Raw genomic sequence first — 60,948 nt, forward strand, 5'->3', positions numbered from 1 at the left:
AACACTAGGATTTACTGGGGTATACTAGGGTGTACTGGGATTTATGGGGTGTACTGGGATTTATGGGGTGCAATGGGATGGGTGGTAGCCCTCAGAGGGGAAGTCTGGCCCCACAATTCCCAATTCTCACCTCGCTCTTCCCAACTGTGGCTCCCCCCTGCAGAGAGATGGTGACACATCACTGGGGTGTCCCCGGCCCCAGTTAGGGATGGGCTGGACAAACTGGTTCCCAGTTCCTACAGTTCCCCCAAAAACTGGTTCCCAGTTCCCCCAAAACTCCAAAACTTATCACGAGGATGGAACAACCCACCTCGTCCATGGTGCCCTGGGGAAGGGGAGCAGAGGGACCTCAGGGTTTGACCTTATGGGGCAGAGGGGGTCCCCAAACCCCCCATCCCATGGCTGGAAAATCCCAGGAAGGAAAATCCCAGAGATTCCAACCCAAAGGAAAATCACTAAAAGGAAAATCCCCAGAGATGCTGACCCAAGGGAAAATCCCAGAGATCCCAACCCAAAGGAAAATCCCAGAAAGGAAAATCCCAAAGATTCTGACCCAAAGGAAAATCCGAGAGATCCCAACCCAAAAGATCTCCCGCTCACCATGGTGATGGAACCCTCCACCGGAGCCGAAGTCGTGGTGGCAAACCCAGCCCCGTCTCAGGTCCAGGGAACATCGTCTGCCAGGCCAAGCATCTGCCGGGCAGCACAGCAGGATGGAGAAGAGCAGGGCCACGCTGAGCACAGCCACCTTCATCTTCCTCTCGCTCTGGGCAGCGCTGCCTGAGGCTGCAGCAGGTGAGGAGCACCTTTATCCCTGCCGGGACTCCTCCCTGCACCCTCCCTGCCAGCCCCCAGGCCAAAGCCCGGCTTGGCACAGCCCCCAGCCCTGGCCACAAGCCCAGCCCTGGCACAGAGTCCATCCCACCCCACCTGTGGCACGGATCCAGCCCCCTTGTCCGGCATCCCTCCAGCTTCCTGCACGGGGCAGCTGCCCCTGGAAGGGCCCAGGCACCTGGGGGGCCAAGGGGGGCAGGCAGGGAGCCAAAGGCACCTGGGGACCCTGTGGGGACAACGCCCAGTCCAACACAATCCATCCTCCAACAGCCCCCAGTGCCAGATCCCCCATCTCCTGCTGCCCCTCCCCTCCCAGAGCTTTCCCTGGGGGACACCCCAGAGCTGAGCCTGGCCCCAAACACTGCGGGGCTGAGCAGAATTGTCCCTGTTCCCATTCCAGTCTCACGGGGAAACTGGGGCTGGACTGACCCCACTTCTTGGGACACCAGCATCCTGGAATCAGGGGAATGGGGAGGGGGGAGGTCAGTGTGTGACTGTCCCATGGGGGCACCTGGGTGACTGGCATCTCCAGGCTCTGGAGGCACTGGGGAGCACTGGGGAATGGTGGCCCTGGGACACCAGGGCCAGGCTTGGGGCAGTGCCAGGGTAGTCACGGTGCACAGCTCCAGCCCATTCTCAGCACTGCTGCCCCAAACTGCTGCAGGCCCCCGGGGGAAGATCCCCTGCCCAGCCCCAGTGTCCCACCCAGGACCACTGTGTCCTGCTGGATCACCCCAATCCTGCTGGATCACCCCAATCCTCCTGGATCACCACAATCCTGATGGATCCCCCCAGTCCAATCCTGCTGGATCACCCCAATCATGCTGGCTCACCCCAATCCTGCTGGCTCACCCCAACCCTGCTCTGCTGATCTGTCCCACACATTGGATCCCAGCAGAGCTGTGGCTCCAGACTGGGCTGGCACTGGGACACAGCTCCCACAGAGCCCCTGGTCCCAGGGATGGCCCTGCCCTGCCCTCAGCCCAGCGCTGGCTCTGAGCAGGGGTCACCTTCCTGCCCGAGGGTCCCACACTCCTGTCCCAGCTCAGAGCCCCTGTCAGGGTGACCCCTGAGGGCTCAGAGCAGGGACAGTCCCTGGCAGGGCTTCCCGTGAGCTGCCAGTGCCTCCATTCTCCACTGACATTCCATGACATTTCCAGGAGATGTTCCCTCCTCACGGGCCACTGACCACACAGAAGGGACCTGTTGTGGCCACCTGGCAGAACCCGTCGGGCACCTGCCCTGACCAGGCACACTGTGTTTGCTTCCAGAGCTGCCGCTGACCTGGAGGATTTTCCTGCCGCCCCTTTGTGCTTTGGGCCTCCCCAGGAGGGTCCAGGGGAGGTGGCCCACTCCAAGGGGGGAAATGTACAGTCCCTGGACATCCAAGTGGCTATTGGGGACCATCCCGGCTGTGCGTCCACAGGCTGGGCATGGCCAGCTTCCTGTTTGCGGATCAGCAGCTCCTGGGAATGGGGGAATGTCCCCACTTTGATGTTGGATAGAGAGAGGCATCAGAGACATCATTGGGGCTGCGGGGGGACAAGGTTGAGGTGCCACCTGGGTGTCCTCCTTTCCCTCCCCGAGCAGAGCTGGCAGCATCTGGGGGAATCCCTCTTGTTCCCACAGCCCCTTCCAGGGGATTTTTCCCTCTCTTGGGTTCCAAATCCATTTGTGGCCTGGCCCTTCCCAGGGAGGTATCCTGGGGTGATTGGTTGTGCTTGAGACAGTATTTTGTGTTTAGACTTAGATGGGTTTTTTTTAATCTATATTACAGTCTTACAAGCTGTGCATTGCATAACATTTTACTAATAAGCAACAAAATGGCCTCATATCTATTTTTACAATGTCTTTTAAGGAAAAACTATCCAATTGACAAATGGTACTTAAATCATTTTTACTTTTAATAACTAATTATTTGTGTCTCATAATGTGGCCTTTTTAGTTTAATTACAAAATACTATCTAAATTCATGAAGAAGAAGGACTAGCTTCTGTCTTAAAACTTCTATTTTGCTTTCTATATATTTCTCTATTCTAAAACTTTAAACTCTAAGTTTTCTACTACATGATATTACACGCTTTTAATCAAACTACACACCTATAATCTTAATTCTGTAATTTAATTTTGGAAGCTTTCTCCATGGCCTCAGATCAAATGCAGTGCTCTTTTGGGGGTCAGAGTCTGTCAGCGCAGAAAGTCTAAGATCCTCAGCATCCAGAAATCCAACACCTGGGGAAATCCCTCTTGTTCCTGCAGCCTCTTCCAGGGGATTTCTCCCACTCTGGGGTTCCAAATCCATTTGGGGCATGGCCCTTCTCAGGGAGGTGTCCTGGGGGATCACAGAGGGAAAGGGGAGGAGGAAAGGGGGCTCTGTTCTTCCCGCTTTTAGGTCTCATGGACATCAGAGCCCCCTAATTCCCAGGAGCTGTGGGCTGGGGGAGAGGGGACTCAGAAGGGGGCTCCCTGTATTGGACTGGTTTGGACAGGGAGAACCAGCTGGGGAACAGTCACTGGCCTGGCCTGCTGGCAGCACAGAATCCGGGAATCCTGGAATGTTTTGGGTGGGCAAAGGAAGGAACAAAAGAATAGAGTACATCCCATTCCACTCCTGCTGTGGGCAGGGACACCTTCCCGTATCTCAGGCTGCTCCAACTCCCCATGTCCAGCCTGTCCTTGGACACCTTGAGGGACACAGGGGCGGCCACAGCTGCTCTGGCCACCTTGAGAAGCAACTGACAGCTGGGATGGTCCCCAATAGCCACTTGGATGTCCAGGGACTGTACATTTCCCCCCTTGGAGTGGGCCACCTCCCCTGGACCCTCCTGGGTCAAGGCTCCCCAGTTCCCCAACAAGGGAGGCCCAAAGCACAAAGGGGCGGCAGGAAAATCCTCCAGGTCAGCGGCAGCTCTGGAAGCAAACACAGTGTGCCTGGTCAGGGCAGGTGCCCGACGGGTTCTGCCAGGTGGCCACAACAGGTCCCTTCTGTGTGGTCAGTGGCCCGTGAGGAGGGAACATCTCCTGGAAATGTCATGGAATGTCAGTGGAGAATGGAGGCACTGGCAGCTCACGGGAAGCCCTGCCAGGGACTGTCCCTGCTCTGAGCCCTCAGGGGTCACCCTGACAGGGGCTCTGAGCTGGGACAGGAGTGTGGGACCCTCGGGCAGGAAGGTGACCCCTGCTCAGAGCCAGCGCTGGGCTGAGGGCAGGGCAGGGCCATCCCTGGGACCAGGGGCTCTGTGGGAGCTGTGTCCCAGTGCCAGCCCAGTCTGGAGCCACAGCTCTGCTGGGATCCAATGTGTGGGACAGATCAGCAGAGCAGGGTTGGGGTGAGCCAGCAGGATTGGGGTGAGCCAGCATGATTGGGGTGATCCAGCAGGATTGGACTGGGGGGATCCATCAGGATTGTGGTGATCCAGGAGGATTGGGGTGATCCAGCAGGATTGGGGTGATCCAGCAGGACACAGTGGTCCTGGGTGGGACACTGGGGCTGGGCAGGGGATCTTCCCCCGGGGGCCTGCAGCAGTTTGGGGCAGCAGTGCTGAGAATGGGCTGGAGCTGTGCACCGTGACTACCCTGGCACTGCCCCAAGCCTGGCCCTGGTGTCCCAGGGCCACCATTCCCCAGTGCTCCCCAGTGCCTCCAGAGCCTGGAGATGCCAGTCACCCAGGTGCCCCCATGGGACAGTCACACACTGACCTCCCCCCTCCCCATTCCCCTGATTCCAGGATGCTGGTGTCCCAAGAAGTGGGGTCAGTCCAGCCCCAGTTTCCCCGTGAGACTGGAATGGGAACAGGGACAATTCTGCTCAGCCCCGCAGTGTTTGGGGCCAGGCTCAGCTCTGGGGTGTCCCCCAGGGAAAGCTCTGGGAGGGGAGGGGCAGCAGGAGATGGGGGATCTGGCACTGGGGGCTGTTGGAGGATGGATTGTGTTGGACTGGGCGTTGTCCCCACAGGGTCCCCAGGTGCCTTTGGCTCCCTGCCTGCCCCCCTTGGCCCCCCAGGTGCCTGGGCCCTTCCAGGGGCAGCTGCCCCGTGCAGGAAGCTGGAGGGATGCCGGACAAGGGGGCTGGATCCGTGCCACAGGTGGGGTGGGATGGACTCTGTGCCAGGGCTGGGCTTGTGGCCAGGGCTGGGGGCTGTGCCAAGCCGGGCTTTGGCCTGGGGGCTGGCAGGGAGGGTGCAGGGAGGAGTCCCGGCAGGGATAAAGGTGCTCCTCACCTGCTGCAGCCTCAGGCAGCGCTGCCCAGAGCGAGAGGAAGATGAAGGTGGCTGTGCTCAGCGTGGCCCTGCTCTTCTCCATCCTGCTGTGCTGCCCGGCAGATGCTTGGCCTGGCAGACGATGTTCCCTGGACCTGAGACGGGGCTGGGTTTGCCACCACGACTTCGGCTCCGGTGGAGGGTTCCATCACCATGGTGAGCGGGAGATCTTTTGGGTTGGGATCTCTCGGATTTTCCTTTGGGTCAGAATCTTTGGGATTTTCCTTTCTGGGATTTTCCTTTGGGTTGGGATCTCTGGGATTTTCCCTTGGGTCAGCATCTCTGGGGATTTTCCTTTTAGTGATTTTCCTTTGGGTTGGAATCTCTGGGATTTTCCTTCCTGGGATTTTCCAGCCATGGGATGGGGGGTTTGGGGACCCCCTCTGCCCCATAAGGTCAAACCCTGAGGTCCCTCTGCTCCCCTTCCCCAGGGCACCATGGACGAGGTGGGTTGTTCCATCCTCGTGATAAGTTTTGGAGTTTTGGGGGAACTGGGAACCAGTTTTTGGGGGAACTGTAGGAACTGGGAACCAGTTTGTCCAGCCCATCCCTAACTGGGGCCGGGGACACCCCAGTGATGTGTCACCATCTCTCTGCAGGGGGGAGCCACAGTTGGGAAGAGCGAGGTGAGAATTGGGAATTGTGGGGCCAGACTTCCCCTCTGAGGGCTACCACCCATCCCATTGCACCCCATAAATCCCAGTACACCCCATAAATCCCAGTACACCCTAGTATACCCCAGTAAATCCTAGTGTTTCCCAGGGATTCCCCCTCATTGTATTCCCACCCATCCCAGTAAATCGCAGTACACCCCAGTAAATCCCAGTGCTTCCCAGAGGGCCTCCATTGTATTCCCAGTTATCCCAGTGACCCCCAGTTGTTGCCAGAGAGCCCCATTGTATTCCCAGTTATCCCAGTGTCCCCCAGTAACCCCCACAGTGCATTGTTCCCCATCCATTCCCTGCCCTCTTTCTTGCCTTGCCCATTCCTATTGCCCATCTGTGGGAAGTCCCCAAATCCCAAACCCAAATCCAAACCCCAAACCCAAATGAAAATATTCTTCCCAAACCCAAACCCAAATCCCAAATGCCTTACTAAACACAAATCGCAATCCCAACCCAAATCCTAAATCCCAAACCCAAATGCAAAACCCAAACCCAAATCCCCTTCCCAAATCCCAAACCCAAACCCAAATCCCAACCCCAACCCCAACCCCGAATCCCAAACCCAACCCAAATCCCCTTCCTTGTCTCCCCACTCCCAAAGCCCCTCCTACAGCCCTCAGATTTTGGGATTTTGTCCCCTATCCCATTTTCTCCTGTCCCCATCCACCCCAAGTTTCAGGCCCCATGTCCCCCCCCTTGAAATTCCTTCCTCCTCCTCCTCCTCATTCTCATCCTCATCTACTTCCTCATTCTCATGTCATTCTCCTCCTCCTCCTCATCCTCATCTTCCCCTTCCTCTTCCTCCTTCTCCTCCTCCTCCTCCTCCCCCACAGTGTCAGGCCTTCATCACCCCCATCCCACTTCCTTGGGGTCCCCCATCCCCATTTCCCCATCTCTGAGGGCCTCCCTTAACCCCAACACTCCCATCCATTACTGGGACTGGGGACACCTTTCTGGAGTGGGAACACCTTACTGGGAGGGGGGACACCTTACTGGGTCTGGGGACACCTTACTGGGACTGGGGACACCCTGGTGACATCTTGGGGTCTCTCCGCAGGGGACAGTGAGAGCCTCTCGAGCGAGGAGATCTGAGGTGAGCACCCTGAGTTCTGTGGGGCCTGGACCCTCCCCTGGCATGGCCACCATCCTTGGGATCACCCCGGTGTGCCCCAGTACACCCCAGTGCCTCCCAGTCTCCCCCAGTACCACCCTGACCCCACCTTTTGGGGCAGCATCATCCAGCTGCTCTTGGGAGGCTCCATGGGGCCAGGAACTGCTCCAGGTCCTGGAGCTGGTCCATCTGTGGGGTCAGGAACTGCTCCAGGTCCTTCCATGGGGTCAGGAACTGCTCAAGGACCATCCATGGGGTCAAGAACCCCTCCAGGTCACGGTTTGGGCTCTGGTTGTAGGATCGGGCCCGCTGGTGACACCTGTGTGCCGACCCCTCCAGTGGCAGGAGGAGATCGCTGTCCCTGGAGGACCCCACCTCGAACCCCTGGGAACTCCCCCGGAATGATCAATAAACTCTCAGCAGAGCTTGGTGTCCGTGTGTGGACGGGACTCCAGGTCCATTCATGGGGTCAGGAACTGCTCCATGAGCTTCCATGGGGTCAGGAACTGCTCCAGGTCCATCCGTAGGGTCAGGAGCTGCTCCACGTCCATCTGATGCCTTGTGAAGGCTGACCTAGAACAGAGACTGTTGCCGTTACGGCGTGGCGACCTGGTTCGGGAGGTCCGGCACGGTGACCCAAGGCCCAGGGTCACTCGGTCCAATGCTACATACACCAATGTGGTGGACAGCAAATGGCGTTTATTGAGGGTCTCAGGGGTATTTATGGCTTGGGCAGTCTGTGTCACTTCCCTCTGCTCACGTCCGGCTGGGTGTGGCCGAGTACGGAGCAAAGGTCAGACTGCAGGGTGAGGGGGGCCTTCTTATCTACCCGTACAGCCCGAGATCTTCCGCACGCAGATCCCTAGCTCTCCACATTTCCCCCCCCGCTCATGATTAGTAAAAATCTTATAAAATTATAAAATGTAAAGGTTACAAAATTTCATGGGTTAGTAGAATTAGCGTAAAATCGTAAGTTTGTTAGTAAGTGGCGCGTCTTAAAGTAATTGTCGGCGCTCGAGAAACAAAATGTTAGCCGTTTCCAAACGCCTTTTAACAAATTGCACCAGTTTGTTTAATATGCAGGGCCCGAAGATTAGGGTTAGTAAGATTATAGTGACTGGGCCTATTAGGGTAGAAATCAGGGTGGTGAGCCATGGAGATCGATTGAACCAGGATTCGAACCAGCCCTGTTGAGCTTCTCTATCTGTTTTCCATAGGTTTAGCCGATTTCTCAGTTCGGCCATGGAGTCTCTGACGACTCCGGTGTGGTCTGCATAAAAGCAGCATTCCTCTTTCAAGGCAGCACACAGGCCCCCTTGCTGCATGAACAAGAGGTCCAGTCCTCTCCTGTTTTGGAGGACAACCTCTAGGAGTGAGGAAAGGGATTTTTCCAGGGAAGAGATGGATTTCTCGATCCTTTGCAAGTCCTCGTCGACTGTCATCTGCAGTTGTGCCAGTCCCTGATGTTGTGTTGCAAGGGCCGAGATGCCTGTGGCAGCGCCGGTAGCTCTTAAACCGAGGAGCATTGCGATGGTGACGCCTGTTATCACTTCTCGTTTGTAGAGCCGGTTGGGTTCTTTGAACAAGCGGTACACCTCTTCTTCTTGGCGATACAGGACTCTGGGGACAATTAGAACTTGGACACAAAAGTCAGTAGAATGGTCGAATTTGTCAAGGAGTACACATGGGCTTACCCCGGATCTGTGACAGACCCACATTCCCGATGCAGCTGGGATCACCCACTGGAACTTCCCTCCCTTCCCATCTGCTTTGCCAAGGTTGCATTGCCAAAGCATTTGCCCTGGCCCGTAACCTGACTTAGGGTGATACCTCTCCGGGGGGTGTCCCATCTGCATTGGCGTGGATCGTTTGACTTCATTATATAACCTGTGCAAGTGTGCTGTTTCAAGCCTCCGGGCATAAGCGCATACCCATCTCCGTCATATTTTGGTTCGATACAGCCGTGTGGAGTGCACTCAATTTGCAGGAACTTATCCGGCTGTTGAGGTGTCCATCTATTGCTTATCACAATAGTTTCACACCCCCAATATCCACAATATCCATGCCCTGGGTAATTACAATAACTTTTTCCTGGGTTGGAAGCAGGGCACCGGTACATCCCAAATACTGTTGTCTCCTGAAATCTGGGGTGCCCTGTATGCATGGGAAAAATGTCTTTTAACCTGAACTCGAAAGATGGGATGTTGGCTGTAACAATTTCTTTGATGACCCCCTCACCTGAGAGATGGCGTAGAACCCACCTGAATGGCTGGTGAGGGTAATGTTTTGTGTCTGCTTGTCCTCCGCCTACTAACCCTAGAAACAAGATTACACAGAGATACCGTTGCTGCTTTAATTTTGATGGCGCGAGCTTCTCAGGTGATGTCGGGTTGCTCGATGGCCTCTCTCTCTTTCCCAGTAGTGGGGCATATGAGTTTCGGGGACGTCCAATGATCCAGTCCTGCAAACAAAGTCTCACAATTCTCATGAGTTTCCCTATGAAGGTCTGGTTTGATAGATTTGAGTGGACACCATTTAATGTCCCCATCCTTTTTAACGGCCGCATATCCCCGCCCCGTGAGCACTAATCTCCAACCCTGTTCCCACTCCCCTAGTTCATTTTTGATCACCACCCGTGGGCCTTCCTCTAGCGCCCGAGTGGCCCAGTGTCTCTGAGCAGGACTGTTTGTTTCGTCCCCCCTAGGGAATTGATTTAACGCTAGCAGCGCAGTTGCCAGCATGCGCGCCTGGTCACCCGGGGGAATGGCATTGGTGAAGCCTTCTGCCTTTGCTAGCACTTCCAGCTTAGTTTTCAGAGTCTGGTTTGCTCTTTCGACGATGGCTTGCCCAGTGCTGTTGTATGGGATGCCATGCACCAAGGCGATGTTCCATTTCGAGGCGAATGCTTGGACTACCTTTGAGATGAAGTTTGGGCCGTTATCTGTTTTGATCTGTTTTGGAACTCCAAGCCATGCCATGGCTGTTAGCCAATGTTGGATGGTCGCTTTGGAATCAGTCTTGAGATGCTGTGTGGCCACAATGATGCCGCTGTACATATCTACGGTAACCGCGAGCCACGCTCGGGGTTTCAACAGCTGGCATTGTGTAAAGTCTGTTTGCCATATTTCTGAGGCTTTGAGGCCTCTGGGGTTGACGCCACTCGACCACAGTGGCGACTTCTGGCAGTGGGGGCACGTAGCGACGACGTGCTTTGCGTCCACGGTAGAAATCCCGCACCTTTTCGCAAGCGCTTTAGCTCCAATGTGAAGGGATTCGTGCAACTGACGAGCTTCTTTCAGTGTCCATACGCCCTTTGTGGCGGCGGCAGCCTTGTCGTTGCCTATTTGGTAGAATCCTTTGACCGGGTCGTGGCTGTTGACGTGGATGACTGATATGGTGCCTTTCCGTGAATAGAGTGCTTCCTCCAGCATCGTTGCCACTGTGGACACTGACACACCTGGTCCGGACATGGCTAGGCAGAGCTTGGCCACAAATATGGAATCAGTCACAATGTTAAGGTGTTCTTCTGGGAACAGTCCGCACGCTAGCACTACAGCTGCTGCTTCAAGCTGTTGGACTGAAAGCGTGGGGTCGGTTGCCTTGACACATTGCCACTGTTCTCCTGACTGCCATACTGCTGCCGCGGTGGAGGTCTGCGATGATGCGTCCGTGAAGATGGTTGGTCCCGCCCGCGGTCGGTCAAGTACTTTTGGTGGGAGGTCGATATCGATGACCGTGAGCAGCCGAGTCCAAGGGAGTTTTTCCGCGTAGCGAATCTCTCCTCCAAAGCCTGTAAGGGCCATGGCTAGATATTCCGATATTGTTGTTGACTGCGCAGAGAGCTGTTTGCGGAGAGGCAAGCTTATCCTGGAAGGTTCGATGCCCAGATGTCTTAGGGCGAGTTTCCTGCCTTTCATGATGAGGCTGCAGAGGCACTCGACTCCCGGGGAAAAGGCACGCGACAGTTTCCCCAAGACCACCCATAGTATTGGTTGGGCCTTGTCGGGGGGTCCTTGGGCTAAGGCTCCCACTCCCCCCTTTTTTGTAAAGTGGACATACAGATCGACTGGAGCACTTGAGTCCCATCTGGTGAGCATGCTCTCTGACATCTGACGTTCGATGAAGTTGAGCGAGCCTACCGCTTCTGGTGTCAGGGTTTTTTGCTCCCATGGGTTCTTCCCTTTCAAGAGGTCATTCAGAGGGTCCATGACCTCGGGAGGAATCAGGATGATGTTGCGGAGCCACTGTAAGGACCCTACCAGCTGTTGCATGTCGTGGAGCGTCTTGATGTCTCAGCGGATTTTCATCTGGGGAGGAGTTATGTAGGAGCTTGTGATTCCCACTCCTAGGAAGGTCACGCACAGTCCCTTTTTATTTTTGCACTCGCTACCTCAAAGCCATTTGTCCTTAAGGTCTCGGAGATGGTAGACACCAGCTGGTCCACTTGTCTCGTGGATGGTGCGGCGATCAGGATGTCGTCCATGTACTGCACAATGGTTACAGTCGGATTGCTCTGCCGGACTGGTGCTAGCGCTCGGTCCACGGTGATCTGGCAGATAGTCGGGGAGTTGAGCATTCCTTGTGGAAGCATCCTCCATTGGAAGCGTAGGTTGGGCCGCTGGCTGTTTGGGAAGACGATGGAGAAGGCGAAACGCTCCTTGTCGTCTTCGTGCAGGGGAATAGAAAGGAAGCAGTCTTTGATGTCGAGCACTGCACAGGGTTGTCCTTTCGGTATCACAGAGTTCATGGGCAGCGAAGTTTGCACAGGGCCCATAGGCTGGATTCTCTTGTTCACTTCTCGCAAGTCGTGCAGGAGTCGAAAGCCTTCACCAGACCGCTTAGGTATTACGAAGATCGGAGTGTTCCATGGACTCGTGGAGGGTTCTATATGATTCTTGTGTAATTCACGGCTAACTAACTCAATGAGGGCAGTCGTCCGAGGCATTGACAAGGGCCACTGTTCGACCCACACTGGGTCGGCTGATTTCCAAGTCAGCTTGATGGGCAATGGCGGGTACGCGACAGTGGCCCTTAGAATAAATTTGTCACCCTAGCATCCAGCAGGGCTAGGGCATCCCTCCCTAGCAAGGGTGGGCAGTCCGACATCACATATGCAGTGAGGGTGATAGTTCTTCCCGGTCCTCTCTCAGTGCAGAGGGTTATTGCCACTGGTTGGGTGCTCTTGTGGGCTCGGGACAGCCCTCCAGCTCCGCCCACCATGGGGGCTACTTCTAGCTTCCCTGGTCGAGGCCAATGTATGTCTGGGATGACGGTGACATCTGACCCTGTGTCCACCCAAAAGGGAAGGCAGATGGCCGAGTCATCGGAGCTGTTGTGGAGACGACACACTGCCCACACGATCAGTGGGTGTTTCCCCACCTTCGCGGCGAAGGCCACCCATGGGTCCCGTTCCCATGCTTTCATGGCCAAAGCCACCCAGGGGCCTCGGCCCCAGGGAGCGGTTCTTGGTCTTCCTGAGGTGCAGATGGGTTCGATTGAGCCATTGGCTGGGTGACAAAGTTGGTCATTCCCTGAGAGGGTGGAGGTGGTGGGCATGAAAGCCCTGTGCCCCATTGGGGGTTGCTGTAGCTGGGCCGCTGCATGTTCCAGGTGGGAGGAGGCTGGATACGGCCCGGCTGCCCCCTCCCTCTCCCGTTTCCCTGATGCCTGGATCTGCATTCCTTAGCTAAATGCCCTTTCTTTCCACATGCCCAGCATGGTCCCCTAGGTCTCCCCTGGCGTGGTGGAGCAGCTGCTGGTGGGCGCCCTGACTGGGGGCAGTTTATTGCCACGTGCCCAGCTTGGCCACACTTAAAGCATGCCATGACACTCGTTATTGCAGTGTGAACTGCTGCTTGAATGGGAGCTAGGTGTTCTTCCTTTGCAACGTGTCTGATCATGGCAGCTAGATTAGACCCTTGCGGCAGTGATCTTAAAATGTCCTTGGTGGCTGAGTTGCATTGCTGGCGTAGGCACTCTGCCAGCACAGGACCCTTTGCCTCTGAGGGTAATGTTGAGGAGTCCAAGGCAGCCTGTAAACGATCCACAAACTGAGTGAAGCTTTCACTCTCACTCTGCTTTATTGTGGACCAAGGCGACGGTTTGGCTATTACTTTGGAAGCAACACGGATGGCTTCTCGGGCAGCACGGGTTGTTGTCAGAACCTCATGTGCCCGCAAGCCCTCAGCCTGTGCCTGAGGGGTGATCATTGTAGGGTCTGTGCCCATTAGCCTCTGTATGCTGGAGCCGTGCAGTGGATGGTCTGCCCCTGTTACCAGGGCCAGCTGCTTAATACAGTTATCCTCCCATTCCTGCTTAAAAACGATCATCCCTGCCCCATCAAAAATCATTCTGCAAGTCTGCTTAATATCAAAAGGTAACATGTCATCCCCTCCAAAAATGCTGTCAATGAGTGTGGAAACCATGGCAGAATTAATTCCCCTATCTGCAATTGCTTTAATAATTGCCTGCACGTCTTTCGGGTTTACCGGGGAATAGGTCCTTTGATTCCCGCCGGCTCCCCCCACCCGAACGGGGAACACCAGTTTCACCGACGGGGTCCATTCAGCACACGCTATTTTTATTTTCCGCCAGTCTGTAAGCGGAGTTCGATCTTTCTCCGATATCCCCTTCACCCATGCAGGAGCGCTGTGGCTAGTGACCTTGTATGCCGCTGCTCTCCTTCTGTTAAAACCCGAATCCGAGTCGGAACTCCCCGATCCCCTCTCGAGCTCGGAGCTCGAGTCCGAGTCCGAGTCGGAAGTCGACTGCCCGGACGTTTCCGGGCTGCTCTGCCTTTTTCTCGGGCTCCGACCCCGCCCCTTCTTGCGGGGGTCGGGCCGTTCCCTCCCCCTGGGGTCCCCCCGCCTCCTACTGGGGGAGGTCCTTGCCCTATAAGGACCTAATGTGAACTGAGCACTCTGATTGGCCTTACGCTCCTCCGCGGGGGCCGCCCCGTCCCCCCGCTCGCCCGCGCATGCGTTGTTAAGCAGGCTGACTGCATTTCCGCCCCCCGTGTTTCCCTTTCCGCCCTGAACACGTGGTTCGGCGCCATTTTCAAATGCATACGGAGGGGGTGCGCTTTTATCCACCCCTTCGGGGTCCGGCAATTTCGCCGCCTCCCGCGCTTCCTCCGTTAACCTCCGCCAAAACGCCCCCGCGCGTTCCCCCCCCTCTGATGGTGAAGCGGTCTGCTCGGGGGAATCCGGCGCTCGCGGTTCCGCGGTGCCGATCTGATCGAAGCCCTCCGTGGTTTGCGTTGCTGCGCCCACCCCCAACTGCGGCATGGCTAATAACCAAGCCTGCGTGGCTTTCCAGGTCTCCTGCTCTTCTCTAGCTTTCTGCAGAGCCTGCACGACTCTGCCCCATGACTTTAGAGCTTTCCCTGAGCCTGAGGACATAGTTTCCTCAGCTAAAACCTTTGTACAAGTATCCCATATCTCCGAATGGAGAATATCCACCGGGCTGTCTATTGCCCCCAGCTTAATAAGTCTCGGTATAGCAAGACATAAATCTTTTAGCTTACAATCAATCCCCCATTGAGCGTGCATCTGAGTTACGACCTTCGCTATGGCTTCCATGGTCCACACTGGTCCGGGGGCGTCCCCCCCGCTGCACTAGGCCTGCTGTGCAGCCGCTGGTCCCCTGTCCAGGCGAAATCCCGAACTCCGGGCGCTGCAACTTTCCCGGGGTTTCGGCACCAGATGTTGCCGTTACGGCGTGGCGACCTGGTTCGGGAGGTCCGGCACGGTGACCCAAGGCCCAGGGTCACTCGGTCCAATGCTACATACACCAATGTGGTGGACAGCAAATGGCGTTTATTGAGGGGTCTCAGGGGTATTTATGGCTTGGGCAGTCTGTGTCACTTCCCTCTGCTCACGTCCGGCTGGGTGTGGCCGAGTACGGAGCAAAGGTCAGACTGCAGGGTGAGGGGGGCCTTCTTATCTACCCGTACAGCCCGAGATCTTCCGCACGCAGATCCCTAGCTCTCCACAGACTGGACGCAGCTAAAGAATAAAATAGGTATTTATTAAGAGGCCTCAATGGATCCACGCTGGGCACCACAACCCAAAGTGGCCACAAAAACGGACAACTGGTCACAGGGTCTTACACTTTTATAAGTGTTGTTCCATTAGCATATTGGAGCTAATTGTCCAATTACAGCTTTAGGCCATGAAGGCCCATCCTTCTTGTTTTCTCTCTTCGGTCCACCGTTGTTTATGCTCTTGGGCCTGAGATCTGGATTATAATAAAGCCTCTATTCTGGCCTTATTATCGAGCAGTGCAAGATGGCCCGGGAGCCCTGTCCTCAGGGAGAGAGGGTGCCCGAAAGCTAGGCTAGCTCGTGGCCCTTGCCGCAGGCTACCCCCTTAGCAAGTTTGGTGATTGCCAGCTCTATAGTGGTATCAGTTCTCTTAGGATATCAGCTCTTAGCTTGCTAGGTAGGAAGCCTTTGGCTTGAGGCTGCAGCAGATGGTTGAGAGAGGAGAAGGAGCGCCCTGGTGTTCCACAGCGACGGTTTATTGAAGGGAGGCTGTGAAGGTTCCAGCAGCAGCTCTTCTTCTCCCAAATGGGCTAAAGTAGGCCCCTTTTATAGGGTTAAGGGGGATCCAAACTTGACCAATAGTAAGGGTTAGGTAAGATGGCCTATAGGGTTACAGAGATAAGCTTTGGGGCGGGGGTCAGAGAGACAGGAACTTATTTTGCTGTCTCATCATGACTCAGCAGTTCCTACTGTTCAATTCTCCATGGAGCCTTACCGAGCTCCATGGGGTTTGCTACACTGGATCATTTGTCCTTGGTCCCCAGCTAGAGAAGGAATTGTTTTGTCTCCCTATTCTGTGAAGAGAGCTTAGTACCCCCTAATATGAAGCCTAGACTTAAACACTAAAGCAGAACAGAATCTGAAAAATATAAAAGCTAAAACCTGAGGCATCATTTCCCCCCATTAGAGGCTCGACAAGGCCTTTACCTTGTGCAGTCTCTACTCAAAATATTTACTAATGATAGGTATTTAATAACAGATGAGTATCTAACAATAATAAACAATTATCAATACAAACATCTAATAATAAACAGATACATATCTAACAGTAAATGTCTAACAACAGTTATGTCTTGCACAGTCAGTTATCCTGCAAAGAAGAATAATGATTATTTTGAACAGTTCTTTGGGCATAGAAGAGGAATAATTTAAACCAGGTTTTCATCTGCATTAGTCTCGGTCTTTACAGTTGTTTCAGGAGCAGAAGCTTTCTTAACTCTGGAGTAGTGAATCCAGGGTCCTTTGCCAGCGACTTTGACTGCAGTGAGGGTGGTCAGCAGACCTTGGAATGGTCCTCTCCACCTGGCTTGTAGAGGATCACTGTCCCACCACTTAACATAGACCCAGCCCCCAGGTTGGAAGGGATGTGCAGGTGTGTCCAGTCCCATGGGTCTGGATAGCACGATGTAATTCTGGAGCTTCTGCAAAGTGAAACCTAAAGCCATTAGATATTTCTGCAAATCAAGTTTTGCCTTCATGTGAATTTCACCTGGAATATGTGGAATCTGGTATGGCCTGCCGCACAGTATTTCATAGGGACTGATGTTATCCCTTCGCCTTGGTTGAATGCAAATTCTTAGTAAAGCTATAGGCAAGGCCTGAACCCATCTCAGGGATGTTTCCTGACAAATTTTGCTAATTTTTGTTTTGAGAGTCCCATTCATACGTTCAACTTTACCACTCTCTTGGGGTCTATAAGGTATATGCAGATCCCAAGAAATTCCCAAAATCCAGCTAACTTCCTTAACCACTGCTGTAACAAAGTGAGGTCCCCTCCCTGATAACATTCCCAAGGGAACTCTGAACCTCAGAATGATTGAGCAAAACTTTCACCACTTCCTTGGCTGCCTTAGTGTGACAGGGGTAAGCCTCTGGCCATCCACTGAAGGTGTCAGCTAATACCAGTATGGACCGGTATCCCTCCTTGCATGGTAACTCTGCAAAATCTATCTGCCAGTAATCTCCAGGAAGATCCCCTGCTTTTGAACACAACTCTTTTCCTCATGTCAGAGTTGTTCTTACAACAGATTTCATATTTGCTCACTCCTGATTGTGCAATGTCAGTCATTCCCTTTCCTATTAATACCTTTTTTAGGTGTTTTCGAAGATTTTCAACCCCAAAATGTGTGTTTTCATGTTCCCTCTTGGCTAGCTCCTGAAGGATCAGGAGTGGGACTACAACCTGATTTGCTGGTGTGACAGCCCATCCACTCTCTGTGATCTCAGCTTTAGGGAACTTAACTAGTTTGTGGTCTCCTTGGTCATATTTTGGGGTGAAAATTCTAACAATTCAACCTCTTTTTGTGGAATTACTGCAAGAATCTGTTTTTCTGCAATCCCTCTTGCTGCTTTATCAGCAAAGCGATTTCCCAGTTCTGGAGTGGTTTTCCCTTTTTGGTGACCTTTACCATTTAGGTGACCTTTATACCATTTGGTGACCATGATAGCTACTTCGGTTTCTTAATGCCCTCTAAGAGGGTGAGTATTTGTTCAGCATGTTTGATTTGATTACCTTGTCCGTTCAGGAATCCTCTTTCGTTGCTCCATGGGCACGGACAACACTAAAGCATATTTAGAGTCAGTCCATACATTTACCTTCTTTTCTTCGCTCAGACCTAGCGCTCTTGTCAGTGCAATCAGTTCAGCTTTCTGTGATGATACATCTGCTGGCAGGGCCTTTGCCTTGATGCCCTTGCGCTGTGTAGTCACTTCATAGCCTGTCATCCGTTTGCCATTTTTCATGAAGCTGCTCCCATCTGTAAAAAGTTCCCAATCTGGATTCTTCAGGGGCACATCTTTTAGGTCTGATTGGCTGGAATAGACTTCTTCGATAGTCTGTAAACAATCATGTTCAGGCTTACGATCAATTAAGGTGGAGGACAGAAACATGGCAGGGTTAACAACAGAAGTGGTTTTCAAGGCAGCATCATCCTGCTCTAATAACAGTGATTGGTATTTAAGCATCTGGTTACCAGATAACCAATGCCCCCTCTTTTGTTCAAGTACAACTGTTACTGCATGGGGTACATACACTACAATGTGTCACCCCAGGGTGAGTTTTCAGGCTTCCTGGATCACGATGATAGTGGCTGCCACAGCCTTCAGGTACCCTGGCCAGCCTTGGGCTACATTGTCTAGCTGTTTAGAAAAGTAGCCACAGCCTTCTGTTGGTTACCGAGGCACCGTGCTAGTACCCCCAAAGTCCTATTCAGTCTCTCATATGTAAAAAGTTCAACAGGTTTAGTTAAGTCTGGCAGTCCCAATGCCGGAGCCGACATCAGAGAGTGTTTCAGCTGTTTAAAAGCTGCTCTGGTGTTTTCAGTCCATATGATAATTTCTCTCTTAGCTGTTTTTAATGCTCCATGTAGGGGTTTTACCAGCAGTCCATAATTTGCTATCCATAATCGACACCACCCTACCATTCCCAGGAAAGCTTGCATCTCTCTCATGGTATGGGGCTCTGAGAGTCAACAGATGGCTTCTTTCCATTCTTTGCTGAGCTGTTGGTGTCCATGGAAGATCTCAAGCCCCAAGTAAACTACTGCTTCCTTAGCAATCTGTGCTTTATCTTTAGAAACTCGCTACCCACCCAGTCCTAAGAGGTTTAATAAACTTACGGTAAGTTGTACACAGTTGTCTCTGGTTCTGGCTGCAATCAGGATGTCATCCATGTACTTAAGAACAACTCCTTCTGGTTCCTGTCTTCTCCAGTCTTCTAATTCCTTTGCTAGTTGGTTTCTAAATATTGTGAGGCTGGTTTTGAACTCTCGTGGTAAAACTGCCCACGTAAGTTGACTTTTTCTCCCTGTCTTGGGATTTTCCCACTCAAAAGCAAAAACCTCTTGGCTGTCTTCGTGCACTGGAATGCAGAAAAAGGAATCCTTCAGGTCTACAACACTAAACCACCCTAATTCATCTGTCAATGTGGTCAAAAGGGTGTAAGGATTGGCTACTACTGGCTGTATGTCTTCTGTAATTTTGTTAATTGCTCTTAAATCTTGTACTAATCGATAATTCCAAACATCTGCCTTTTTAACAGCTAATATGAGGGTGTTGTTGAACTTGGACTCATATTGTACTAATAAACCATCTTGTAGGAATTCTTCAATTACAGATACCAGTTCCTTATGGTTCTGTACTTTCAAAGAGTAATTTTTTTTGCCTTACTGGTATAGTTCCTGGTTTGAGCGTAATACTCACTGGTTCTGCTCATTTGGATCTTCCTAGGATATCACTGGCCCACATTATTGGATTTACCACATTTTCAACTTCAGCAGGGATTTCACTGCATTTTTCCTGTATAAAAAGTGCAGCAACTTGGACAAATGTAGATTCAGGAATTACAACTTGTACACCCTTCCCTTTTTAAAATTTAATTTCTGCTTCCAATTTTTTTAGCAAGTCCCTCTCCAGCAATGGTTTAGAGGAGTTAGGCATATAGAGGAATTGATGGGTAACCCAATGCTTCCCCAGTTTAAATTTTAAAGGTTGGAAAAAAGGCCGTGTTTCGCTTACCCTGGTTGCCCCAACAATATGTACAGTATTGTGACTCAGTTTCCCTTCTAAGGAATATGCTGCTCCAGTGTCTACAGAAACTCAATTGTCGCAGTGAGGGAAACTTGGACGCTCAATATGAGTGTTTAGCAAGCTTCGTTTATTGAAGAGAGCATCAGACTTTTATGCACAACAAGTAATAAGCTCATACATATTCTGCAAGCTAAGCAATCTATTGGCTATACTACAATATCAGCTCTTCCTCATACCTTAGGGATTACATCTTTCTTTTCTCATGTCTCTCTCACTGCTTGTTATTGTACCACAGCCATGCTCAAGGACACAGTGTTTTGCAGGTGCAGGGACCCAGATTAGCTGCATCCTCCGATTCTTGGTCCAGAACGTGGCCCCTGTCACATAGCCATTCCTCCACACTCAATGTCATCTTTCCCCAATTTAGCTATAACCGACGGCTCTCCTGGGGGGCTAGCCCTCAGACCCCATCACTCAGAGCCTGAGCTGCTTGAGGTTTGTACAACTGGCAGTTGGGGGATTGACGATTTTTCTTTCAACACTGGAGAGTCCTTTTTCCAATGCCCCCATTTCTTACAGTACGCACATTTGTTCTTCTCCGTAGGGGAAACTTTCTTTGATGATTTTCCTGAGTTGCCTTCTTACTAGGTTGGGATTTAACTCTTTCAGTTGGACCCCTATCTCAAAACACCTTCCAGGCAACCTCTAGCAGTTTATCCATATCTCAAACTCCCTCTTTTACAGCTTTCTTCTTATATCATTTGAAGCCTGACCCATAAACGACAAAACCAGATGTGCTTTACCACCAGCTGAATTCAGGATCTAGATCAGTATATTTGATGGCAGGTTTTCTTAACCTGTTTAAAAAAATCAGTGGGTGATTCATCATAATTTTGCCTCGCTTCATAAAGCTTTGATTAATTTATAGTTTTAGGGACACCATGTTCCAACCCATATACCACAAGGCTTTGGTATTGTTTTAACCTTGCCATATGTTCTGGTATATTTGGATCCCACCCAGGATTCTCAAGGGGGAATATCTGAGTGACAGTGCCTTGAAGCAGTCCACTGGCTATGCTCCCCTCCACAGGTGTTGTGATGGCTTTATTGACCATTCGTCTCTCGGTGGGATCAAGTAATGTGTCTAACATAGAGTTCAGATCAGCCTAGTCAGGATTTTGTGAGTTAATAGTCCATTCTACTAATTTTGCCACTTTATCTGGGTCCTCTTTATATTTCCCACAGTAGTTTTCCACTGCTCTAACTCTATAAGGGAGTATGGGAGTATTCACATATATCAGCCCCTGATTGCCAACAGCTTGTCATAATGGGGCTTGCAAAGTTGGTTTTTTTTTCCTTTTTCATCTAGTACGGTGGGCAATTGGGCTACATTCTCTGATGGCTTCTCTTGCTATTTTTCCCCTCCTTCACCTGTTTAAGGCAGCAATGATCTCATCCATTTCATCATCCTTTTCTTCATCTTCAGAGCCATTTGAGCAAGAGCTGTCTGACTCTGTTGCAACCAGTGGTCTAGCTTGGCTGGTCCCAGTCCTAGAAAGCATCACACAGGACCTACTCTGACGCAGCTCCCAGGCTGTGTGTCTGCCATCTTCGATGATGTCATCTCCTGAGGCAGCTCCCTGGCCTTTGGGGTCACTGGAGTAACTCAGAGGACTGAGAACAGAGGAAGCACCACTCCCTCTATGGGAGGTTCCCTCTCCGCCCTCCTTGTAAAAGGCCCTGGCCCCTGGCTCTCCTCTTAGGGTGGTGAAGGAGGCAGTGGTGGTGTCCACTGCTGCCAAGGCCTGTGTCTTGGTTTGAAAAGACAGGTGTCTGCCAAGGAAGGCAGGAGCCTCCCCTGAAATGGAAAATGTAAACCCCCTACCTCCAAATTGTTATAATTTTGAAATTAAGGGGCTCTCCGGCAAAGATATGAGAGTAGGAATAACTATTCTTTATTAGAAAAAATAAAAATATATAAAAAAATGCAGTAATACAAAACAACACTGATAGAGTCAGAATACAACGTGACACCCTGTGGATCAGAGTGTTGGCAGCAGTACCATTAAATGGTGGCTGCAGTCCTCCTGCAGTGACAGGTGTGGTTCTGTTGAAGCAGCAATCCTGTAGAAGGGTGTAGTTTTTCTCTCATGGTCCACTGGTGGTGTTGATGGACCTGGTTTTCCTGCAGGAATCCAGTGGAGAAGACTGCTGCTCCTCTGGGAATCCAGTGAAGAAGGCTGCCCTGGTGTCCTAAAATCTCAGATTATATCCAGGAAGGAATGCTTGGCTCCTCCCCCTGAGCGGAGCATTTCCCAATGGGATGATGTAATTTTTATCAGTCCTGCAGTGAGAGTCAATGGCCCATTTACAGGAGATATTTCCCAGAGGGAGGATGGGTTTGTGGAAGAGATAAAGAAACATGCCCAATTAACAGAAGATAATTGTCATACCTCTAACAGATGGCAAATAGAATAGACACTTATCTTGCAATCCAGGACATTATCCACCCCTTATTCTATTTCCACCTGCATCACAATGAAACCTTACACGCAGTTCTCACTTAGGACTGGGTTTCCCTGTGGTACACAACAGGCATCTTTCTGCATTACCCACCAAGTGTAACCAGGTCCTTGAGCAAAAACAGTCCCATGGATGGGTTTGCCTTTGCCAGAGGTGGGACTAATCCAAACAGTCTTTCCTAAAATACCTTTCATGTGTACAACAGGTACTTTATCCCCATCCACTCTGTGCCGGGGTTCAGACTGGGCAGGACCAGCTCGATTGATGGACCCTCTGGTGTTGACCATTCAGGTGGCTTTTGCTAAGTTCATTTCCCAATTTCTGAAGGCGTCCTTGCCAAGTGCCTTCAGGGTAGTCTTAAGTAGTCTGTTACGCTGTTCAACATTCCTGGCAGCTGGTGCATGAGAGGGGATATGGTATATCCATTCAATACCATGTTCTCTGGCCCAGGTGTTTATAAGGCCATTCTTGAAATGGGTCCCGTTGTCCAACTCAGTTCTCTCAGGGGTGCCATGTCTCCACAGGATTTGTTTTTCCAGGCCCAGGATGGTGTTCTGGGCAGTGGCGTGAGGCACAGGGTAGGTCTCCAGCCATCCAATGGTGGCTTCCACCATGGTCAGCACGTAGCGCTTGCCTTGTCATGTCTGGGGCAGTGTGATGGAGTCAATCTGCCAGGCCTCCCCATACTTTGGACCATTGCCCACCATACCACAGGGGCTTCCACCTGCTTGGCCTGTTTGATGGCAGTACACATCTCACAGTCATGGATAACCAGTGAAATACTGTCCATGGTTAGATCCACCCCTCGGTCTCATGCCTGCTTATAGGTGGCATCACTACCCTGATGGCCTGAGGCATCATGGGCCCATCGAGCTAGGAACAACTCCCACTTATGTTGCCAATCTAAGTCTGTCTTTGACACCTCTATCTTTGCAGCCTTACCTATCTGTTCATTGTTTTGGTGTTCCTCATTAGCCCAGTTCTTGAGAACATGGACATCTACATCACAGACTTTCACAGGTAGCTTCTCCACCCGACTGGCAATGTCTTTCCACTCATCAGCAGCCCAGATTGGCCCCTGCTTGCCTTCTGATGAAATCCTCTCTTCAATTCTTTTAATATAGTTTTAATATATCATTTTCTTTTAAGAAAATATATATCATAAATAATAAATCAGCCTTCTGAAACATGGAGTCAAGATTCTCGTCTCTTCCCTCGTCCTGGGAACCCTGCAAACACCAGCGCACTTTGGGCCTGAGGGCCAATGGGCAGAGGGAACAAGGGTGGTGCAAAGGCGGGACAAAAGGGCAACAACCAACTGGGATTCAGGGGAGGAGCTGCAGGGAACGGGAACCAATAGGAAAGTGGGAGTGGGGAACATTCTAGAACTGGGGAGGAGATCAAGGATGATGTAACTTGGGTCATCAACATGTAAGGTATATGATGCCACTAGGACACACACCAGGGGACAATGTCACCAGTCACCACACCTGTGGGGACGCCGCCGCCAGGATGCCTCCAGTGACACCCAGCATGGGCCCACATGGCCCCTGTGGGTGACACTGACCCTTGCCCTGTCCCCAGGGGCGGTTGGGATCCCCTGAGCGCGGTGGCCCTGGGACACCCTGGTGGCTGTCACTCTCTCCTGGGCCACTTGTCACCAGCTGAACAAGTTCCCATTCTGCCCTGGTGGGTGGTGACATTCGGCTGGGACACCACAATGGTGGCAGGGGGGACGTGGTGGCAGGAACTGCATCAGGCAGCGCTATGGCAGAGATGAAGGTGCTGGTGGCACTGTGGTGGCACAGGTGGTGGCCTTGATGCTGTCCCAGTTCATGTCCCCATCCATGTTCATGTCCTCCCATGTCACCATCCATGGCTGTGTCCCCCCATGTCCCTGTCCATGGCCACTTCCAACTCAGGTCCCCACCCAGGGCTGTGTCCCCATGTTTGCCCAACCAAGCCTTAGTTCAATGTCTGTATTTTTACCCCAATTTCAGGGCTTTCAAAGGTATGAACAGAAACCTTTGTGTTTGAAGGCAAAACCAAAAGGATTTATGTGTCCCTGCCAGAAGAGCATCCAACGTGCTTGGGTGGGTGGGAAGAACCTTTTATTTATTTTGCTCGGAAAAAGGTGCCTCTAGGCAGCATAAGCCCAAAAAAGGACATACGTTAACAGAGGATTAACCCTTAAAAACAACAGCCTGTTGCATATTCATACACTTCATACATGATGCATAAATTCCATTCAAACACAGGATTCTGTCTGGTCAGTGTCAGCTTCTTCCTCTGAATCTTGACAGCGTCTCTTCAGGGCTAAGTGAGGCAGGAAGAAGTTCGTTTCTCCTCATTAGAGAGCAATAAATTCTCTTTCTCTGAAAGATTTAGGTGTCCTGTGGCTGCTGTCTCGCTGCGAGTCCTCTCTTTAAAAAAGTATCTCACATAGCATAGTTCTATTTTAACATTTTATTATAACCTAAAACTAGATTTAACACACTACTTAAGAAAGTTAATACAGCATAAGTTTCTGACATAACACATATAGTATTCATTTGAATATTTGCGAAAAGCCGATTATAAAATACGCATTTTTCACACACCCGAACTGAACAGTCCGAGGTCCCCTCCTCTGCCCTGTTTTGTGGGGATGACGGGGACTCGGCTGCTTTGATTTTCCTGGGAATTCCCTGGGAATTTCCCCTTTGCTGGGTGAAATTACGGCTCGCGGTGGGTCCGCGTCTCTCTATCTCGCGGGTTTCTCACAGAGAGTTTGGGTTAATGCGGGAGAAAGGGGTTAAGCCTTGGGCAGGCACTGCTAGGGTTAAACCAGCCGGATAAAAACCTGACCGCGGTCTCACCCGGGCTTTGCTCCGAGTGCGGCTTTTTCACTGGGATGGCACGGCCAGGGACGGAACAGAGCCGAGGCAGCAGGGCAGGAGAAGCTGAGGGAGCTGGGAAGGGGCTCAGCCTGGACAAAAGGAGACCCAGGAGGGGTCTTCTGGCTCTGCACAGCTCCTGACAGGAGGGGACAGCCGGGAAGGGTCAGGCTGTGCTCCCAGAGAACAGGGACAGAAGGAGGGGAAATGTCCTCAAGCTGTGTCAGGGGAGTTTTAGATTGGACATCAGGAAGAATTCCTTCATGGAAAGGGTTGTCAGGCCTTGGAAGAGGCTGCCCAGGGCGGTGTGGAGTCCCCATCCCTGGAGGTGTCCAAGGAGTGACCAGACATCGCCCTCAGGGCTCTGGCTGAGTGATGAGGAGAGTTTGCTCAAAGGTTGGACTCGATGAGCTTGGAGGTCTTTCCCAATCTTCAGGGATTTGAAGATTCTGTAACTTTTTCTCCCTGTAGTTAAGTAAAAGTTAATTTGTAACTTTATGTTTTTCCAACGTTTAATGAAGATTTTCAGGTGTTCTCCCTGCTTTAAATCCAGCCTCAAACCCACAGCATGTGTAGGTTTGGGGCTATTAAACATTCCCTGCCCAGCACTGCAGGTTCTGCTCCACAGGTCGCACTCCTGACTGGGAGTTCAATTCCTGAGCAGCCCAACTTCTGTCCAAGGATTATTGATCCTGAGCAGCCCAGCTTCTGTCCAGGGATTATTTCTTGTGAGCAGCCCAATTTCTGTCTAGGGATTATTTTTCCTGAGCAGCCCAACTTCTGTCCAAGGATTATTGTTCCTGAGCAGCCCAACTTCTGTGCAGGGATTATTTCTTGTGAGCAGCCCAACTTCTGTCCAGAGATTATTTTTCCTGAGCAGCCCAACTTCTGTCCAGGGATTATTTCTTGTGAGCAGCCCAGTTTGTGTCCAGAGATTATTGATCCCTTACTTGCAGGGTTCCTGCACACCCCAACACTCCTCAGGTGATTTATCACCACAGTAGCCCCCGGATGCAGAGACATTTCTCCATCACATTTAAAAGAAAAGTTCAGGTGGGTTTTCCAATGAGCAGCGTGGATTTCCCTGGAGTTCACCAGCTGGGATCACGCACGCCAGAATCAGAGCTTCTGTATCCCTATGGAAAGGTGATGGCACAGGGAATATCTGCTCTGCTGCTCATGAACAGCTGCAGCTGCTTCGGGTGCTTGAATATCTGCAGTGACAATGGTACCCAGCTGTTCCTGCTGGAGGGAGCGATTTTGGGAAAACATGGGCAGGATTGAGTTGCTGTTCCCAGGTGCCTTCTAGAGCAGTATCAATAATCTTTCTGGAAGGAATGAGCTCCTGAGATTTGTTTTGCATTCTTTTATAGAAGAAAATAAATTTAATAGACTATTGGTTTGTCCAGTGTCATTGGAGAGGTGGCACTTTCACCCTCCAATCCAAGGTCACTTTTAAAAAACTATAAATGTTAGAGTCAGAAAAGAAACTTCCTTTTTCTTCACCTTGAGAATCCCTGAAAAGAACTGCTGCACCTCACCTGCACCTGGGCGCTGGGCCCCAGCTCCTGAGGGCAGCATCATCTCCCTGCTCCCCTGTGACACAGGTACCAGCTGGGGAGCAAAAGAGCTGGGCCTGGGTGATCCCAGCGACAAAATAAAGCTATGCCTGCTTTTAATGTAGGAATTGGTGTTAAAAAGTGTGAAAAACACAAAGCACTTGTTTTTAAAATTTTAAAAAGTTGAATGATAATAAAATGGTTATAAAAATAGCAATATAATTAGAGTAATAATAATTTGGACGATTTGGATTAGGACAATATGAGACAATAGAAGAAAAGAGTTATGGATGTCCGGGTACCTTTTTCTGGGCAAAATAGGCCCGATAAAGGACAACGTTTCCTGCCAACATTAACAGAGGATTAACCCTTAAAAACAATAACCTGTTGCATATTCATACACCTCATACATGATGCATAAATTCCATTCAAACACAGGATTTTGTCTGGTCAGTGTCAGCAACTTCATCAGAATCTTCAGGCTTTTTCCCAAGTGAGGCGGGAAGAAGTTCGTTTCTTCTGATAAGAGAGCAATAAATTCTCTTTGAAAGATTTAAGCATCCTGTGGCTGCTGACTGGTGTGAGTCCTTTCTTTTAAAAAAAGTATCTAGCATAGTTTCTATTTTAACATTTTGTTACAACCTAAAACTAGATTTAACACACTACTTAAGAAAACTAATACAGCATCGCTTTCTAACATAACACATAAAGTATTCGTTTGAATATCTGCCAAAAGCCAATCAGAAAACGCGCATTATTCAAAATGCCCATTGCGGTGGGTGGAAGGCGCTGATTGGGGCCGGGGCAGACGGAGGCGGCTGTGGGCGGGTCCATTTGGCAGCCCGGCCCTACTCGTTCTAGCCGCGTGTCCCTGGCAGTGGAGCGGCGGCAGTAGCGGGTGCGTGGTGCGGGCCGGGCCCGGGGCTGGTGCAGGGCCGGGCCCGGGGCTGGTGCAGGGCCGGGCCGAGCCGAGCCGAGCCGAGCCGATCCGATCCGATCCGCGGTGCCGCGAGCGGGGCGGGCGGGGCTGGGCCGATCCGCGGTGCCCCGAGCGGGCGGTGCCCCGAGCGGGCGGTGCCCCGAGCGGGCGGTGCCCCGAGCGGGCGGTGCCCCGAGCGCGGTGCCACAGGGCGCTGAGGCCCAGGGCTCTGGGCCGGGCGATGCGGCGCAGGGCGGGAGGGCGCTGAGGGCGATGGCGGCGGCGCCGAGCCGGGGCCGCGGGAAGGGCCGGGCCGGGGCGGCTCTGCCCGGGGGGGTTTTGCTGCCAACAGCGGCGCCGGCTCCAGCGCCGGGCGAAGGGCTGCGCTGGCGGGCACCGGCTGCACCCGCAGAGAGCGGCCCTTGGCACTGGGAACGGCGGCTCCGGGCTGGGACGGCCCCAGCAGCAGCAGGAGAAGGAGGAGGCAGTGGCCGGGCCCGGGATGAGCGCTGGCATGTATTATCTGAGCAGAGCTGATGTCTCTCACGCTTTAGCTCTAGAATTACTCTGAGGCCCGGCCAGCTCCCGATCCTTCTGGCAGTGCAGCTTTTCCCACTGCTGGCAGTGAGTGCTCAGGCCAGGCAGGGACTCAGCTTGGGGAGAGGGCTCTGAGGCAGAGGGGTAATTTTCCAGAGTAGAAATCCATTTGGATTGAGGTGAAATGTGCATCTTTGAGTTCAGTCTGCCGCTTACTGTTTTAGTCTGACTGCCTGTTCTCACCAAAGCCTGTACTCTAAGAAACTGCTTCAGCCAAGGAGATAAGGGGGATAAGGGGGTCCCGTGAACTCTGGAACAGACAGAGAGAGGCTGCTGTGGAAAGCAGGGTCAAAATAAGCCCGAAAATGGACAGAGGTTAACAGAGGATTAACCCTTAAAAACAACAGCCTTTTGCATATTTATACATCTCATACATGATGCATAAGTTCCATTCAAACACCGGATTCTGTCTGGTCAGTGTCATCTTCTTCCTCTGAATCCTAAAGGCTGAGTGAGGCGGGAAGGAGTTTGTTTCTCTTGATAATGGGGAAATTAAATTCTCTTTCTCTGAAAGATTTAGGTGTCCTATGGCTGCTATCTCAGTGCAAGTCCTTTCTTTAAAAAAAATGTATACTACATAGCAGAGTTTCTATTTTACCATTTTCTTGTAACCTAAAACTATATTTAACAAACAGTTTAAGAAAATTGATGCAGCATAACTTTCTAACACCACACATATAATATTCATTTGAATATTTGCCAAAAGCCAATTGTAAAATACACATTTTTCACAAAAGTTTTTCCCCATGGTTTGATCACAGCTGTGCTGAGGAAGAGGAAGACCACAGCCAAATGAGGGAGACCCGTGTAAAAGCCTTGGTGCCCAGAGGGGATCCTGACCCCTGGCCTGGAGAGCTGCAGGTGAGAGAGAGAGATGAAAATTCAACATCTCCCAGAGCCCTTGGGCCTGGACACACTGGAAACAGGCTGCTCACTGCAGGGCTGGGGAAGGCACCGACCCCGGCTTCCCACAGAGGAGGAGGTGGCAGTGGCCAGGCCCGGGATGAGCGCTGGCATGTATTATCTGAGCAGAGCTGATGTCTCTCACGCTTTAGCTCTAGAATTACTCTGAGGCCCGGCCAGCTCCCAATCCCTCTGGCAGTGCAGCTTTTCCCACTGCTGGCAGTGAGTGCTCAGGCCAGGCAGGGACTCAGTTTGGGGAGAGGGCTCTGAGGCAGAGGGGTAATTTTCCAGAGTAGAAATCCATTTGGATTGAGGTGAAATGTGCATCTTTGAGTTCAGTTTGTAGCTGTTTAGTCTGACTGCCTTCATCTTCAGTTTCTTCCTCTGAATCCTTCACGGCTGAATGAGGCGGGAAGAATTTCGTTTCTTCTGATATAGGGGCAAAAAATTCTCTTTCTCTGAAAGATTTAGGATTCCTGTGGCTGCTATCTCAGTGCAAGTCCTTTCTTTAAAAAAAATGTATCCTACATAGCAGAGTTTCTATTTTACCACTTTGTTACAACCTAAAACCATATTTAACACACAATTTAAGAATTGCACAAATAGTGCAGTATAACTTTCTAAGACAACACATCTAATATTCATTTGGATATTTGCCAAAAGCCAATTCTAAAATATGTGTTTTTCACAAAAGTTTTTCCCCATGGTTTGGTCACAGCAGTGCTGAGGAACAGGGAACAGCCAAATGAGAGAGACCCGTGGAAAAACCTTGGTGCCCAGAGGGGATCCTGACCCCTGGCCTGGAGAGCTGCAGGTGAGAGAAAGAGATGAAAATTCAACATCTCCCAGAGCCCTTGGGCATGGAGAGCTGCAGGTGGGAGAATGAGATGGAAATTCAACATCTCCCAGAGCCCTTGGGCATGGACACACTGGACACAGGCTGCTCATCGCGGGGCTGGGGAAGGCACCGACCCTGGCTTCCCACAGAGGAGGAGGTGGCAGTGGCCAGGCCCGGGATGAGCGCTGGCATGTATTATCTGAGCAGAGCTGATGTCTCTCACGCTTTAGCTCTAGAATTACTCTGAGGCCTGGCCAACCCCGATCCCTCTGGCAGTGCAGCTTTTCCCACTGCTGGCATCGAGTGCTCAGGCCAGGCAGGGACCCAGCTTGGGGAGAGAGCTCTGAGGCAGAGGGGTAATTTTCCAGAGTAGAAATCCTCCATTTGGATTGAGGTGAAATGTGCATCTTTGAGTTCAGTCTGCAGCTTGCTGTTTAGTCTGACTGTGGCTGTGTTCACAGGGGTCCAAGGATGATGGAAGAGATGAGGATCTGACTCCATGTTTCAGAAGGCTTGTTTTAATATTTTATGACATATATTAAAACTATACTGAAAGGATGGAAGAAAGGATTTCATCAGAAGGCTTGCTAAGAATAGCAAAAGAAGGAATGATAACAAATTTCTGTGGCTCTGACAGATAGTCCAAGGCAGCTGACTGTGATTGGCCATTAATTAGAAACAACTACATGAGACCAATCACAGATCCACTTGTTGCATTCCACAGCAGCAGGATAATCAATGTTTACATTTTGTTCCTGAGGCCTCTCAGCTTCTCAGGAGGAAAAAATCCTAAGGAAGGATTTTTCATAAAAGATGTCTGTGACAGTCTGACTGCCTGTTCTCACAAAAGCCTGTGCTATAAGAAACTGCTGCAGCCAAGGACAGAGATAAAGGAGGGGCCCTTGAACTCTGAAACAGAGAGAGAGGCTGCCGTGGAAAGCAGGGTCAAAATGACCCAGGAATTCTTTCTGATAAAGAAGAATTCACAGGAAATGTAACAGGAAATCAGTACGATGAATATGTATGAACCTGTTGTGAAATTGCATGCAGATGTATTTGAGAGGGAGCTATGTGACTGTTTTCTCAGGGGTCCAAGGATGAGGGAAGAGATGAGGATCTGACTCCATGTTTCAGGAGGCTTGATTTATTATTTTATGACATATATTTAATTAAAATTATACTAAAAGAATGGAAGAAAGGATTTCATCAGAAGGCTAGCTAAGAATAGCAAAAGAAAGAATGATAACAAAGGCTTGTGGCTCTGACAGAGCATATTCCAAGAACTGTTTAGCATGGCTCCTCCTCAGTTCCACCTTTTTAGAGCATGGACATGCCTTGGTTGTGGTTTTGTTCCTTTTTTATCATTATCTTCAGTTTTGGCCACAGCCTACACTGCCTTCAGACGGTGAGTGCTGATGGCTGGCGCATCTGTACCAGGTGTCTTCATCCCATGTTCATTGGATGTTATCCCAGCCAAGCAGGCATTGTAACACAAGCACACTTATATCAGCTATTTCACTATTATGTCTAAGCTTATAATTAGCTACAGAAATCAAAACTGTATCTTTATAACAAAGTTATTTTAAGACCACCCATATAAAATCCATGTTAACATTTGCGCAAAGCCAATATTGCAATATGTATCTACACCAGGGCCAAGGGCCGGGCGCCCCTCGGTGGCTCTGGCCCGGCAGAATTTTGGGGGTCCTGGTGTTGGTGCCGGCAGAGCCCCAGTGCTGGGCCGGGGGTGCATGGGACCCTCCCTGGGTCAGCCCGGAGCCACAGGGGGATCGCCCGGGACCGGCGCGCTGGGGGCTGGGAGAGCGGAGAGGGCGGCACCGGAGCTGGGGGAGCCTCTGCAGCCTGCGGGGTCGGACATCCCCATAAGGGGGACCCGGGAGCCCGGATCGGGGGAACCCCGGCAGCCTGGAGATGTTGGGACCATGGACGAGGGAGACCCTTGGGTACCCTGGGCCCTGAAACGGGGACCCCGCACAGGCGGCACCCCTGGAGCCCCTCTGACACCCACCTGGGGAGCCCAGGGAAGGGAGGAAGGGAACCTTTGGGATTGCCAGGAGCGTTTTGATGGATCTTGGGGCCATTTCTATTGCACAGAGTGGTTTGGGGTGTGGGGGGCAGCAGGGATCTGTGGGGTGGTTTGATGGAGCTGGAGTGGCTGTGGGGCTGGGAGGGGGTTTTAGGGCATCTGTGACCCCCCCAGACCCCCAGAGCTGCCCCCAGACCCAGCCCACAAGGTGCTGCTGGGGGACAGGGGCTCCATGTAGGGGTTTGTCTTCCTGGCACCGTGGGAGTAAGGGGGGATCCCCAGGGGCCATGTGTGACCCTCCCCATGCTGGTGTCACCCCCTTGTCCCTCCCCTCAGGGCTCCTGCCCCAGCTCCTGCTCCCCCAGAGGGAATTTGGGGAGGGGGCAGAGGGAGTGAGGAGCCCCTGCTGGGGGATGACCCTGGCCCAGCCCCTTTGTTCAGCACCAAGCTGGGCTCGGGGCCTCAGGAGGAAGAGGCCAATGGAAAGCAGATCCTGCAGGTGGGACAGTGCTTGGGGTCAAGGAAAGGTCCTGCCCTGCACACCTGGCTCAGGTGTGACCCTGCCTCAGCAAGCGAGTGGGACATTCCCATCCCCACAGATCAGGGCTGGGAGCAGCACTTGGAGCGCGGACGTGGAAATACTGGGAGCCACTGGGAAGTCACTAAGAGGATGAATTATCCCCCCTGCCCTTCTCAGGCCACCCTGCCAGCTGAGAAATGCTCCTTGGGCCTCAGCCTTGGCCAACAGCCCCTGGGCTCAGCTCCTCTGCAGCTCATCACAAACACTGTCTGCTCCAGGCACTACTGCTGCCCAACCAGCTCCTGGTTCCTTTAGCAGCAGCCCTGGGAACTGTTTTTGTTCCCTCAGTGGCACAAGATCCCTGTTCTCACCCTGCCAAAGAAAGCTGTTGGTGCCCAGTGCGGCCAGGATGAAGCATTGCTGGGACTGAAGCCCCTCTCTTGGGGCCCTGCAAACAGCGCTCCAAAAGGAGCCCTTGGAGCTCTCCTGGGCCAGTGACTCCCTCTGAGCGGGGCCTCTCCGAGCTGGGAACCCTCCCGTTTGCTGCACTCGGGGATCCTGAACAAGCACAGAGCCTGGGCCGATCCCTCCACTCCTCCAGGCTCAACCCTTTGCCCGCTGGGGAGATGCCAAAGCATCAGCAGTGAGCATTCCCTGCCCTCAGGGGAATTGCTCACAGGTGCCTTGCACTGACTCTTTGTGTCTGTGTGCACACAGGAGTGCCTGTGCTGGGGAAATGTGGCAGAAATGCTGCTCTCTGAGGGCTTGGAGTGCCTTGGATAGCTGAGTCAGTCAGGCCTGTAGGGAAGGTTAAATCACAAGGTCTAAGTGAAGTTAAATGCTGCTAAGAGTTGTTCTTAGTTGCTAAGTTGTTACCTTCAATATAAGTTATCAGCTAAGTTAAATACTGTAAAGTGTTATTCCTCTGTTAAATTGCTAAGTCATAGTTTTAAGTTAGGTTAAATGCTGTTACACTCTGCTCTTTTGCAAATTTGTGGAGTTGAAAGTATCAGTTAAGGTTAAGGTATAAGTTAAGTCCTGTTAAGTTTGAGCTCTGTTAACCTTTTAGGCCGTATTCCTTTTATCCTTGCCCTCACTGTCCTTGTGTCACACACACACACAGAGGGACAGTTCTCGGTTCATTTCTGGTTTGACTGCCTGGATTCTGTTTGGTTTTGTTGTTGCTTTGTTTCCCTGGTGTGTCTGAAGTGTCCAGGCAGGAGCAGAGTGACTCTTGCCAAGGAACTTTGTGCTGCTGTCCCTTAATACTAAATCTGGTTTTTGCTGCTGCCTTGCTGGGGATTTTTTCTGGGCTCTCAAGGCCTCGTTGGTAGCTGGGTGAAGGAGCCCTGGCCCAGGCTCTGGCCCTGGGGGACACGGGGACGCTGCCGGGGGGTCCCTGTCCCCCTGTGCCACCCCCAGGGCCCCGGCCCCCCATCCCCGTGTCAGGCTCTGGGGTTGATCTCGTGGAACGTCCTCTGGGGGAGGCTGCGGGGCCGGGGGCAGGGGGACCCGGGGGGACAGGGGACCCCGCTGTGCATGAGCAGGGTTGGACTGCTCTGGGGGGAACTGTGAGTGGGGCCGGGGCAGAGTGACCTCCTCCGGGACCTCACACAGCCCTGTGATGTCACACTGCCCCTGTGCTGTCACAGAGACAACTCTATGTCACCTTGTGATGTCATACAGCAGTGCTGTGATCTCACAGAAGACTGATGTCACAAAGTCACCCTGTGATGTCACAATCTGTTCTGTGATGTCACAGCCTGCTCTATGATGTTATACAGCCACCAGGTGATGTCACAACCCACCCTCTGATGCCACAGAGCCACCCTCTATGATGGCAGACTCTGCTCTATGGCCTCATATCCTGCTCTGTGATGTCACAGCCAGTTCTGTGATGTCACCACCCCCCAGTGATGTCAGAAAACCCTCAAGAACTCAGTTCTATTGAAACACTGAAGTTTCTTGTACTTTGAAGAGATCCCTGTCAGGGACACAGCTGAGAAAGTGTCCCCAGGTTCCAGCTAGAGCAGAACACTGCAGGCAGTGATGCCAGGTGGGCACAAGCAAGACAAAAGGGTGTCCTGTGCTGAGCAAAGCTGGATGTGTTTGAGGAATGCAAAGGGCCGAGGCCTGAGCCCCAGCCCCTGTCCAGGCAGATCCTGTCCCTCCCTCCTGGCTCAGGGCTCTTCCCGGGATGGGCACTGGCATGTGGGGATGTGCAATGCCAGGGGCAGGAGCGTGGGGCGGCCCCTGCCAGGCTGCTGAGCAGGGACAAGGAGGCAATGAGGCCCCAGGCCTGCAAGGGTCACTTGTCCCCTCCTGGCCCCAGGCCCAGCAGCCATGGCCAAAGTGCTGCCCAAGTTGGCTCTGGCAGGGCTGTCTTGCAGCTGCTGCCCATCCCTGTGCCCTGTGCAGCCCAGGCTGTCCCACGGTGTCCCTGCCCTGCGCCTCTGTCCCTGCAGGCTGTCGGCATCCCCCGGCTGCCCCACCTGGCTGGGCCCTTCCTTTGCTGACAGCTCTGCCTGGCCACTGCATGGTGTTTGCAGTGATTGAGCAATTAGGTCAAAGCTGTATCAGACTGTCTGTAAGGGGATGAGTTCCTTAATAAGTACAGTATGATATGATATAATATAGTAGAATAAAGAGATGGATCAGCCTTCTGCAATCATGGAGACAATGCTAATTATTACCTGGCTGGGAGCCTGCAACAACAGGCAAACACTGCAGTACTGATAAACAGAGGTAGAGCCAGGGGAGGGAGGCAGGTGGAAAAGGCTTTGTGCTGTCCCTGCTCTGAGGGGATCCTCAGCATAGCCTGAAGGTCTGCATATAGGAGAAAACAGTGAACACAAAACAGCCAAATGATAAACAGGCACCAACAGCAAGAAGCCCAAGTTCCCTGGGCTTGGAGGTTTGAGGATCTGGGGGATTTCACAGAAGAACTGGCCCAGGGCATTGTCATGGCACAGGGGCAGGGAAAATGTATTGGCCATGTGCAGCAGAGCATTGAGAAAGCCCCTGGCCCAGGCAGCTGCTGCCATGTGGGCACAAGCTCTGCTGCCCAGGAGGGTCCCATGGTGCAGGGCTTTGCAGATGGACACATAGCAGTTGGAGCACATGAGGGTCAGGAATGAAAGCTCTGCTGTGATAAAGAACAAAAAGAAAAAGACCTGTGCAGCACATCCTGTGTAGGAGATGGTGCTGGTGTCCCAGAGGGAATTGTGCATGGCTCTGGGCACAGTGGTGCAGATGGAGCCCAGGTCAGCGAGGGCCAGGTTGAGCAGCAAGAAGAACATGGGCGTGTGCAGGTGGTGGCCGCAGGCTACGGCGCTGATGATGAGGCCGTTGCCCAGGAGGGCAGCCAGGGAGATGCCCAGCAAGAAGCAGAAGTGCAGGAGCTGCAGCTGCCCCGGCTCTGCCAATGCCAGCAGGAGGAAGTGGCTGATGCAGCTGCTGTTGGACATTTGCTGTGGCTGCACATGGGCACCTGTTCATGGAGAAAAGGACAGTGAAGGGTTAGAGGAGATACGTGTAACCAAAATCAAAGCCACTTCCCACACACCCTCCTTTGTAACACACACGGACATGCTCTTGTGTTTCAGAGTTCTGATGTTTTCTTTTTAGCTCCTTCCAATGACTTCCTGGTACTCTTGGATATCAGAAACCCTGAGCATTTCTGCTGCCCTCTGGTAGAACAGAGTGATTTCCCTGAGGCAAGATAATGAGTGGAGACTGGGGCAGATGATTTGTCACTTCATTCTGTTTGCAGTTCCTCTGGGCTTTCACTTTTCTCAGCTGGAGGATGTTCACACTCCCACGTTCCTCTTACAAACGCCCAGGTACTGTGAGAGCAGATGGATCCAGCACAGCCCAGCTCCACTTTTGTAGCCAAGGACTCAGGTTGCTCATTCCACCAACCCAGCAGCATTTTCAGGGTCACAACACCTCTGCCTTTGCCCATGGATCTTATCACTCAGAGATGCTCTAGGACAGGTTTGCACGCTGGGGTGAAGCTCCCAGGCTGGACTGAAATCTCAGAGGGACTTGCAAGTGTCCTTCTGCTGGCATTGGCTGAAGGGAGATGCAGCTCCTTCCCTGGCTGCCCTGACAGCATTGCCCAGAGCCAGGCCCTGGGGACAGCGTCACCCTGAGCCAGCTGTGCCCCCTCCAGAGCCCCCAGGGCCGGGCAGCTGCTCCCAGCCCTGTGCTCTGCAGAGGGAACTGGGCCCGGGGCTGCAGAGCTGCCCCACGGCTCTGCTGCAGCTCTGCCTGCACAGGAGGGGCTGCACACCTTGGAGCCCCTGCTCTGAGGGCAGAGGCTTGGCTGGGGCACAGGAGGGAGGGGGCTTGTTCAGAGGGAGGGGCTGCACTGCAGGGGATCCTGTGCACATCTCTCAACTCTCCCTGCCACAGCATTGCTGGGTTCTGTTTTCTCTCCTTCCCTGATCTTCTCTCTGCCTCCTGGAGATTTTCCTCCTGCAGGTGTTTCCCTGTGCCTGATCTCTCTGTGCCAGCACTCACAGAGCCCAAAGCTCTGTGCACTCTCCTTGGCCTGACAGAACCCTGCCTGTTTGCAGGGCACTGCCTGGGGGCAGCTTCTCTTTGCAGCTTGGAGAAAGGACAGCTCAGACTGAGCCTGATGGCTCCAGCAAAGCTGCTGCTGCTGCTGTCCATGGGCAGAGTGGCTGAAGGCACATTAGGGATCTCCTGTGAACCTGCTGGTCACTAAAAGGAACAGTTTGGTGATCTCAGGCACCACTTGCCAAAATTCATAACTAATCATTCATAATCATCCTTTAATATTTTTGTCCCCCCTCCCTGCCACTCTCTAGTAGTAGAAATCTGAAGACAAAGTCTTAAGAAATTGCCTCATTTTAATCAAAATCCTTGTCTTGGAAATATTCTGTGACTGATCAGAAGCCCTCAGCATGTGAGAGCTTCATGAGCATTTCAGCTCCCCTGCAGCAGAAATACTCAGAGATGCACTCCCAGAGTCTGCAGGCATTGGGATGTTGCAGCTTTAGGAGATCAGTGCAGGAGCTGCGGCTGCATTGTCCTGCAGCCAGAGGTTGCTGTGCCAAGGGCTGGCCAGTGATTGTGCCCCAGGCACTTCCCAGCACCTTCCAAGCCCTGCCTGATTGAAGCTCTCTGTGCCTCTGTGCTGTGCCCGGGCTGGCTGCAGGCAGTGCCCCAGCCCTGCTGGGCTGTGCACAGGAGCTGCTCCTGCCCAGAGCTGTCTCTCTGCAGCTCTGCTGCCCTTGCCAGGAGCTGCCTCTGGGCCAGGAGCCCGGCCCAGCTCAGCAGCACAGACACAGCACAAGGACTTTAGGAGCCTCTGGGCCTTTGTGCTGAGGCCCTGAACATCAGTCCCTGAGAGGGAGCTGAAGAAGCCTCTCCAGAACTCCAAGTTACAATCCAAAGTTTCTTGGACTTGTAGTGGCTCCCACTGAGGGACACGACAGAGAAAGTGTCCCCAGGCCCCAGGCAGAGCAGAGAACTGGAGGCACTGATGGCAGCTGGGGACAAAGAGAAGCCAAGGCTTGGTGCCCTGGGGCACAGCAGGGTCTGTGCCAGCAAGGGCTGGGAGGAGACACCTTGTGCTGAGGCCCTGGGGCCTCCTGGCCCAGCCCCAGCCAGGCTGGGCACTGTCAGCCCCTTGTCCTGCCCTCTGCATCCCCCCCTAGCCCACATCCCAGTGGCCTCAAGGATCTGCTGCAAGGAGTCCCTGGGGAGCCTTGCTCAGCAATGGCCCTGGCGGCTCCTGAATGCTCCCTGCAGGGGCTGCAGGTTTTTCAAAGGACTTGGGGTTTTGCTTTGGCCTTGCAGTCTCTGAGAGCTTTGTGCAATCATGGCCTCCAATTACCTGCTGTAATTAGTCCCTGGAGAGGCTTTGTCAGTAACACCACTCAGTGGGGCTCATGAATGCTTCAAGGTACTTCAGTTCTTTTAAGGTACTTGGTGTTTCCCTTTGGTTACAGACTGTGGGAGAGCTTTGTGCAATCATGACCCCAGTTATCTGCGTTAATTAGTCCCTTGAGGGCTTTGTACTGTCACTCAGTGGGGCTCATTAATGCTCTGAGACACTCAAGGTGTTGAAGGTACTTTGGATTTTCCTTTCCACACTGAGTGACTGAGAGATTTTGTGCCATCCTGGCCACCAATTCTCTCCTCCAAGTAGTCCATGAGGAGCCTGTGTTGGACAGGGACCTCAGTGGGAGCCATGAATGCCTGGAGACGCTTTGGGTGTTTCCTCTGACTCTGACTCCTGGCAAGGTTTGTGCAATCTCCTCCCAGGCCCTGAGGTTCAAGGGCTCAGCTCCAAATGCACATTGAGGCTCATGAGGATCAAGCAAGTCCTGACAAACCATGGCTCTTCTTTGATTTCCATCTGCTCTAGTGCAGTTCATCAGGAAGGTTTCTGTAGTGGTTTTGGTTCACCAATCTGAGATTTTTTGGCCAAAGCATCAGTTAGTGTGGTATGGTTGGGTAATTACAAGTGCACTCACTAGAATACATTTACTCATTTCCTGCTGTGAGATAGGATTAAGAGAAAGGCAAAGTAGGCTCAAAGCTTTAAAAGGGTATAAAGAAAAGTTTGTCAATAGTAACTAAGAGTAATAAGAATTCAGAACACTTCTCCTCTCCCTACAACCTTTTCTTTCTTACTGGCAATGAAAAGACACAAAACCTAAAATTTTCAGTCAGTTTACCACCTCTAGAATAGTCTTTCTTCAGTTCACTTAGGGAGAGGAGTCTCCCTTTTATGCTGTGGAGACTTCTCTATAAGAAAACAGTTCTCTCGTGGCTCTCAATTCCCATGAAGAGCAGCTGCCCTGAAAATCTGCAATTGTGAATCCCTTCCATTTTTTCACAGCTTTTCCCAAAGCTGTGTTTATGGGTCATGTGAACTTATGGGGTATTAGTTTAAAGATTAGCTGTTTAAGAGCAAAGCTTCTCTTCATCTATTTCTGAAATCATCTTCATCTCTGAAAATAGAGATCTTCTTCTCCTGTGAGGGCACAGGGTCTCATCACTCTTTTCTCTTTCTCTGTTAAGCTTCTCATGGGATCACAGCTACTTCAACATTTGCTTACTTTTGTATGGAAGCCTTTGCTGAACAAGTCATCTCTCCATACTTTTCAATGTGTCATAGGGAATAAGAGAGTCTGATGCATCAATTACATCCTTCTCCATTGCTTTACAAGAGGATTTCAGCCCCAAGATCAAGGCATCTCCTCATCCCTCCCATCCAGGACTCAGCTTGCACTTCACTGACCTCCGTGTCTTCATGTTGCTCCTCTATGTGCCTGCACTTGGTCCTTTTCTCTCACTGGAGGGAGGATGGAAGCACTGAAAGAGTTCATATCTCACCCGGGGCCTGCAGATGGTTCCATGACCCCGGCCAGGCTCGGTGCTTGCGGCCGGAGCTGTTTTATGATGGAGGTTTCTGCAGCGGCTGCGCTGGGGCTGTGTCAGGATGGGCCACACTGGAGCAGGGCCAGGATCTCAGCAGCCAGGCCAGAGCACAGCAGCAGCATGGCCGGGGGCCGATGGCTTCTCCTGCCCCTGCCAGGGCTTGCAGCTGAACCCCAAGGGTGGCAGAATCTTGGCCGAGCTGGCCCGGCCCCAGGCTGCTCCTGGGGCCCAGTGGATCCTGGCTGGGCCCAGGCTGGTGGCGGGGCAGGGCTCAGCAGTGCCCAGATGTTCCCAACTGCAGCCATGGCCCAGCCCGGCCTCGGCCCCACGGCCTCCCCTGCCCTGCCCGGCAGCCGATGGGGCCTGGCGGGGTCCCTGGGAAGGGGCCCGGCCCCAAGGCAGGACCCACCCGGCCCGGCCTGGCTGAGACGGGGGCCAGGCCAGCCTTGTTACCTCTTTGCCAGCCAGAAGGGAAAGAGACACTCCCAGGCTTTCTCATCTTTAACATGTGTCTTCACAGAGCCATATAAGCTAATTACTCATTGGTTTTGTGTCAGATACAGAGGAAACTGGTAGCGGCTTCTCTTAGAACATCACTTCCGTGATGCAAAACCACCACAACAGCACAGAGTGCAGAGCTGCTTTGTCCATATGTAGAGCTCATGTGCCTAAGGCCTCAAAACCCCTCCTTCTGAGGTCTCTGGCCCTCTCCAAGGTCTCTGGGCCCTCTCCAAGGTGTTTTCAATTGAAAACATTCAGCTCAGAGTCTAAGAAAATCAGTAGAGGACAGGGCCAGCCTGACCTGTCTGTCCTGGCTACTTTTGTCTGGGAGCATTCCTTGGATATACAGAATTTGGGAGGCCAAATGCTAGTTTTGGCCATGGTCCCTGGACAAGAATGCCGGTTCTTTTCCATAGGAACGAAGGAACAGAGCCTCAGTGTTTCAGGGGCAGATGAGAGTTGACCACCAGAGGCCAAGGCCAGCCAGAGCTGGCAGATTTTGTTCTGAGAGATACCCTTGCATATAGGAAATTTTTAGAGAGAGTACCAATTTTGGCAATGGATGCCAGAAAAGAGGAATGGTTCTTTTCCATAGCAAGGAAAACACAGAGTCCCAGTGCTCCAGGAGCTGATGAGAGGCAGCCCTTGACATCCCAACATCAGCCAGACCTGTTGGGGAGCCCCTGGGAGGCCAAGCCAGCCAGACCTGTTCCATGTTCCCTGGCTTCCATGGGGCCCCACAGTGTCCCAATGGTCCCTTGCTTCCCTGAGGCCCTGAGGTGTCATAATGCCCCCTTAGTGACACAAGGCCCTGAAGGGTCCCAATGGTCTCCATGGTTCCATCAGGCCCCAGAGAGTCATAATGGTCTCTGGGTTCCAGGAAGCCCCTCTGTGTCACCATGGCCCTTTGGTTCCATGGGCTCCAGTGGTGCCACAATGATCCCCTTGGTTCCATGAGGTCCCCACAGTGTCTCAGTGATCTCCATGGGAAGGAAAGAACCCAGCCCCAGTGTTACAGGGGCAGTCACCAGAGGCCAAGGCCAGCCAGACTTGATGAAAATGGCAGATTTTGCCTGGGAGCACCCTTGGATATACAGAATTTTAGAGGTGAGATTTGAGACATGGACATCTGGAGGAGTAGCACAGTTCTTATCCATATGAAGGAAAGCACAGAACACTGGTGGTGTTTCAGGGGCAGATGAAACATGGCCATCAGAGGCCTAGGCCAGCCAGACCTCTCTGTCCTGGCAGCTTTTGTCTGAAAGCATCCCTTGGATATAGGGAATTTGGGAGGTGGAAGCCCAATTTCAGCCATTTCTGTGTAGATAAGAAGGACGGTTCTTTTCCATAGGAAGGAAAGCACAGAGCCCAAGTGTTCCAAAGGGAGAAGAGGCGAGAGGTGGCTCCTGGGAGGCTCAGCCAACCAGACCTGTTTGTCCTGGCTGCTTTTGTCATGGAGGAATCCTTGGATATATGGAATCTGGGAGGAGGAATCTCAGTTTTGGCCACGGACACCTTGAGAAGGACAGTTCTTTTGATTTCATGAGGTCCCCACAGTGTCCCAGTGATCTCCATGGGAAGGAAAGATCCCAGCCCCAGTGTTGCAGGGGCAGTCACCAGAGGCCAAGGCCAGCCAGACTTGACAGTACTGGCAGATTTTGCCTGGGAGCAATCCTTGGATATGCAGAATTTTAGAGGTGGAGTCCCAGTTTCAAACATGGACACCTAGAGAAGAAGGACACTTCTTTTCCATAGGAAGGAAAGCACGGAACACCAGTGTTTGAGGGGCAGATGAAAGGTGGCCATCAGAAGCCTACGCCAGCCAGACCTTTTTGTCCTGGCAGCTTTTGTCTGAAAGCAACCCTTGGATATAGGGAATTTGGGATGTGGAATCCCATTTTTGGTCATTTCTGCACAGATAAGAAGGACTGTTCGTTGCCATAGGAAGGAAAACACCGTGACTTAGTGTTTGGAAAGCAGGTGAGAGGCAGCTCCCAAGAGGCCAAGGGCAGCCAGACCTGTCTGTCCTGGCAGTTTTAACTTGGGAGCAATCCTTGGATGTACAGAGTTTTGGAGGTGGAAGGTCAGATTTGGCCATGGGCACCTGGTCAAGGTGGATGATTTTTTCCTATAGGAAAGAAAAGTAAAAAGTCCAAGTGTTTTGGAAGAAGATGAGGGGTGGCCAACCTTAGGCCAAGGGCAGCCAGATCTGCTCTCCTGGCACCTTTCATCTAGGGGCTATCCTTGGACATAGAGCATTTTGGAGGTGGAACATCAATTTTGGCCATGAACACCTGGACAGGAAGAAGAGTTCTTTTTATTGGGAAGGAAAGCACAGGGCCCCGGTATTTCAGAGGCAGATGAGTGCCAACCCTCAGGAAGCCAAGGCCAGCCAGACTTGTCAGTCCTGGCAGCTTTTGTCTGGGAGCTATCCTTGGATATAGGGAATGCTGGAGGCAGAGTCCCAATTTTGGCCATGGGTGCCTGGTCGAGATGGATGGGTTTTTTTCCCCTAAGAAAGAAAAGCACATGGGCCCAGTGTTTCAAAGGCAGATGAGAGGTGGCCCCTGGGTGGCCAAGGCAGGCAGACCTGTCTCTTCTGGCAGATTTCATCTGGAAACAATCTGTGCATAGAAGGAAATTTGGAGGAGGAATTCCAATTTTGGCCATGGTCCCCTGGAGGAGAAGGACAGTCCTCTCCCATAGGAAGGAAAGCACAGAGCCCCAGTGCTTCAGGGGAAGATGAGAAGCAGCCCTCGACATGCCAAGGTCAGCCAGACCTGTCAGGTGATTGCCAGGAGGCCCATCCAGACAGACCTGTTCCATGTTCCCTTGGTTTCATGGGACCCCACAGTGTCACAATGGTCTCCTTGGTTCCATGTGGCCTTGGAGTGTCACAATGGCCCCGTGCTTCTATAAGGTCTTGCAATGTCACAATGGCTTCATGGTTCCACAAAGCCCTGATGTGTTACCATGCCCCTCGGCTCCATGTGCCCTCACTGTGTCACAGTGGCTCCTCTCTGGCACTCTGGGGTGCACAAGGTCACCATGGACCCTTAGTTCCTCGGGCCCCTGAGTTTCACAATGATCTCCTTGATTCCATGAGGCCCCACAGTGTCACAATGGCCCCTTGGTTCCATGGGCCCCAACAGTGGCACAATGGCCCCTTGGTTCCATGGGCCCCAACAGTGGCACAATGATCCCCTTGGTTCCACAACTTCCCACAGTGTCACACTGGCCCCTTGGTTCCATGAGGATCTGGAGTGTCACACAGGTTTATGACATTTGTCCTTGCCATCCCTCACATCCCACTGCCCCACAAAGAGCCCCGAGGCAGCTGTGAGGGACAGGCCCTGCTGGCCCTGGCTGGGCTCAGGCCTTGGCCTTTCTGCTTCCCCCAGCCAGCCCAGGCCTTGCTCAGCATTGCAGTTCCCTGCTCAGAGCCTTGGGCTCCCTGCAATCCTGGCCTCAAGGATCTGCTCTCAGCAGTCCCTGGGGAGCCTTTGGTAGTCCCTGCCCTCAGTGGGGCCCAGTGATGCTCCAAGGGACTTTGAGTTTTGCTTCTGACTCCTTGAGCAGCTTCTTCAACCTTCTCTCAGTGCTTGAGGGTCCTGGACTCAGCCACAAATCCTCTGTGGGGATCATGAAAATACAGAAAGCCCTCAGAGGCTCTTTTCCTTCCTTCCTTCCTTCCTTCCTTCCTTCCTTCCTTCCTTCCTTCCTTCCTTCCTTCCTTCCTTCCTTCCTTCCTTCCTTCCTTCCTTCCTTCCTTCCTTCCTTCCTTCCTTCCTTCCTTCCTTCCTTCCTTCCTTCCTTCCTTCCTTCCTTCCTCTCCAGGGCTGATTGGAGTCAGTTTGGAGTTCTCTTAAGGAGGAAGATTTCAAAATGCACCTCATAATTTTTTTCTTTCATCAAGAGAGTATTTTTTTATTTTCCAGTTCAGAGAAGAGCTGATGGAAGAATTCCCCAGGTGATCTTGATGCTGAATGTCTCCTTAGGAGGTATGGGCACAAAGAATGAGGCCCTTGAGGGCTGACCCTGTTTGGACAAGCTGCTCCTCACCCCCACCCTCACCGTGTCTGACATGGCCCACCTGGGACTGGCACCCCTGTGGCCTGCAGCAGAACCTTGTCCCCTGAACTCTGCAGCTCCATGACCCAGCCCATTGCACCATGTCCCACCTGCTCTCCTCAGGGCTCTGCCTGCACACAGGCCCAGGAGAAGTTTTCCTGTTGGGAAGGAAAGAATGGAAAAGCATGAGCAGGTTTCCCAAAGAACAAACCCCACCCAGGAACCACCTGCTCAGTCCAGGCTGCCTGGAATGGTGTCACCTTTCTAGAAGGGACAGGGTGAGCAGAAGTGATCTCTGGAAGCAGAATTCTCTGAGTCTTGCCAGCTGAATTCTCTGTCCCTGTCCTTTCCCTGGATCTCTGTTGCAGATGGAAGCTGCTGGTGCCATCCTCACCTTTAACCTCCCTTTTGAATGCAAACAGATGTTCCCAGGTGTGTTAAGCAGGATCTTCTCAATGTTTCTACAAAACTTTTGTACTTTTCATGGAATGAAGGGGCCATTTTGGGGTGACGCAGAAGCAAGGAGTCAATTGGGACCCTGGGTCCCATGGAACCAAGGGGCCGTGGTGATGCAGCAGGGCCAAGTGGATCCAGTGGTCCATTGTGACACTGTGGATCCAAGGAGACCATGGAGACACCCCCAGAACCTCATGGAACCAAGGAGTCCATGGTGACCCAGCGGGGCTGCATGGAGCCAATGGTCCATGGTGACAGTGCTCATCCAAGAAGTCCATTGCGACACTGTGGAAGCTCATGGAGCAAGGGAGGCTATTGTGACACTGAAGAACTTCATGGCACCAAATATCCATGGTGACACAGCAGGGCATCATGGGAACCAAGGAACCGCTGTTGGCATAGGGAAACTCATGGAACCAGGGGCCCTTGTGGCACTGCAGAACCAACAGAGCTGCTGGACCTTGTCCCCTGGCCCTGCACAGCTCCTTGGGAGGCACAGCAGGAGCAGCACCCTGGGAGCCTCAGGAATGCCCCTCCAGGATCCACGTCACACACTGCCAGGGGCTGGAATTCCAGCTCCTAGCCAGGAAAAGATGGTCCTGCTCTTGAAGGCAAAGCTTTTAAGAAGGAGCCAAAAGCCAAGTGGAGCAAGTTCTTACAGTGACATTTCACTGACAGCCTTCATAACTTCACTCATGGTTGTTGTAGCTCCTGCATTGGGAATTAAATCAGGGGAGCGTCTTTGGTGGGAGCTGCCCTGGATCAAGAAAGACACTGAGAAAGAAACTGAGCAGGCAGAGAAAGGCAGGAGAGAAAGGAGGACACAAACACAATCAACTGAGAAGGTGGTACTCTGAAAACAGAACTAGAACTGATTGAAAATGAATGGGATAGAAAGAAATAATTTTGTAATTTGATTTCCTATCAAAACACAATCTCCTCCCTTTCTCACAAACCTCCTCCCAGTGTCATTCAGCAGGGCCGTCAGAAAGTTCTTTGTTGTGACTGGATATTCCAGGTTGCAGCCACAGGGAAAGAGGGAATGGGGATTTTCCTGCTCCTGGGGAGTTTGACATCATCATCTGAGGAGAGAAGGAGGCACCAGAAGAAAAGGGCAGCTGGGCTTCATCATCCCACAGACAAGAGGGAGGGGAAAAACTCCCATCCTGTCGATGAGGAGGATGAGGATGAGGAGGAAGAGGAGGATGAGGTGCAGGACAAAGAAGAGGAAGAGGATGAGAAGGAAGAGGAGGCCATGGATGAGGAGGAGGAGAAAGATGAGGAAGATGAGGAAGACAAGGAGGAGGGGGAGGAAGGGGATGAAGAAGAGGAGGAGGAAGATGAGCAGGTGGAGAGGGAGGAGGAAGATAAGGACGAGGATGAGGAGGAGGACCACAAGGAGGACGAGGAGGACAAGGAGGAAAACAAGGAAGTGGAGGAGGAGGAGGACGAAGACGTGGATGGGGGAGAAGGAGAAGGAGGAGGAGGAGGAGGAGGAAGAGGACGAGGATGTGGAGGAGGAGGAGGCAGAAAAAGAGAAGGGTGAGGATGAGGAGGACAAGGACAAGGACGTGCAGGAGGAGGAGGATGAGGAGGAGGAGAATGAGGGTGAGGACGAGGAGGACGAGGACGGGGAGGAAGGCGAGGAGGAGAACGAGAAAGAGTAGGAGGAGTACAAGGACATGGAGGAGGCAGAGGAAGACATGGAGGAGGAGGACAAGGATGATGAGGAGGAGGTGGAAGAGGAGGAGGAGGGTGAGCTGGATGAGGAAGACGTAGATGAGGAGAAGGAATAGAGCACGTCAACAAGGACAAGGAGGAGGAGGAGAAGGAGAAGGAGGAGGATGAAGACATGGGGGAGGTGGAGGAGGACGAGGAGGAGGCAGAGAAGGACAAGGAGTATGACGTGGAGGAGAAGGACACAGAGGAGGAGGAGGAGGAGGAAGAGGAGGAGGAGTGGGTACAGGATAGGGAGGACAAGTAAGAGGAGGATGAGGACGAGGACAAGGACAAGGAGGCAGACAAAGAGGAGGAGGAGGGGGAGGGGGCGGAGGGGAAGGGGGAGGACGAGGACATGGAGGATGCCCATGAGGAGGAGGAGGACTATGAAGAGGAGGGGGAGGAGGAGGAAGAGGACATGGAGGAGGCAGAGGAGAATGAGGAGGAGGACAAGGATGAGGAGGAGGATGAGGACAAGAACGAGGACATGGAGGAAGTGGAGTAGGAGGAGGCCTTGGACGAGGAGGACCATGAGGAGGAGTATGAGGAGGAGGAGGAGGACAGGGTGTAGAAGGATGAGGAGGAGGAGGACGACAAAGAGGAGGAGGACAAGGAAGAGGAAGAGGAGCAGGAGCAGCAGAATCCTGCCGCTCGCACTGCCCACACAGTGATTCTGCAGCACCCCCTGCCCCACAAGCATTGCCTGAAATAAATAGGGCAGGAGATCTTTCTCCTTTTAATGCCTTTATTAAAAATCAGCTCGGGTGGGAAAAACCGACGGGTCGCACTCACACCGCTGCTGCTTCCAGAAGTGGCACAGAGGAGGAGTGCAGCTTTGTCTACTGATTTGCAGGCAGTGCTGGGGCTTCTGTCCTCACAAGAGCATCAAAAGATTCCCACTTTTTTGGTTTGACATTCGGGGTCCTCTTTCCAGCCAACATCTTTTAGGTTAGGGTGAAAAGTAAAAAGGGTCTCAGCAGATACTGGATTCTGTTCCTCATGTCTAGAGATCACTTTGATCCCTTAATTCCATGTTGGCTCGTTGTATTTAGGGCTTTTTGCTAGGTTTGGTGAGGGGTTTCTTCATTTGCATGCCAACCCCGATGTCCCCTCTTCTTCACCATCCCGGGTGTCATCATCCAGGAAGCAGCAGGGTGTTACTCGACAAAAAGGGGAATTCTCAGCCATCAACAACAGGTAGTTAATGAAAAACTATTAACAATAGGTTAACTATTAACAACAATAAACAGTTAGAACTCCACCTTGGCAGCAATTGGCCCAACCTGGGAACTCTGCAACCTTTTAAAAAATGGGCAACTTTTCTACTCATAACAGTCCCCCCTCTTTTTCTTTGACCAGGCTTAAACTTAAGCTCACATCAACTTGCAATTTCTGACTCATAAGCATAGAATTTCTTTAATTTTTTTGTATTGATTATAAATTTCTTGAGCACTCTGGTAATCATGGTTAATTAACTTTATTACTTTTTCTGTTTTCTTTAGGTTAATTTCTTCAGAGATCTCTAGGTTGTCCTGCACAAGCAGATGTTACCAATTTCATTAAGCAGGGAAGTTAGCATAGTAAAAAGAGCAAACCAGCAAGTGTACACACAGTGAAGAAAGTTACTTTTTTCCACCAATTTCCTTTGAAAGCCCATAGGTTATCCTCCCAACTGGAATCAAGTGCAGGAGTCTGTTCTTGGTTACTTACATATGCTAGTTTTTTTTATTTCGTTTGAGATGTTTCTAATGATTGCACTCTTTATCTCTAATACTGCCTGAAGCCTGATGATTCTGTTTAACTTGGATATCGGGGTCCGATAACCCCAGGACCCATCTTGAGCCCAGGTGGCTGGGCCATAAGTCTTGATAATTTTTCTTGGGGTCCAAACCTGGCTCTTACAATTCTGGATTCTTTCAATTTCTATTGCGCTTCACCTCCTTTGTTTGGTTTTTCTTAAATCATTGTATATAGGAACTCCTCAATTTGATCCAGATTCTTTGGGTAATCAAAAGAAAGCTGGTTTTATCATTCTAATGGTGCAACTGCCAGACCAGTCTCCTGGCAATTTAGTGTATGCTGTAGTACCACAGATCCAAAACAGGTGTTTAGGGCCCCCCCCAAAATGTGTTCCTAGTTTTTGTTGGGCATTCCCAATATTTAGAAATTTCTTTCATTCCCCAAAAGGGGTTTATCTCTTTTTCAGCACACTCATAAAGTTCATATTCTTCATGGTGGACACATTTGTTCTCTTCTTTTTCCTCAACAGACCAAAATCAATTTGGATCTCTTGGGATCCACTGGGTAGCAGAGTTCTTTACTGCTAAATACCTTTTACAAACCATTCTTCTTACTCGCGTACTGTACCCCTTCCCTTTTCTTAAAATACCTTTTTCTTTTATTATTCTTGCTTTCAGATTTCATTGTTGTTTTCCCTTCACCTCTGTAATGCTAAATTCTGGCTTATTCTGTATCCAATTTAAGATTTCCAATAGCCCTAGACTAATCCCTTCCCATGGCCAAATTTCAGTCATCTGGGTACTTCCACAAACCCAACAATTAGTTAGATTCAATTTGTGGCTGATTTTTTTAACTGAATCTATGAATAGATTCTTACCTCAGGGTATCTCTAAATGGTCTTGTTCTCTTATTGCTTTTACTATCTCTTTCTCTTTGACCAGATCTACCAGGCTTGCTTCAATTGCATCCCATTCAAAGCACAACCAGGCTTCTCCTACAGGGCACTCTGCCAGGAGTTGCTGCCTAAAAGTGTCAGTATTCCAGGCCATCCAATACATTTGCTCATCCTCTTGACAAAGGACCAATTGGGAGGGGTTAACACAATTAGGGTTAGAATTGGTGTGGACTCTCTGGACTCAAGGAGCTTACTTCTTCCTCCTCATAGAGGTGTTGGTAGCACTCACTGCACGGCTCTCCTGGGCTCCCCAGATCACCACCAGTAATGAAAGCCATCATTACTACCCTTCCCAAGAGTCCAGTATAGGTCATCTTGCACGACCTGCCCACCCGGCCTTGCCTCTTGGGGAACTTTACTGAGAAGAAGCTTCCAATCTCTTTAGAGTCTCTTTTACCCACTTCTCTGGTTAAACTTCTCTTGGTCTGTTCTCTACTAATTTTGGTTTCTCTTAGGGGAGTGCTCTGTAGAGGATTAACCTGGAGTCTTTGGAACTAAATTGGGGCAACTTCAACAGAATTACTTATTTACAGTCTTAAACTTTTTACAAACTTATTTTACACACAGAACTGTCTTGAAACATTTTAAGCTATGTTATGGCTCTGATACCAATTCTTTTCCTATACAGTTCAGTCTTTTTGACTCCTCTTTCTGAGAGTCAACTTTAAGTCTTTTGGTCCTTTTATAACAGTATACTCAGGTGAATTAACTTGTGATGTGGTTGACTCTTGTCCAGTGCCCAGAGGTGAGAGTGGTGTGGAATCTGGTCCAATGCCAGAGGAGGAAGCTCCTGTCGAATCTGGTCCCGTACCTGGGGGTGAGACTGGCCCTTTTATTCTTGTAATGTGAGTCCAACCTTTTTCTCTGGTCCACACAGCCGAATTAGTGATGAGGAGTACCTGAAAGGGGCCTTCAAATTTAGGCATTAATGGTCCCGTATTCCATGATTTTATCAAAACCCAATCTCCTGGGTTAATGTTATGAATTTTTGTGTCAAGAGGGGAAGTTTTGGGAAGCTATCATCTTTTTCTAAGTCCTTCCAGAGTTCTTCTAATGATCTCTAAATACTTTTTGGTAGCCTCTTCTCCTTCCAGATAGTCTCCTGTGCTATAGGGTGTTAACAAGAATGGCAGTCCAAACACCATTTCCTAAGGTGAAATCCTTATGTCAGACCAAGGTCTTGTTCTGATGCGCAAAAGCGCTAGGGGCAAACACTTTAGCCAGTTCATTTTTGTTTCTTTGATCAATTTAGTTAATACCTTTTTGAGAGGTTTGTTCATCCACTCCACCCTCCCACAGCTCTGGGGGTGCCACAGACTTTGTAATCTCCATTTTATTCCTAAAGCTCCAATTATATTTTGCAATGTTTGGGCCACAAAATGTGGACCTCAGTCTGAGTCTACGATGTTCACCATTCCATATCTGGGGATAATGTTTTCCAGGATTACTCTTGCCGCTGTTTCCCTTTTAGCTGAGAATGCTTCCACCCAATGGGTGAGATGATCTACTATAACCAGTAAGTGTTTGTATCTTTGCACTGGGGGCATCTCAGTGAAATCTATCTGTATGCCCTAGAAAGGTCTTAGAGTTAATTCCTTCCCTCCGGGTGCTACCTTTCTCATAACCTTCTGGTTTACTTTTTGACAAATTAAACACCCTTTTGTAATTGCTTTTGCTAGGTCATATATGCACAGACTTATGCACAGGTTATTTCTTAGGAAATGATCACATAATCCTTGGACTCCCCAGTGGGTTAATTTATGTAGTTCTGTTAGCACTGTCTGAGCAAGTGCTTTGTTTAAAAACACCCGTCCATCTGAGGTTAACCACTCCCCTCGTTGCCCTTGGTGTAACTTTAAATCTTTTATAGCCTTCAATTCTTTTTCACTAAATATGGGTTCCTCTCTTCTTTCTCCCTCCTCAGGTGTGGTTTCTGCTTTAAAAACTTTCACTGGATCCCCTGGTTCTAAAGCTGCTTCCTTTGCTATCCAATCAGCCAGTCGGTTTCCGCTAACTTCAAGGTTATCTCCTTTTTGGTGCCCTTTTATATGGACCACCGCTATTTCTGTTGGTTTCTGTAGAGATTCTAATATGGACCTGACCAGGTTCTCATGGGCTAAGCTTTTTCCTTTTGAGCTTAGATATCCACACTCCTCCCATATTTTCCCAAATGTGTGAACTATCCCAAATGCATCTTGGGAGTCTGTATAAATGGTTCCCCGGTCTCCCTCCAGTAAGTCTAATCCTCTTTTCAGGGCATATATTTCACAACTTTGGGCTGACCAGTTTGGGGGTAGTTTCTCTTTTTCATCAATTTGTAAAGTTTCTCCATCTATGATGGCATAATCTGAAGCTCTTTTTCCATCTACTGCTCTCAAAGAGCCATCTATGAACAAGATTCTCCCAGTTGCTAGAGGCTGATTTTTTAAATCCTCTCTTACTTTTGTTTGGAGGTTAATCAATTCAATCATGTTCTAAATTCTCTATAGGCTCTCCCATAAAGAATTGTGCTGGATTTAGGGCATTTAATGTGAATTCTAAATCATCTGTGTTCATTAGTATTATTTCATATTTTAATATTCTTGCATCAGTTAGCCACTACTGAGTCCTCTGGCTCAGCACTGTTTTAAGATTGTGAGGAGTATGTACTTTGATTTTCCCATGTCAGGTAAAGTTTTGGCTCTCTTCTATCAGGATAGCAGTAGCTGTTTGTATACAAACTGGCCAGCCTCTAGCCACTGGATCTAACAATTTGGAGATGTAAGCCACGGGTTTTCTGCAGCCTCCCCACTCTTGAGTTAGTACACCATAGGCTATACCCCCTTCAGCACTCACAAAAAGATCAAAGCTCTTCCTGAGGTCTGGTAAGCTTAGGACCGGGGCAGAAGACAACTTGTCTTTTAGGCTCTCCAGTTGTTGATCATCTTCTGCTGTCCAAATTATGGGATCTGGAGCTACTAACTTATTGCATAAAAATTTTACACTTTGTGTGAATAGATCCAACCATAACTTACAATATCTGAACAGGCCCAGGAGCTTTCTCACATCCCTTTTTGTTTTTGGATCTGGGAGAGATAAAATACCTGAAATTCTGTCAGGGCTTAACTTCTTCTATCCCTCTCCTATTATGTGCCCAAGGTATGTTACTTCTGATTGTACAAACTGTAGCTTCTCTTGAGAAAGCTTTAGTTCTTTCTCCCCCAGAAAATTCAAAAGCTTAATGCTAGTTGTTCTGACTTGATCTTTTCTCTTCCCTGACACCATCAGGTCATCAACATACTGCAGGATCTGTACTTCCTCTTCAGGGACAAACTGTTCCAACAAACCCTCCAAGGCTTGTCCAAAGAGGTTGGGGGATTCCGTAAACCCTTGTGGCAATTGGGTCCACCTTAGCTGTTATCTCCTTTTTGTACTCGGGTCCTATCATTCAAAGGCAAACCAATCTCTACATTCTGTTGCCAGAGGACACACCCAGAAAGCGTCCTTCAAATCTCTAACAGTGAACCAAGCATGTTCTCTTGGAATTCAGCTTAGGAGACTATACGGGTTGGGCACAACTGGATGTCTAGCAATGGTCCTTTTGTTGACCTCCCTCAGATCTTGTACCAACCTGTATTTCCCTTCAGCTTTCTTCACTGCCATTATAGGGGTATTGTGTGGTGACATACAGGGTTCCCAAATTCCCTCTTGCAACAGTTGTTCAATAACTATGGCAAGCCCCTTCTTTCCTTCTAGGGAAATTGGATACTGTTTAACCTATATGGGTGATGCACCATCTTGCATTTTTATTGTTAGCGGCGGGATGTCCAACAGGCCCCGTTTTCCCCCTTCAGCCCATACCTTGGGGTTTATCTCTGTGACATCCCCTTGGGATAACTTCATTATCTGGACCACCATCCTCCCTTCTCTTGGGACAATCCCAACCCCCAAATGAACCTGTAGATCTCTTCTTAACAAACTTTTTTCTAGTTTAGGCAGGTAAATAAAATTAGCTTTACACTGTCTTGAGTTTCTGATTATTTTTACATCTTCAGTCACTGAGGCTCTAAATGGTTTCTCTTCAGCCCCTAATACCCCACAAAATTTTCTCCAAATTTCCATACCTTCTGGTACTTTGTTGAGACAGGACTTATCTGATCCTGTATCAACCAAAAATTCAAATTTCTCATTTAGGGGTCCCACCTCAAAGTTTACCAAGGGCTCTTCTAGATGTTGCATCGGGTCTTCTAAAGTGTAAAGCCCTTGACACTCCTAATTGTCACCTCTAAGAATCTTCTCTAAGGCTTCTTGTTCCCTGGCTATTGCCTCATCGAGACGGAGCTTTTTACAAAGCCTCCTAACGTGTCCAGTCTCTCTGCAACGATAGCAGCATGTTTCACTCAAAGGGACTTGAGGTCTCTCCATCCCTCTTGTACCTGACAGTACTGGCCTATCCTTGCCTGCTCCTGGTGGTGGACCTGCCCACTCTTTTGTTACCTTGGATTGTGGGATAGAATTGCTTGCCCCCACACTTTCTCTAGCTACCGCAACCATGATGCTGGCCTTGGCCTTTGCTCTTTCTTCTTCCCTCCTTAAATACAGCTTCAATGCTTCTCTCAATAACTCATTAATGTCCTTCTCTTGCCAATCTTCAATCTTTTCCAGTTTTCTCCGTATATCAGGTCAAGATTTAGTAACAAATTGGACCTTTAGTAGCACTGACTTTCTGTGGTGTCTGGGTCTATTTTGGAGTACAATTGGAAGTTCTGCTTTAGGCAACTAAGCCAAGTAGCAGGAGCTTCATCCTTCTCTTGTCCACCCTCAAATGCCAATTTGGTATTAGTTCCTTTGGGAACTGATTCTCTGATCCCCCGAATTATTAAAGACCTATATTCTATCATGGCCTTCCTCCCTTCCTCCTGATTAGGGTTCCAGCTGGGATCCGTTAGTGGCAATTTTTGTTCACCTGATGGCACCTGGGGTCCTGGACGGTTATCATTTTCCCAAATTCTTATGCTAGCAGCTCTAATCATCCGGACATCTTCTGGGGAAAATAATATATTTAGAATGGAATTCATCTTCCCCCAAGTGTAGATATGTGGACCTAAGAATTGATCCACTTGGTTGGCAATGCCCACAGGGTCCTCAACTAAATGCCCTAACTCTTTCTTGAATCCTCTCACCTCTGAAGCGGTTAGAGGAGCATTCACAAAGCCAACACCTCCCGCTACTCCTGCCATAGGAACTTCTCTGAGGGGAAAAAGTCTCTCTACCTTGGAGGTCTTGGATCGGGTACTGCAGTATGGCCCATCCTCAGACACAAAATTACTCATTTGAAGGGTATTAGCATGTCCTGGGTTGACTATATGATGTTTTTATCCCCAATCGTCTCATTCTGTTTATGTTGAATAATAAGTTTTGCACTTTAAGTGTGTTCCAGAGAGTGAAGGGGGGGAAGAGAAGAAGTGGCAGTTTTTTTCAGACACTGTACTCACTCCTCCACGTTCCTGCTCCTGGACTGTTGTTGTCTGCAGATGGACAGACAGCGGGACAGAGCTCTTTTTTGCTTTTAGTTAGTTTTAGCTAGCTGAGGCAAAGAAGTTCCCTGGACTTTTGGTTTTTTTCCCTTTTCCTTGGACCTCTTGAAACCTGCTCTGGACTGAACACCCAGGGGAGCACCGGCAGCTGCATCTGTGGCCTATTGGGCTGGGCCTGGCCTGCGACATTTCCAGCACTGGAGGGACTGATCAGAGACTGAGTGAGCTGAGCTGCAACCCAGGGAGGGACTTTCTCAGTTTGTCATCTCTTTTGGAGTGGCAAGGGATTTTATTGTTTGATACTGGTTAGGTTTTATTGTTTAATAAACAGTTTTTTTCCACTTTTCTCCAAGGAGGTAATTTCTCCCGGACCAGCTGTGGGGAGGGGCCGATTGGATCTGTTTTCCTACCGGAGCTCCTTTGAGGGATTCTCTCACAAATTTGCTCTAAACCTGGAAAAGCATCAGCCTGGACTTGCTGTAGGTCAACAGCTGTATCTGGTGATAAGAGGTTACCAGGTAAGGCGGCATTTGATTCCCAATTGGGAGGAGGTAAAGGGACAGCAATAGGAGGGGGAGAAGAGCCTGAGTGCTTGTTAAGTGGAGCTGGAGAAGGGGTGGAAAGTGCAACAGGTGGAGTAGGCACTTGTGGGGGTGCAGAAGGAACTGGAGGAGCCAAAGGGGGTGGTGAGGGAATGGCTACTAGGGGAGATACCAGGTCTACCATAGGAGAAGCCAAAGAGGTAGAAGAAGGAGTTAGAGGAAGCAGTAATGGGATGGCAGCCGGGGGAAAAGCCGGATCTGCCATTTGAGGTGCCTGAGGAAGAGGATTATAAGTTGGAGCAGCACCAGGAGGCAAATAGTCTAGGGGGTCCCACCTGTTGCGTTGTGTTTTTTATTTGGCACATTTATTGTTTGATTTGTTGTTTAGTAGTCCTTTTGGGTTATTTCTCCCCCTGTTTTAGAGTGACCCAGACCTGCCTTTGTTATTTAATCGAGCCAGGTGTCAACTTATCTGTTGTTACTTAGCTACTTCCCTGCCAAGTTTCAAACCCCTTTCCCCCCACACATCCAGTTGTTAACCCCTCCTATCCCAAGCAGTTTTCCTGCCTTATATTCCCTGCCTTGTGTCCCACCCCCAGTTCTCCTGATTAGCTGAACATTGTATCCTCCCTTGAGACCTGCCCCCCTTTATAAGCTGTTGTTTGCCCCCAGTTCGTAGCCTGGGACCCCGGACTCGGGGAGTTTAACATCACATAAAGGAACCCCAGTGCCACCCAGGCCCGTGCTGTGGCCCCTTTTGTTCCGTGCTGTGCCTCCACTGGTAGCTGGGAGTCTGTGGAGCCCCAAAAGAGGGGGACTGTCACCCCCCCGTCACCATCTAGCTGGGACGTGTGACACCACATTGTACTACTCTCTCTAACTCCAGCATCTCCTCCTTCATTCCCCTCTTCCTTCCACTGCACCTTACAAATTTGCACACCTTCATCCCTGATAGCACTCTTCAACCAACATGCTGCATATAATAGTTGCTCGGGATCGGTATCCTCCCGAGCTGTCAGATAGTGACTCAGTTGTTGACACATCCACTTGTCTTTTGTCCCATACCACGGCCATCCTCCTTGCACATCTAACTCTGGCCAGACTTCTAAACAGTAGTGAATCATCCTAACTTTATCTAATCCCTCCGTGGCCTCTATAAAATCCCATCTCTCTAGCAGTTCACTAAGGGACTGTGGAGGGGGGGTATATTCTTCAGTCTCTTGCCTCTCTTCTTACTATTACGTCCTCTCATGTTTTTCAGGCCTCAACAAAAAAATCACAAAGGTGCCTCTACTTGAAAAGAAATGTACTGACAGGTAACTAAAAAGAAATCCTATTTGAGAAGTCCCAGCCTCCTCCACTGAGACTCAAATTTGCCTGACCCCTTTCTTCAGTACTTTAAAAGAAAAGAACTGCCTGATTTCTAGTTTGCCTGGTCTCCCTCGTCAGGATTTACATATCAGCACTTTAAAAACTCGAGACCCCAGCCTCCTTTGCCGAGACTTGTGCCTGACCTCCTTTGTCAGGACTTAAAATAAAAACTGCTTGATTTCTTAAATTGCCTAACTTCCCCCTAAGTCCTGGACTTACGTATCAGGACTTCATGTGCGGAGACCTCAGCTTCCTTCGCTGAGACTTGTGCCTGACCCCTTTGTCAGGACTTAATTTGCCTGCAGGACTTGTGGACTTGCCCGAATCCTTCTCGGGACTTGTGATTTACCTGACCTCCCTTGTCAGGACTTAAAACAAAAACAGTGGCCTGATTTTTAGTTTGCCTGACCTCCCTCACCAGGACTTACATATCAGGACTTTAAAAACTCGAGAACCTGGCCTCCTTCACCAAGACTCATGCCTGACCTCCCTCATCAGGACTTAAAAACAAAAACTGCCTGATTTTCTAAATTGCCTAACTTCCCTCATTAGGACTTACGCATCAGGACTTCTGGGCTGCGTGCCACTCACACACTATTTTTTCTGCATGCCCGGAGGGGGGGCCCTCTTTACCCCTTAGGAGGTGCCTCCACCACCAATCCCACTCGCTTCCCCCCGTTCCTGGCTGGCCCCCTTGTGGGAGTCCAGGACCGCGGTACTGGGAGGTCCCCACTCGCTCCGAGGATCCGAGCTGCCGGCCCTCGTCTCACTCACACTCCACTCGCTCGCCCCCTGCTCCTGCTGCCGGATACTCTCACCAGTCCGGCGCTCCTCCGCGTCACTGGTCCCAAGCCGATCTTCTCTGGTCCTGATAGCCAGCTGTCCTGGGGGTCCAGAGTGGGCGGCCATCCCAGTCCTGGTGTCCTCTTCAGGCGTGGCTATCCTGGATGAGTGCCCAGCTGAAATAAATAGGGCAGGAGATCTTTCTCCTTTTTAATGCCTTTTTTGAAAATCAGCTTGGGTAGGGAGAACCGACGGGTCACGCACACACTGCCACTGCTCCCAGGAGTGGCACGGAGGAGGAGGAAGAGTGCAGTTGTGTCTGCAGGTTTGCAGGCAGAGCTGGGGCTTCTGTCCTCATGAGAGCACCAGGAAATTCCTGTTTTTCAGTTTGACATTTGAGGTCCTCTTTCTAGCTGACATTCTTTAGGTTAGGGTGAAAGGTAAAAAGGATCTTAGCAGACACTGGATTCAGTTCCTCACCCCTAGACATCACTTAGATCTCTTGAGTCCATGGTGGCTCATTGTTTTAGGGGTTTTCCCTGCTAGATTTGGTGAGGTGTTTCCACATTTGCATACCAGCCCCGATGTCACCTCCTCATCACAGTCTTGGGTGCCATTTTCCAGGAAGCAGCAGGGTGATACTTGACAAAGAGGTATTTCTAACTATCAACAACAGGTAATTAAAGAAAAACAATTAACAACAGGTGATTCCAACATGAAATTATTAACAACAAATAGTTAAAACTCCAACTTAGCAGCAATTGGTTTAACCTGTTAACTCTGCAACTTTTTTTAAAAAATGGACAACTTTTCTACTCATAACAGAGGCTGTGAGGGTTAGCCCCCCTCATAATTCCTTGATCGATGACAGGATCATGTGACAAGGATTCCAAATTCAGTGCCATCCAGAACTGTAGCCCCACCTGCAGCATCCCAAAGATGGACTAACCAACTAATTAGGGATTCATCAGGTCTTCTAGTGTAATCCTTCTGTAGGCCACGAAGGTCCTTCAGGGAAAAGGACTCAATATTTGCATCTGATCTTGTGCCTGCTGCTTTGACTCCTGATTTTATGTCAGGAGGCATTGAAGGTCCTTCTCCTGCATCATCATCATCATCATCCACTGGCTGATCAGTCTTGTCCGTGCACTTTCCACTTCTAGTACTGGTAGCAGCAGCCATTGGTTTAGCTGCTGGCTTAGGCTCGCTATCTGGTTTGGCTGCTGGCTTCGAGCCTGGGGTGTTGGCTGCAGCCTGAGGGACTGGGATAGCTGCTGATTTATCTCCCTGCCCCTTTGCCTCTGTCTGCTGCCCGACAGTATCTAGCAGTGTGTGATAAGCACAAGCCAGGGCCCAGTTCACTGTAATGATCTTTTTCTCCTTAGGCTCATCATGGTACTTCTCTTTCAGGTATTTCCCCACCTCAGCTGGGTTCTGAATTTGTTCATGGGGAAAGTCCCAGACTATAGGGTCAGAGAATTCCTTCAGGATTTGGCCCATATCCTCCCATTTCCCACACCACTCAGGATTTTCCACGTCTGGGTCTACTCCATGGGTCAGGGGTCTCATCAGCCCGTCTAGAAATGTCAGTCCTCATTCTAGAGAAGCTGCAGATGTATAGAGGAAGCTTACCAGATTGAATACCAGAAAGATGGTCTCTTGAACATTCAGGGGAATCTGAACATTCTCCAATAGCGATGCTACAGATTCAGAGGAGAAGAAGGAAAACAAAGGCTGAAAAGCCTCCTCCCCTGCTCCTCCTCTAACAAACTGGGTGCATAACCATAGCCATTAACCGTTCATACCTGGAGCAGACCCCAGCATGTTTATAAACTCCTTACAAATCATTACCACCAAGCCCAGCAGGAGAGCTATTGTGGTCACCGCCCCTCTGCTGTAAAAACTACCTATTAGGGACAATACTAGAGCTGTTTCTGGATAAGATAATAAACCTAGGGACCATAGAGGTATTAAGATCTCAAAAAACCCTAGGGACCAGAAATGCATGCAAACCTTCACCCCAATAGACATTATGAATTCAGAAAACATGGCTATTAACTGCTATATATGAAGACAGAGTAAGGGCAGCCAAAATGCATTCAAAACAGGGTTTTTTCACTCTCTCTCTCGAGCCCCACACATTGGGCACCAAATTTTGTCCTGGTTTAGGGCAAATTTGGTAGAGAATCTCCAAAAGGGGGCCCCTCCCCTAAACCAGTTTGGGAAGAATTACTCGGAGAGAAGGGGAAAGAACCTGTTTATTTAATAGGCACAGCACCCCCCAGCATACAAAATGAAAAATGCCAGGTGACACCACTCTTTCACCGCTCTGAAAAAAGATGACAAATTCAGAAAGTCTCTCTTGGAGGTGGTCGCTCTGTTATCAGTCCATCCTGAGCTGGGGTAGCTCCTGCAGGCCACAAGGTGCAAACTCTCGGTGTTTCCCAGGTCCCAGTCCGCAGCAGGTTCAAGTTAGTTCAAAAAAGGAAAGAAGAAACAGTCCAGGAAGAAATTTGGACTGTTTAGCTAAACTAGCTAATGAGCAGAAGCAAGAGCAAGCAGAAACAAGGAAGAAGCAAGAGTGAGAGAGCAAAGCGAAAAGCAAAAGCAAAAAAAGCAAAAGCAGCACTATGTACTGCCCTGTCTCTGTGTCCTGCCAGGCTGATAAGAAAACCCAAACAAAACTTTGACTCTTCAGAGCCAGTCTTAAAGGCACAGAACATAAACATAAACAGAACACATGAATGGGGATACAAGTATCATAACGTCACCCTAGGACACACGGGGACAGGGGCCAGGGCCCTGGGGGTGGCACAGGGGGACAGGGACCCCCCGGCAGCGTCCCCGTGTCCCCCAGGGCCAGAGCCTGGGCCAGGGCTCCTTCACCCAGCTACCAACGAGGCCTTGAGAGCCCAGAAAAAATCCCCAGCAAGGGAGCAGCAAAAACTAGATTTAGTATTAAGGGACAGCAGCACAAAGTTCCTTGGCAAGAGTCACTCTGCTCCTGCCTGGACACTTCAGACACACCAGGGAAACAAAGCAACAACAAAACCAAACAGAATCCAGGCAGTCAAACCAGAAATGAAACGAGAACTGTCCCTCTGTGTGTGTGTGTGACACAAGGACAGTGAGGGCAAGGATAAAAGGAATACGGCCTAAAAGGTTAACAGAGCTCAAACTTAACAGGACTTAACTTATACCTTAACCTTAACTGATACTTTCAACTCCACAAATTTGCAAAAGAGCAGAGTGTAACAGCATTTAACCTAACTTAAAACTATGACTTAGCAATTTAACAGAGGAATAACACTTAACAATATTTAACTTAGCTGATAACTTATATTGAAGGTAACAACTTAGCAACTAAGAACAACTCTTAGCAGCATTTAACTTCACTTAGACCTTGTGATTTAACCTTCCCTACAGGCCTGACTGACTCAGCTATCCAAGGCACTCCAAGCCCTCAGAGAGCAGCATTTCTGCCACATTTCCCCAGCACAGGCACTCCTGTGTGCACACAGCCACAAAGAGTCAGTGCAAGGCACCTGTGAGCAATTCCCCTGAGGGCAGGGAATGCTCACTGCTGATGCTTTGGCATCTCCCCAGCGGGCAAAGGGTTGAGCCTGGAGGAGTGGGGGGATCAGCCCAGGCTC

General features: G+C 50.6%; 1 protein-coding gene and 3 non-coding genes across 6 annotated transcripts; all 4 read left to right on the plus strand.

Moving 5' to 3' along the window:
* Nucleotides 1-27,811: 27,811 nt before the first annotated feature.
* LOC136569759 (small nucleolar RNA SNORD45) lies at nucleotides 27,812-27,894 on the plus strand. The gene has a single exon (XR_010785455.1). It is a non-coding gene; the product is annotated as a small nucleolar RNA SNORD45 (small nucleolar RNA).
* A 267-nt stretch (nucleotides 27,895-28,161) lies between these two features.
* On the plus strand, nucleotides 28,162-46,685 carry LOC136569738 (acidic leucine-rich nuclear phosphoprotein 32 family member B-like). Of its 3 annotated transcripts, XR_010785437.1 has the most exons (3): nucleotides 28,162-28,775; nucleotides 29,539-29,631; nucleotides 30,117-31,269. XR_010785437.1 is itself a non-coding variant. In XM_066570109.1 (2 exons), the coding sequence occupies exon 2, from the start codon at nucleotides 45,712-45,714 to the stop codon at nucleotides 46,213-46,215; it is 504 nt and encodes a 167-aa protein (XP_066426206.1). In that variant the 5' UTR covers nucleotides 28,162-29,631; nucleotides 44,081-45,711; the 3' UTR covers nucleotides 46,216-46,685. The 3 variants fall into 3 exon arrangements, 1 of the variants encoding a protein (XP_066426206.1); XR_010785436.1 differs by having other exon boundaries at nucleotides 28,162-29,631; XM_066570109.1 differs by lacking the exon at nucleotides 30,117-31,269 and adding an exon at nucleotides 44,081-46,685 and having other exon boundaries at nucleotides 28,162-29,631.
* LOC136569758 (small nucleolar RNA SNORD45) lies at nucleotides 28,910-28,992 on the plus strand. The gene has a single exon (XR_010785454.1). It is a non-coding gene; the product is annotated as a small nucleolar RNA SNORD45 (small nucleolar RNA).
* LOC136569757 (small nucleolar RNA SNORD45) lies at nucleotides 29,826-29,908 on the plus strand. The gene has a single exon (XR_010785453.1). It is a non-coding gene; the product is annotated as a small nucleolar RNA SNORD45 (small nucleolar RNA).
* Nucleotides 46,686-60,948: the final 14,263 nt, after the last annotated feature.

The sequence above is a fragment of the Molothrus aeneus genome, unplaced genomic scaffold, assembly GCF_037042795.1.
Source record: "Molothrus aeneus isolate 106 unplaced genomic scaffold, BPBGC_Maene_1.0 scaffold_19a, whole genome shotgun sequence".
NCBI lineage: Eukaryota > Metazoa > Chordata > Aves > Passeriformes > Icteridae > Molothrus > Molothrus aeneus.

Bases quoted from the DNA above. Each gene is read 5' to 3' on its own strand.
- LOC136569738 (XM_066570109.1), top strand. From the start codon at position 45,712: ATGGGGATTTTCCTGCTCCTGGGGAGTTTGACATCATCATCTGAGGAG.